Source organism: Benincasa hispida, chromosome 8, assembly GCF_027475165.1.
Source record: "Benincasa hispida cultivar pf3 chromosome 8, pf3_genome.v1.1, whole genome shotgun sequence".
Lineage (NCBI taxonomy): Eukaryota > Viridiplantae > Streptophyta > Magnoliopsida > Cucurbitales > Cucurbitaceae > Benincasa > Benincasa hispida.
This window is the reverse complement of record NC_143485.1, coordinates 60,216,050-60,288,138: the sequence shown is the minus strand read 5'-3', so window position 1 is coordinate 60,288,138 and position 72,089 is coordinate 60,216,050. Positions and strand designations below refer to the sequence as shown.

Genomic DNA, 72,089 nt, shown 5'->3' with positions numbered 1-72,089 from the left:
TCATTCCTTCAATTGGTATCAAAGCATGATTTAAGCACTTAACTATTGTTAATTTGAGTTTGGTGGGTGTTTATTCATGAACTGCATGAAAAAGAATGTTGATATGGTTTTTCCAAGTGTTTTGGCATTTTAATCCTTTCAATTATATTGTTTCTCTTGTAATTGGCTCTTGCTTAATGGGCCTCAATATGTGTTTATGAGTCTGTAATTCATATGAAGTCATTATAAGTTGAAATTAGGATGTAATTGAAGAAATAAGTGAAGAAGGTCGAGCTGCAAATTTTCGGTTCTTCAGCTACTGTTTGGATTCCCAGCGAGATTAGACCCAGTTTGAGCGAGATTTCAAGTTCGAGCAAGATTTTGAATCAAGTTTAAGCGAGATTTCTATTTCGAGCGAGATTCTATTGGAATTTCGAGTGAGATTTCGAGTTTAAGCGAGATTTTGAATCGAGTTTGAGTGAGATTTCTAGTTCGAGCAAGATTCAGATGAAATTTCTGTTCAAATGAGATTTTGAATCAAGTTCGAGCGAGATTTCAAGCAAGGAGCGAGATTTCAATGAGCCAACGAGAGATCAAGTTCTGAATGAGATCTCAACTAGCAGCAAGAGATCAAGTTTGAGCTAGATTTCAATCCAAGTGAGATTCTTGAACCGGTTTAAGATGATTGTCTGGTTTAACCAGTTTTCTTCAAACTTGGCCCGGTTCATTTTAAAAATTGTTTTGATTAGCCTGGTTCAGGTGGTTCACATTTGGTTCAAGCAATTTTTGGTCCAGTTTGGAGCTGTTCGAAGTGATCAAGAAGTGGTTTGGAGCTGTCTATTGTTTTTTGTAATACATAGATTTTTCTTTACTTAAAAATGCCAAAACTAAAAACTGTATCAATATGTGTTTAATTGTTTATGCATGTGATGCATGTTATAATTAAATAAATCTTGTATATGCATACAGTATGCCATGTAAATTTAAAATCCCACTGTAGAAAGCATGTTACATGCATTGAAAGTATGTTATAAATTGTTATAATATATAGTATGCATGTATAGGGTTTCTTTTAATATAAATATATTAAATGCCTTTGATGAATGTTGTGGATGTATAGCATGTCTAATTTTTGTAAGTTGTTATAAAATTGAATTAGACTTTAAAATCCATAATAAAGAGACACAACATGCTCACTTAGGTTAAACAACTAGTTTTGACCGTTAAAATAGATTGTTACCTTATAAAATTTGGTTACAAACTTAAATCGGTTCATAAACCTGTCTAAGGCTGGGAGTACTTAAGTTAACGGTTTATGTAATACCTCCTACCTGGGGATTATGACCGAAAGATTGAGCGTTGTTAACTGATTTTATGAGCTTGCATGAGCGGTATGAAGTTTAAAACTGGTTTAAAATGCTTAGACATCGTAGGGTTATATCTAAATATAAATGTTATATTTAGATAAAAATAACACAGACTTAGGTTATTTAAAAGTTAGCCGTTTTTAACCTAAGTAAATAAATACCCAAATATTTAGAATACTTTAGTGGGGGATTAACAATATATTCAATATATAGTTATTTGCTCTCACGTCCTCAAGAGTTCATACCGTGAAATCCATGCTCGGCTTCGTGTCGCTCTTATCGCGACTACTCCATTTGAAAAGTGTTTGCATGGGTCAATAACAAAGTAAATGGGAGAAGTAGTTCGTAGTAAGTGGGTGAAGGAAATGTGTCAACATTGTCCTACGGTTTCCTCCATTAGTTTGAACTGTGAGATTTCTATGTTGCGTCTGTTATCGTTTTTAGGCGACACTAGCTAGTCGTTAACCACGACGATCCCCACGGAGGGTTGTAACATAGGATTCGGAACAACCCGAGCTTCAGTACTGAATAGGGTATTATAGTTCCGTATTGGGTATTGTCTTCCATTTCAGGGGCATATTCATACCGTTCTATAAAATCTGAAAAATGGCGGGTCACACTTACAAGAATTACTAATTGTTAGTAAAGATCTTGACCAAAAACGATAACCAAAAGAACTATAGGAGTAAAGAGTTATTCTGATATAGTATTTGGTCAAGAATTATCTTGCTTCAGTGAAGGAATTGTTGACTGCCCCATGGTAACAACTGTTCTAAATCATTAAAGTATCGTTGTAAATAAATGAAGATTTATTGGGTACTTTATTAATTTTGCTAAAATTGGATTTAGATGCATAAAGTTTAATAGAATTTGTTTAAATTTTTCTAGCAATGTCGTATTCAATTATACAACTGCTAGCTTCCGATAAGTTTAACTGTGATGGATATTCAAACTGGAAATCCAACGTCAATACGATATTAGTTATGGATGATTTGAGGTTTATGTTGACGGAGGAATGTCCCCCAATACAACGGTGAACCGAAATGTTCGGGACATCTATGATCGGTGGGTTAGGGCTAATGAAAGATCTCGGGCCTACACCTTACCAAGTATATATAATGTACTTAATAAGAAACATGCTCTTGAGATAATGGTGTCGCTTTAGGAGATGTTTGGGCAACCGTCATCCTCTGTTTGACATTAAGCCATTAAGTATGTCTACATTACTCACATGAAAGATGGATCGAACGTTAAAGAACATGTTCTCGATATGATGGTCTATTTTAATGTTGTTGAGGCTCGTGGGGCAATGATTGATGAGATAAGTCTAGTAAGTATGATATTGGAATCTCTCCCGAAGAGTTATCTGCCTTTTAGAACCAATGTTGTTATGAACAAAATTATTTATAATCTGACCACGTTGTTGAACGAATTACAGACATATCAGTCTATGATGAAACTTAAGGAAAAAGAAGTTAATGTTATTTCTAAACCTAATAAGTTTCTAAGGGGTCATCATCTGGTATAAGACCCACTGATAACAGAAAGTTTATTCCTTCTTCTTCAAAAGATAAAATAGTACAAATGAAGAAGAAGGGTAAAGGGAGAAATCCACTGCTAAGAAAAACAAAAACAAAAACAAAACTCCCAGAGAAAAGTATTTCCATTGTGGAGAGGATGGGCACTGGAAACGTAACTGTCCAAAGTATTTGGTTGAAAAGAAAGCGGAAAAGGTGAAACAATGTAAATCAGATTTAGTGGAGAATACTCACCTAACCCAGATATTAGATTCACGCGCCGCTAATCATGTTTGCACTTTTCTACAAGAAACTAGTTCTTGGAGAGAACTTTTTCAACAGGAAATGACTTTCAAGGTGGGAACGGGTGAAGTCATTTCAGCTCATGCAGTGGACGATGTCAAGCTATTTTTTGGAGAATCTTTTATCTTACTTAGAAATGTGTATTATGTACCTAAGATGAAAAGAAAGTTAATCTCCATTTCTTGTCTGCTAGAAAATATGTATAAAATATCTTTTGAATCTAATGAAGTGTTTGTTTTTTTCAAGAGGTATTCATATTTGTTCTGCAAGGCTAAAAAATAACTTGTACATATTAAAACCAACTAAAGCAAAGGTCATTATAAATATAGAGATATTTAAAATGGCTGGGACTCAAAATAAAAGAAAAAAAAATATCTCCTAACGCCTATTTTTGGCACCCCAGACTTGGTCACATTAATCTCAACAGGATTGAGAGATTAGTAAAAAATGTTATCTAAGTCAGTTAGAAGATAGTTCTTTATCTCCATGTGAATTATGTCTTGAGGAAAAAAATGATAAAAAGATCTTTTTCTGACAAAGGTCTTCATGCCAAAGAGTCTCTCGAACTTATATATTCAGAACTATGTGATCCGATGAGTGTAAAAGCACAAGGAGGCTATGAGTATTTTGTTTGTTTTATTGATGATTACTCGAGATATGGTTACATTTACTTAATCAGACACAAGTCTGAAACTCTTAAAAAGTTCAAAGAATTTAAGACCGAGATAGAAAATTGGTTAAGTAAAAGAATTAAAACACTTTGATCTGATTGAGATGGTGAGTATATGGATTTACAAATCTAGAACTATCTAGTAGATCATGGAATTCAATCCCAGCTCACAGCACCTGGAACACCACAATAAGACGGTGTTGCAGAAAAGAGAAATCGAACCTTGTTAGACATGGTCCGATCAATGATGAGTTATGCTCAGTTACCCCAATCATTTCGGGGGTATGCAGTACAGACTGTAGTATATATTCTAAACGTTGTTCCCTAAAAAAGTGTTTCATCAAAAAGTGTTTCAAAAACACCGTATGAATTGTGGAAAGGACGCAAAGCCAGTTTACATCATTTTCGTATATGAGGTTGTCCAACACGTGTTTGTACAAAATCCTAAGAAACTGGAAACACATTCGAAGTTATACCTCTTTGTAGGATACCCTAAAGAAACAAAAGAATGACTGTTCTATAATCCCAAATAAGACAAAGTATTTATATCGACAAATGCTACATTCTTGGAAGAAGATCATATAAAAAATCATCAACCTCACAGCAAACTAATATTGCAAGAAATGACCAAAGATGCTACAGAAAAATCAACAAGAGTTGTTGATCAAGCTGGTCCATCAACAACTGTTGTTGTCCTGTCACGTCCATCTCAAGAGTTGAGTATGCCTCGATGTAGTGGGAGGGTTATTCAACAACCTGAACGCTATAGGGGTTTAACAGAAACTCAAAATTGTTGGGGTTGATTCCCTAAAGTCTCGTGTCCTATAGTTTGTAAACAGTTTGTACAAATACTTGTGTTGTATAATATATGATATTTTACTTCACATCTTGTATTTTGCTCAGTTGCATGTTTTATTTGCTTTACCACAAACCAATAAACTTAAAATCCCTGGTTATCTGTATGTAACTCAAGCATATATGTGGTGACATACAAGTGGATCATGTCTTGAGTGATAACCAAAATGGTCTGTAGTATATGGATATATGAGAGAAACCTTATCCTGAAAACGTTGCAGATGCGGTCCGCTTTGTGGAATGGTCACAAGTGTTGTGACTTATCACAGATGATCTGATCCTGATCATTCGTGTTAGGGACATGCGAGCGGGGGCGTCTTATACAAAGAGTTTATATAAGACTTGACCACGAAGTATTAATGTCTCATTATATAACACTTTTCATGACAAAGACTTCACTTCACTAGAATGACCATAGGTAACATGACCTCAATCCTGAGTGAGTTGGGAACTCCTGCCATTTAGGACGGTCTTTTGATTTGTATGGGTGCGAGTGGCCAGGTCGCCGATTCAAAACTACCATTTTAGGGATTCGTCTGATTTTGGAGCTAGGAACTCAACTACACAAGATGGAATTCACTCCTTCCCCGAGGCAAGAGTAAGTAGATAGATAGCTCCCTTAAGGGTTGGTTCCAAGGCTTGAACAATGTGGTGCCACATACCTTCTCTTGGTCCGAGAGGTGTTCACTCATAGTTGGACTATGTTATATTGTTCATGAGAGGAATCAGTGATACTTAAAGAGTGAGATGTAACTACAGGGGAAATATGGTAATTTGGCCCAGCTGTACTTACGAGTATCTGTGAAAGGTCATCGTACTCATGATTGGTTATATCCGATGGACACAAAAATATATATGTGGTAAGAAGAGTCCAGCTGTTGGTCTTTAGTAGAGTGTCTGACAGTTAATAGATGGTGGATCTCGTGGCTAAAGAGTTTAGTCAACTATTCACTGACCGTTGGAGCTTCGAGCCATAGGTCCATTAGGTCCCCTGGCTAGCTTGGATAAAGTCAAGAATCAGTATTTGGGTTAATTTGAAATGTTCAAATTGACAAGAGGAAGTTCAATTATATATGATATAATTGGACTGGTTAATTATATATGATATAATTGGCTAAATGTATGAGATACATTATTTTGGAAGAAATTAGATATAAATATGTTTTATATCAAATAGAGGAGAAATTGCTCTGGTAGATATGTGATATCAAACTATAAGGTAAAAATATAATATGATTATATTTATTAATAATTTAATTGGTTAATTATATGATAATTAACCCAAAATCTCGCTCGGACGTGCGTTAGTGGGAACAGGGTCGGTTATTATACCGATGAATAAAAATGAAATTTGTTTCATTTTGAATAGTTTGGAAAAATATCGAAGGAGCGCGTTAGTGTAAAAAAGGAATCGATCGCTTAAACTCGAGAGCCTATACAATAGTCACTCAACGCCTAAACGATCGTCTACCTAGTGCCTAAATGATCACACACTAAGTCCTAAACGATCGGTTAGCTTTCCTAAACGATCGTATAGTGTGTCGTGTTTGCTAAACGATCGCTTTCTGTTTTCTAAACAATCGTTCAGTAAAATCTACATGATCGTGTAGTTTCTTCTAAACGATCAGCATCTAGCTATACGATAACTTCATATTCCCTCCCACTTGTTTATCACCTACACGATCAGTTCTTCCTCCTACCTGTGCCAAACTCACCAAAGACCACACTTTGGGTTTTCACTCCGAGAATACCTGGAGCTCTTTTCTGGTGGTGTCGTCCCGCTGCGTTCGTGTTTCTGCAGTTGTTCGTACTGTTGTAGTCGACGCATCTGTTGGACATTGGTTGATCAAGTAGAGGTCATCTGCTGCGTTAAGTTTCAAAGCTTGAAGATCGCCTTCAACTGATAGAAGAACTCTCTCATAGCATGCCGTTAATTACTATTTGTTTGCATAACTGTGTGTTTGAATGTATATGGTGTATTTCAGTCACTGTGAAATTAGAGTGATCTGAACGCGCTCATAGAACTCTTCGTTAAAAGATCCTTAAAAAACATCATACATGATGATGGCTTAGAGGATCCATTAACGTTTAAAAATGCAATGGAAGATATTGATAGGGAACAGTGGATAAAAGCCATGGATGTTGAAATGGAATCCATGTACTTCAACTCTGTCTGGGAACTTATAGATCAACCACATGCAGTTAAACCTATAGGTTGCAAATGGATCTACAAGAGAAAATGAGACCAAACTGGTAAGGTGCAAACCTACAAAGCCAGACTCGTGGCAAAAGGTTTTACCTAAAGAGAAGGGGTTGATTATGAAGAAACCTTTTCTCCTGTTGCCATGATAAAATCAATTAGAATACTTCTATCTATTACCACATATTATGACTATGAAATATGGCAAATGGATATCAAGACAGCTTTTCTGAACAACCATCTTAATGAAAGTATTTTTATGTCTAAACCAGAAAGGTACATCGAACAAGGACAGGAGCAGAAAATTTGTAAGCTCAAACGATCCATTTATGGGTTAAAAAAAGCTTAAAGATCTTGGAATATAAGGTTTGATACTACGATCAAATCTTATGGCTTTGAACAGAATGTTGACGAACCTTGTGTATACAAGAAAATAGTCAACAAGACTGTAATATTCTTAGTTCTTTATGTTGATGATATCTTGCTCATTGGGAATGAACAAGCTCCCTTACTGACGTAAAGAGATGATCAACAACACAATTCCAAATGAAAGATTTGGGTGATGCTCAATACATTCTAGGAATACAGATCTTTCGAAATCGAAAGAATAGAACCCTAATACTATCTCAAGCATCTTATATTGACAAGTTGTTGTCAAGATATAATATGCAAAATTTCAAAAGAGGTATATTACCTTTTAAACACAAAATTCATCTGTCAAAGGAACAGTGTCCTAAGACACCTCAAGATGTTGAGGAAATGACAAGAATTCCATACACATATGCAGTTGGAAGTTTGACGAACGCAATGTTATGTACACACCCTGACATATGCTTTGCAGTTGGAATCGTCAGCAGGTTCCAATCCAATCCAGGACACAGTCATTGGACTGCTGTCAAAAACATCCTCAAGTATCTAAGAAGAACGAGGGATTATATGCTTGTGTATAGACCTAAGGATTTGATACTTACCGGATATACTGATTCTGATTTCCAGACTGACGTAGATTCAAGGAAATCTACTTCAAGGTCAGTTTTCACTCTCAATGGAGGAGCTATAGTTTGGAGAAGCATTAAGCAAAGTTGTATCGCTGACTCCACTATGGAAGTAGAATCCGTAGCCGCATGTGAAGTCGTTAAAGAAGCAGTATGACTATACAAATTCTTGGCTAACTTGGAAATAGTTCCAGATATGCACCTACCTATCACACTATATTGTGACAACAATGGTGCTGCTGCCAACTCAAAAGAACCAAGGAGTCATAAACGTGGAAAACATATTGAAAGAAAGTATAGTGCACCGAGGAGACGTGATCGTCATGAAGATAGCCTCTGAAGACAACCTTGGTGGTCCATTTACGAAGGCCCTCTCGACTAAAGTGTTCGAGAGTCACCTGGTTGGACTAGGACTCCGAGCAACGTAATCTAGTGCAAGTGGAAGAATATCTATGGTATTTGTGATGCCTTAGTTTATTGCATTTTCCCTTTATGTTTCTCAACATTGTATTGTATATACTTGTTCTCACTAGAGTTTTAGTCTAAGTGGGAGATTGTTGGGAATGTCCTAGAACTCGTAGTTCGTGTTAAACATTCTATTTATTAATAAAATATTATTGAGTATTTTATTCAATAAAGTTGTTGATTTTTCATTCTATTATGAAAATCCAATAAACATATCCATGGCTATAGTATGAATACTTTAACTTTATGTGGTGACATAAGCAAAATCAAGTTAATAGTATATAGCCTAAATGGTCTATAAATATATGGATGAAATTGGGTATCTCATCCTGGTAACACTATTAGATGCGGTCAATTTTATATAGGTAATACAAATGATATGATCCACTCATCATTCATGTAGAGGCATGTGAGTAGGGGCATCCTATGCAATGAGTTTGCATATAGATTGGACCATGAAACAGTCACTTTTCTTTATAACGACCGCTTATTATTAAAACTGACTATTTCATACTTAAGTAACCTAGGATAACTCGATTTTAATCTTGAGCTAGCTATGAACTCCTGTTTATTCGGGATTATCCTTTGATATGCATGAGTGAGCATAGTCCAACAACACTACTCAATAAACCTTCCATTTTGGGGATAAGATCGGATAGATAGCTGAGGACATAGCTCTGCAAGATGAAATGGACTCCTACCCATTTTAGGGTTAGCAAATAAGTTGTTCTCTTAAGTGCTGATTCCAGGTCTTGAATAATCGGAACCCCGCCTTCTCACGGTAGAGAAGGACATGATTCATAAGTAGTATTTTGAATCAAATTGTTCATTGGAGGATCAATGGGAACTTAAGGAACAAGATGTATTTATAGGGGTAAAACAGTAATTTTGACCCAGCTGTAATTATGAACAACTTGTGAAGGATCGACTTACTGATTATGGTTTATATGGATAGAAATATATCTACAGTGAGGAGAGTACAACTATCAAGCTATAGTGATGTGTCTTGATAGTTAATGAATAGTAATTGATTCGGTTAAAGAGTTTTAACGAATTAATTACAGATCGTTGAAGCTCATGATCTGTAGGTTCATTAGGTTCATCTACTAGCTCATTAAATTGGAATAACAAATTGAGTATTGATGTATGAAATTAGGGTTATGAATTTGAAATGTTCAAATTCATTTTTTCAGGGTTTTCAATTGATTGTATATGATACAATTATAAATGTTTGATTTAATTGAAATTAAATGAAATTGGAAAATCAATTAATATTTAAATTATGATTTAAATAATTGATGTATTGATGATATTGTATTAATTTAATATTTAGATATTAAATTAAAATTAATTTTTAATTAAAAAGTTTAATTAAAAATCAATTAAAAAATGGTTTTATATAAATTAATTTTATAAAATTAATTTAAATAAAATGATTTTTAAAATCATTTTAGGTTAATGGATTTTTCCAATTTTAGGGAAAATCCACTAACATGTTTGATGGAATATTATCAAATTCCAATTGATTTTGGTGATGATCTTCAAGCTGGAGCTACCCACCATGCAACCCTATACATTTGCATGATTTTTACCTATATATTGAAGCTCCATGCATGAAGATCAGAGAGGGTGCTGAAATATAATTTCTGAATTGATAACCTGAAAACCCTACATTCTTCATCAATTCAACTTGTTCAAGTGTTTCTACCACACATTCCAGCTTGAGCATAATAGAGAAGATCTCGGTGGTAGTCCTCTCGGTGATTCAAGCTTTATCTTGGTGTCTTTCAGCTGAATTCATGGAGGAATCTTCATAGGTAATATGTGTTTCAAGCCATCTTTTTTGAATATCATATGAACAACATGTTTAAAACTTAAATTAAATGTAGTTTAAGTGCTTATTGATTTTGTAGTCCGTTGCATGATATTTCATTCCTTCAATATGCCGCACCTTGTCTAGGGTAAGTGGGAGATGTTGTTGGGGTATAGAATATGTCCTAGTTTATTATATTTTGTACTGTTTTCTATTGTACATTAGTCTCCCAAGGCTTTAGGACAAGTGGGAGATTGTTAGGATTGATGTCCTAAATCTCCTGGTAGTCTCGTAGTTTGTAAACATTCTGTAAACATATTGTTATTAATAAAATAAATATTATTTTATAAGCATTTACTCAATCCAATAAACTAAGATCCATGGTTATTTTATGTAACTTAAGCATGTATGTGGAGACATACAAGTGGATCATGCCTTAAGTAATAACCTAAATGGTCCGTAGTAGATGGATAAAGGAGGGATACGTTATCCTGATGACATTACAGATACGACCCGCTTTGTAGATGTTACAAATGTTGTAAAGTGTTACAAATGGTCTGATCCTGATCATTCATGTGGAGACATGAGAGCGGGGGTATCCTATATAAAAATTTTGTATAAGGCCGGATCACGAAATGATTAGTCTCCTTATAGAACATTGTTGATAATTTAGACTTACATATCACTAGAATGACCATAAGTGACATGACCTTAATCCTGAGTGAGTTGGAAACTCTTGCTCATGAGGGCAGTCCTTTAATTTGTATGAGTGAGAGTGGCCAGAATGCCAACTCAACAAGCTTACCATTTTGGGGACTCGTCTGATTGGGGAGTTGGTAACTCAGCTACACAAGATGTAATTCATACCTTCCCAGAGCAGGGGTAAATAGATACATTTCTCCCTTAAGGGTTGATTCTGGGTCTTGAACACAGTGGCCACACCCTCTCCTGGCCCGAGAGGACTTGGTCATAGTGGGACTATGACTTATTGTTCATTAGAGGAATCAATGGCACTTAAGGAGTTAGATGTAACTATAGGGGTAAAACGGTAAATTGGCCCAACTATAATTACGAGTGATTTGTGAAGGATCATCACACTGTTGATTTGTTATATGGACACAGAAATATATCTGTAATGCGAAGAGTGCAACTGTCAGTCTTTAGTGGAGTGCCCAACAGTTAACGGATGGTGAATATCGTGATTAAAGAGTTTAGTCAGTTATTCACGTACTGTTGGAGCTTCAAGCTATAGGTCCATAAGGTCCCCTTGGTAGCTTAATGGGTTCAAATTGAGAATCATATTTTGGGTTAGTTTGAAGTGTTCAAATTAACAAGAGAAAATTCAATTATATGTGATATAATTGATACAATGTATTTGATACATTATCATTGGAGGAATTAATATAAATATGATTTATATTAAATACCATAAGATAGAAAAAGAACTATGGTTTATATGTTGCATATGATGCAATATTAAAACTATAGGTTATAAATATAACATAATAAGTTAGTTATTATATTTATTTATAATATATTAATTATGTAATAATTAATTATTCTTTTTCTTAATAATCTACTTGAGTGGGAGGTTATTTTGCAATTTATGGTCACTGTGAGATAAAAAGAAAAATGGTTTTCCAAATCAGATAATGATGGATTATTGTATCGTTTCACAAAAAGAAAACTATCGAGTAAAAGAGTTTTACTAAACGATAGTGTCTCACAGCCTAAACGATCAAGTATCGATTTTACTATACGATGGTTACTCGTTGCTACATGATCGAGTAGCAAGTCTATACGATAGGCTTCTTACTATATGATCGAGTATCAAGTCTATACGATAGGCTTCTTCCTTCTCCCACTTACTCGATCGTCTACTCGATATTTTACCTCCTTCATTCCTCTAACCAAAGTCATACAAAGCCCACAGCTCCTGGATTCTCACACCGAGAATACCGAGGTAACCTTTGTGGTGGTGAGCACGAAATCGGAAATCTTATTGTCTTGTGAATCTTCAAAACAAAACCTTCGCTCTGGAGTCTCCGCTTTCGCTCGGGTAGGCTCAAGATCCCGGGCTTTCCCCCTTATCGACCAGACGAAGGAGTTCTTGTTCTGTTCGAGGGTTGAGGATCATCTAGTTGATCGTTGATATCAAGTTCTGATCGTTGCGTTCAAGATCGTATTGTTGGACGCGTTGCTGAACGATAGAGGGATACTTGAAGAAATGGTTATTCAAAAGTATGGCATAATCTATCCCTAGTTTTTTCTTTAAGAAGCATGATGTAATTTTATCGTTATGCATAATCTGTCCTTTTAGACTGTAATTGTTTGTATTTTGTCTCAATGGAGTTTGGAATGATCCGCTTCCAATCATTGATTCTCTATTTAGAGTTCCTTCACACTTGACATTGGTGGTATGTCAAGTTTATTGATTCTTGATATTGATTACGTATCATATATGATAACTCTTGACGTTTTTTATTTGTCGAGTATATGTCCTTTTTTTTTTCCAAATTAAATGCCCCAATTGATATTCTCATTTTTGCCTTGTATTCAAACAATACAATTACATCAACTAAATAAACATTAAACATTTAAGATCTATCAACTCAATATATTCACTAAAAATTCCATATGTCAACTATGACCTTTCATATGAATACTCCTCACAAATTACAACAATATTTCTCTTTCACATGTACATGCACAAAATAAAATCTCAATTATTGCTTTTGTATACAAAACTAAACTTTCAACAAACATAAAAGTGATAAATTGTTTAATGAGTAACCTCTCAACAAAGTACATTATTTAATCTATACATTGAACTTTAAAGTCTAAAGATCGAGAATTAAGGGTCAGGCAAGCCATGTTTAAGCAAGACAACCTGCAAAATAGAATAAAAGGCGATAACATCAAATTTCAAAATATAGAAATAAGTGTAAAGATACAACAATGACAAAAAGTCATGCACAAGAAAAAATGTACATGATTGGCTTATTTTATGCAATGGAAAAATATCATACTTGAAACTTAAAAAATATCTACAACTTAAAGTTAGGGACTTACTAGGATTTCATTCATTCTCTTTTGACCATATCCAGCCTCAAGAGGAACAATTACCTTTCACTGCAAAACAAAAGAAGATGAGAGAGATTTGAGAAAATATAATAAAGAGGAAGAAGATTATCAACAAATCAAGCATATGCTAAAATTTAAAATAGAAGAATGCAGATATCTTTCCCCAAACTTTCACAACTTTCACAACTTATCTTATTTACAAACAATAAAAATTAGAAAATATTGGAAGCCCAATCTAATCTACAAGCAATAAAAAAATTCTTCAAAATTCATTCACCAAAATAATCAATTAACTCCAAATAAATTACCCAAAGTGTGGCTTGATTCGAATGCCACTTCAAAACTACAACAAAGTAATCCAACCTACGAAAAGTTCAATAATAATAATTCCAGCAACTATGTAACAATTCCAAAAGAGTTTCAAGGTCTTAATACCTATCAAAACGTTCAAACATAGTTAACTTTGCTGGATAGTAGCTCCAATCCCTTGGAATCTTTTAATTGAACATCAAAAATTGAAAATAACTCAATTATTAGACCAATACTTTAATGGGTAACAAAGAACTATTAATACTAACCTCCAAACTTACCAAACCCTTGCCAAGACCAATCTCAAACCTATTGGACAGCAACTCAACTCCTTTCAACACTTCAAAATCAATCTCATCATCAAACATTCAAACAAACAAATCATTACAGATGCTGCTGCATTATAGCCCAAATCATAAATTCATACCATTACATCCAAAACACTTACCCGAAGTATTTGCTAAAATCGATGCTTCAATAGTCAATATAATCATCCTTGAAAAATACTTATAATATTAAATATTTACCAAAAACGTCAAAAATTGATCCTTAATGCTACTGGACAATGGCTCCAAAGGCTCTAAACCTTCAATCAAAAACCAAAATCACAATGGATATAACCAAATGAGGCTAAGAGCTGATGGGTAACAAAGATTTTCAAGGAACCCACAAAAAAAAAAAAAAAAAAAAAAAAAAAAAAAAAAAAAAATCTTTACCCAAATCCAAGGTATCGGCAAACAAACAACGACTGTTGGACGAGCTAAACACCATTTCAACGATGGCTCAGTCAACTGGAGGCACAAAACGACGGGACTGACAGAGCTGGAAAAAGAAAAAAGAAAAAAACTGGTGGTCAGCCGACTGGGTGACGACTGAGCGCAAGCAGTGAAAACGACAGTGGATCTGCAGAGCTGACGAACTCTGTTGGCTGACGCGTAGGGCGAGCGGCACGAAACGAGCGATTGAGTCTCAATCATTTGTCAAATGGCGTCTGACGGCTTGAACAACTGCAGGTGGCGCAAACTAGAGCGGCGGTGAACATCGTCGTGCGTGCAGCTACGATCTAGCGGGAACAAAAGTTGGCTGTATGGCTGTCGGCGGTGGAAAGAGGGAAAGTCGGCTGAGGCTAGTGAGGTGCTACAAAGAGAGGGTTTCGGGGGGGTTTGTGAGAGAGAAAATGAGGGAAGGGAAGCTTTTTTGTTAGTAGGACACATTTAACCCTTATACTTATTTAAAATAATAAGTTAATTGTTTTTTTTATTTTATTTGATAACTTTGGTAGGAAGGAACCCAAATTTGAGAGGGAAATGAAAATGGGGGAGGGAGGGAGGGAAACAAAAAATAAAGATTAAAAAAAATATGATTTTTTATATTTTGCTTGAATGAAAAATATATCACGAAAGAGCTTCTTATACTTGACACGAAAAGGTGTCAAGCAAGACCTTATATTACTTGACACGAAAAACGTATCAAGTAATGGTTCGCGTGAAAATATCCGAAACATTCCGTCAATCTCCGCTTTTTTAACCTTTTTACTTGACATTTTCTTTTTCTAAAAGGTCATTCCAAAGAAACGTCAACTAAAAACTACAAGTGTCAAATAATGTAGATTTTGTAGTAGTGCAAAAATGTTTAAAATAAAAGTTTATTAATAAAATGCCACTCACTGGACTTCTCGGCTTATGTTTTTCAAAATGTTCTCCCCCAGTAGATGTCGCATGAGATCAAGGTCTACCACATTCTAAGGTTAAAATGCTATAGTGAAGCCCATGTTAGGGTTAAGTCATCTTGGTTAGGGAGGAACTTGTCTAAACATTATTATGTGATGTATTAGATAAATTATTGACTAATTGAGCTAAGAACTGTTGTGCATTCATTTAGCTACGAGGCTAGTAATCAGAGCAAGTTAAATGAATAATAGGTATCAAATAAAGGTGGTATTTGCCATCCTTACACCTCCTTTCAAGCAAAAGAAGTAACGTCGAAGGGATGTAACATAAACACCCGGTCAACCATACCAATTCCACTCTTTAGCAAAATTACTGTTAAATAATGATTTAGAATGGAAGCTAATGTATGGTTGAACAAGTACTATTATCTTTTTAAGTGATGAATGATGATTAACCCAACTTGACCTGACTTCAAAAATTGTCAAATCAACTGCATAAAATTGTAAGTTAAGAAAAATTAATAAAAAGTACGAGTTGACCAACCACTTCATTCTTCTCAAGCTGACCCAAATTACCAAAAGTAGATTGAAATGAGCAAAATCTCCACCACACCAACTAAAACAAAGAAAAATCATCCAGATAAATAAGTGGTTAATAATAGTCAACTCAATACTCAAATCATATCTCCTCCCCCGACAGACATCTAAAATTAATCTTAAACTCATGTCGCCTAAAATCAAAATTTTCTTCTTCTTCTTCTTCTTCTCCACTTTTTTTTTTTTTTTTTTTCATTTTTGTCGGTTGAAAGTGCCGAATCTGCAAATATCAGAACTGTAGAGTCTGTAAAACATAGCATTTTCTTATTTGCAGTTTTGTACGACTATCATGTTGGGGAAAATGTTGAGAAACACCATTCCTTCTGACATTAACCAACGAAAGGTAAAAAATTTGACTATCAAGTACAAGAAGTCCTGAATTTAACATTTTCTCAACGCAAGGAACCTCAAGAAGACGTAACAAAATGTGTGTGTGTGTGTTTTCTGGTGGTGGGGGTGGGGGTTGGCGGGGGGCGCTGCTGCTATAAGAGTAAACAAATCACAGGAGCTTGAAAAGTAAAGCTTCTAAAAATAAGGCATTTAAGTAGCCCTTGGAGTGGCCCACTCAACTCTAAGGATGAGATTATCATAACCATATCCATTCAGTTTGTTGATTGCTCTTTGAGCATCCTCACGGTTCACAAAGTTCACGAAACCAAATCCTCTGTTCATACCAGTCTTCTGATCAACTGCAACATAAACTCGGCTAACCACACCAAAAGGTCGGAAAAGCTCAAGCAGGTCAGGCTCTCTCGTATCCTCCGAGAGGTTGGTGACACGAACAGAGTTCTCATCGTTCCTACGTCTCATATCAGTTCCACTCCTGTCTGCTCCTGCTCTCATACCTGGAGGAACATATGTTCCCTTTGTTGCACCAGGTGCAGCAGCTGTAGCCTCTGGTGCGGAAGTCTTATCCAATCCCTCACCTTGCGGTGCCAAGTCTTTGTAAGGGCACCTTGAGGTCCAGTGATCACCCTTTTTGCCACAAGTACGACACACCATAAGAACAGCACCACCTTTTCCAAGTTGAGCTAGAGGGTCTCCTGCCACCTTTGGCTCTTCTGGTTTGCTACCTGTAATCATTTTCGTTCATCAGAAGAAAATTTATTGGAATAAGGCAGAAAAAAATGGCATCTAATTTAGCCTGTAAAGGATTAACGCGACCAGGGTGTTAAAAGGGTACAGATATACACACAATACTTATGACAAAAGCAAAGGCAAATTCTCAACACTATGTAGTAAAAAAATTAATGATAACATAATGGGTAGAGCGTTTTGAAGCGGCGCAGTTAAATGCATCCCATGGTGTTCTCTTTCTCAGCCCTATGTTAATTTCTCTATTCAAGATATTTGTTTGAATTGAAGTGCATTTATTTTCTCTAAGTAGTCCTTGTTATAATGTTGGTTTAGTATTGGTTTTGAACTGTTTAAAGTCCTTGTTTTTTCACTTGAATCCTCGTATTTTGAACATTGAACTCTTTTCATTTCATCAATGAAAAGTTCTTAAAAAAAAAGAATGATAATTGTCTGGATATTATTTGATAATTGTCTGGTGAAAACAATAAACGATTATTTGAACTATTCAGTTCAACTACACAACACAAGCCTGTGTAAATTCCTAAAAGTAGGAACCAAAAGCACAGTTCTGCAAATTCTATGCTACCATCCTCCCGACATCGAAAAGTGATTATCTTTTCCTTGTTTCAAATGCAAACCAAATATACATTCACACGCTTCAATGATCAAGCACCCATTTTTTCAACATTGTTGTTGGACATTTTTCGATGCTCTCCCACAAAAAACATATAAAACCAATTCCAAAATCTACCAACCAATAAATAAAATAACAAGATTTATCGAAAACAAACCAGGAGCACGAGAGCGTTCCAGGAGGATCTCCTCAGTGGAAACCATAGTAAGGCGGCTGCCGACGTCTTCGTGGACAGCGTCGCCGAACATTGCCCAAGATCGGCGGTCAACGGCGTGTTTACTGAGGCGAGCATGGGCGAGCTTGCGAGTACGCGTGGTGGTCGTGATCTTGACCTTATTACCATCTTCGTTAAACTGATATTCAATAATTTTCTTCAAGCCGTTCTCGTCTGGGCCGATAATCTTCTTAGGCAGTAGAAGAAAATCCAGATCGCCGTCGTCATCATCTAGCTCTCCCCACCGCAATTTGGATCGATTTGCCGTCTGAGCCATGACGCAGCTAATGAAGGATTAAGAGACAGAGACAGAGGCAGAGGCAGAGGCTAGGAATGCGAAGAGATAAAGCAGAATTGGGGATGCTAGTCGTTAGGGCAAGCGATTAAGGGGAAACACGGAATATTGTTGAATAATAATAGTGGAAACGATAAATTGTCTAAAATTTTCATAATTTCAATTAATAACTAATGAGGCCCCTTGACTAATTTTTTTTTTCTTTTTAGTTCTCTTTCCCACATTTGCATATAATTTTGTGCCAAATCTAAAATGGATCATTCTTTTAGTAGTGAATTTTAGAGATGTAGGATTGAAGAAGGGAAGAAATACATATGTGGCGTCCAAATACACGAAGGTCTAAAATTGAATGTGCCTAACTCGGAGCAATTTTGTATGGGTAGATTACTTCTTACCGTTGAAAAGATCTGCGTGTGTCTGTAGGGATAGTCTTCCCTTTGAGATGTGGTTTAAGATAAGAAGATGACGTATTCATGTTGCAAGGGTTGATGCCAAATAATGAATCAAGTTAAGGTATTGTTTGATAATGTTTTCGTTTTTAGTTTTCTATCTTGAAATTTATGTTCGTTTTTTTCCTAATTGTTGAGCTTTGAGAAAATATTAGAAGAGTACTTGCCAAAGGATTAAGAAAGTGATTGGAGCATGTAACTTTGGTTTCAAAATGTTAGAAGCATTTTAAGTTTGGGTGTGCTAACCTTAATTAAATTTATTTATGTAAGAGTAGGAAAAAATGTGTGAATGGTAGTCCCGTCCTAATGAGCCAATCTTAGGAAAAATCCGATTAGGACAAGAGACTAAAGCAACCCTATCCATTGCTGGAGATCAGATAAAGAGTTGTGCAAAACAACCATCCTTTAGGGAGACACTCCCAGAGTGCCTCGAGCCGATGCACTAATACTTTATCCAACCTAATGAGAGAGACCAAGGGTATGTTGTTACACGTCCCGCTCCCACTTACTATAAACATTCTCTCCATTTACCTTGGTATTGACCTACCCAAATGTCATCCGTAAGGGGACACTCCTAGGGTGCCTCGAGGCCGATGATAGATCTCACGGTGTGAACTTTTTAGAGAGAAACGTGTAAAGGTAAATTGAAGTATCATATACCCCAATTACCTCCCCTGAATGTTCTACCTAGGGATTCATTAACTTAGAAAATCCGGCTATCGATTTTAACTAAGTAGTTTGTTTAATTTGCTAAAAAACAATACTTGCTTTTAATGATTAAACAAGTCTGATTCAAGTCTTATTGAACACTTTAACATATTGTCATCAAATTTGCTTGCATGTAATAAATCTATCTAATTCATCTTTCTAGGTAGGTTTCCAAGTAGGGTGCAATGTTTCCATCGACTTAAGTAGCCCAGCCTAGACAAAACTAGCCTTAGCCAAAAGATCTCTTATAGATACATTTATTACATATTTAATCTTTTGTTAGTCAGTTTAATCCAATTAAACCGAATTAAAAGATTAAACTTAGGTTTCTAATCTTATTAGAAATGTGATCTTAGGTCTATCTCAATCAAATTTTAAAACTCTTTTAAAAATGATTAAAGCCTAAGGTGAACATGCAACTCTTTATTATTGATTTTTTATTCTAATTTCATTAATTATAACTCTTATAAAGAATGAAACAATTAAAACCATCCACATTGTGAAGCTAGACATTCACAAGGTATTTATAACATTTATAAACAACCTAAGTGTCATGCTTCATGCAATGTTCATTCATTACTAATCTATATAACTTTTATATAACAAGTAATGAACTAAGCATACATTCCATGCTAACATACAACCTTATATTATAACACTTATAATATAAATGATGCATGGATATGCTTTAATGCATGCATATATTATAACTCTTATATTACATGATGTATGAGCATGCTTTAAGTAATTTAATCATGCAATCTACTATACTATAATACTTATAATATAAAGATGATGCATGAATTAAATGCATAACCTATGATGGGTTTTAAAACCATATGACATATATTATGACATATAAAATAAACATATATCACATGACATTTAATAAAAGTTGATGGACCGGGATAACTTGTCTCAAAATCAGAAATAAAAGCTAAACTATTACAAAAGATTCGAGTCAACCGGTTTGAACAGGTGAACCGGGTCTTGAACCACCCGCCTTAAAGTCTCGTCACCTGATCGTGTAGCAAATCCTTTGATTGTCGAGTAATACACGTCGAGTATAAACGATCGTGTAGTGATGATCGCGTGGTTTAAGACTATGCGATGAGCATAAAAATCCATGTGATCGTGCAACGTGCTTCGAGTAACGCATGCTATGCGATCGTGTAGCTAACGACTATGCGATGAGCATGATAGTATACACGATCAAGTAGCAAGCGTCGAGTATCGTCCATACGATCGTGTAGCTACTGACTATGCGATGAACATGATGGCCTACACGATCGTTTAGCATGCATACCTTGCGTCGAGTATCAAATACTATGCAACCGTTTACCCCGAGCGTCTACGTGATCATGTAGCCAACATAACACGATCGAGTAAACTCTTTACTCGATCCTGTAGCATTAGCTATGCGATCGTTTAGCAAATGCTACACGATCAAGCAAAACATTTCTACACAAACGCATAGCCAAATCTAAACGATCGTCTAGCTAGAGCAACACGATGTGACAATCGTTTCATCTTCTCCATCGAAGCGAAAAACAACTCTTTGCGTCTAAAGATTCTTCACGAACGACTAAAAAACACAAAAGAATACATACTCGATTGTAAGTTATTATGCCCAAAAACGCAGGGGCCCTTACAAATGAACTTTTGTAAAAGTAAATGAAAGCATTAAACAGAGACAATTATCGTGAAATTATTCATCAACAACATCTACAAACATTTAACACTTAAACACATTGTAGAAACTTAAAACCCACCAAACTGTAAACGAAATTCAATCCAGTAATAAAATTTGAAAATCAGAACACAACTTGGCTCTGATACCAATTCAAAGAACTCTAATTACAGAAGACCTTTGAGCAAAAGTGGATCGTCCAAATCCCATTGTGATGGAACTCATACATTTACAGTTATACATAATAGATTATGCATTATAAACTAAACTTTCTCTTCTTTAAAGTGTCATCTCAACGTATCAGACCAAATACATCTATTGAGTGACAACATGCTTTGTAAATAAAAACAAAGGATAAGAGATTATACCTTTGAAAAACCATTCTTCAAGATAATCCCTCGATCGAACTCGTTCACGAACACAGCGAACAACTCGATCTCCCTCAAACAAGTAGCAACTCAATCCTCGAACTAACCAAACACTACCACTAGATTACCTTGGTATTCTCAGTGTGAGAATCCAAGAGTGGTGGGCTCTGGCTTATTTTGGTTAGAGGGGAAGATTGAAGTTTAGAAGGAAGACAATCGTATAGGCAACAACACTTTCGTGTAGTAAAACTAGTCTATCACATAGGCTTCCTACTCGATCGTTTAGGCTCTCAAGTGATCGTATAGAAACTCAATTGATAATCACTCCATATATCACTTGTGTTCTGGAATAATTAAAACAATTTTATTTTATCCCAATTTGGCATAAAACCGTATAACTACCCACTAAAGGTGGTTATGGAGAAAAAGAATTTAATTATTAAATAATTAATAAATATAAATAAATATGAGAACTAACTTATAATATTATATTTATAACTTATAGTTTTAATATTGCATCAGATATAATGTATCAATCATAGTTATTTTTCTTTATTTTATGGCATTTAATATAAATCATATTTATATTAAATTTAATGACTATGAATCTTATTCATAGAAAATATATTTGAATCATATCCAAATATGAGTTCCTCCAATCAAACAATAATGTGTTAAATATATTATATCAATTATATTATATATAATTTAATTTAATTTAATTATATCAATACAAACAAATTCCCTCTTATTAATTTATTTCAAATTAATCCCAAAAACTGATTCTCAACTTAAATCCATTGAGCTACCAAGGGGACTTTATGGACATGTAGCTTGAAGCTCCAACAGTACGTCAATAACTGACTAAACTCTTTAATCACATTATACACCATCCGTTAACTGTCGGGTACTCTACTAAAGACCGATAACTACACTCTTCGCGCTGCAGATATATTTCTATGTCTATTGGATATAACCAATCAACAGTATGATGATCTTTCAAAAATCACTCGTAAGTACAATTGGGCCAAATTATTATTTTGCCCATGTAGTCACATCTAACTCCTTAAATACCACTGATCCCTCTAATAAACAATAGATCATAGTCCCACTATGACTAATGGTGGCACATTATTCAAGACCTGGAATCAGCCCTTAAGGGAGCAATTTATCTACTTACCCCTATTTCGGGAAATGAGTAAATTCCATCTTGTGTAGCTGAGTTTCTAGCTCTCTGATCAGACGAATTCCCAAAACGGTAGGCTTGTTGAGTCGACGATCTGGCCACTCTCACTCATGCAAATTAAAAAGACCGCTCTCATAGGCAGGAATTCACAACTCACTTAGGATTAAGGTCATGTTACTTATGGTCATCCTAGTGAAATGAAAGTCTCATTTATGAACAACGTTATATAACGAGACTAAATATTTTGTGGTCCGATCTTATACAAACTGCTTTGTATAGAATATCCCCGCTTGCATATTTAATACATGAATGGTCAGTATCAGATTATTTGTAGCACTTTACAACATTTATAACACCTACAAAGCGGGCCATACTCATAGTGTCACCAAGATAAGGTACCAAATCTTATCCATATACTACAGACCATTTAAGTTATCACTTAAAGCACGATCCACTTGTATGTCTCCACATACATGTTTAAGTTACAACGATAACCATGGATCTTAGTTTATCTGTTTGTGATTAATGCAACTAAAATATCAAATATTTCATAAACAATAAAAATATCATATATTATAAATCACATAATGTTTGTTCATACAAGTGTTTACACACTACAGGACCCTACGAGATTTAGGGCATCAACCCCAACACTTATGGACCTATAGATTATCAAATTAATCAACATTCATTAACTGTTGGTCACTCCAATGAAGACCGACAACTGCATCTTTGCACTATAGATATCTTTTAGTGTTCATTGGATATAACCAATCAACATTGCATTTATCTTCACAAATTGCTCGTAAGAACAGCTTAGTCAAAATTGTCATTTTACTTATGCAGTTACATCTAACTCCTTAAATATCATTGATCCCTCTAATGGACAATGTTATATTCCAACTATAACTTAACCCATCTTGAGCCAGAAAAGGGTGAAGCGCCTCATTGTTCAAGCTCCAGAATCAGCCCTTAAAGGAGCAATTTATCTACTTACCATAACAATAGGGAAAGTGAATTTTTTCTTGTGTAGCTGTGTTCCCAACTCTGCAATCAGACAAATCTAAAAAATTGTAGGCTTATTAAGTCGACAAATCTAGCCACCCTTACTTATACAAATAAAAGGATCGCCCTCATAGGAAGGAGTGTACAACTCACTCAGGATTAAGGTCAAGTCATCTATGGTCATCCTGATGAAATGTAAGTATCTTCTAGCAATGACGTTATAAAGAGAGACTCAAAATTTTGTGGTCTAGTCTTATACAAACTCTTTGTATAGGATATCCCGCTCACATGTCTTCACATGAATGATCAAGATCAAATCATTTGTAACACATTACAACAATTGTAACATTTACAAAGCGGGTTGTATCAGTATTGTTACCAGGATAAGGCACCCAATCATATCCATATACTATAGACCATTTAGCTTATCACTTAAACATGATCCACCTGTATGTCTCCATATACATGTTTAAGTTACATCAGGTAACCATGGATCTTATTTTAATAGAGCATTGTATAAGTTACATAAAACTGACCAATCATTCATTCAACTAACACAAAACTACGAGGTTTTAGGGCACACATCCCAACACTATCAACTTGACCTAGCTCCCTAAGAAAACACAATTCAATGCATGGTGCCTTAGTTTCCTCCACATAGGCTTCTTTGGACGCATGGTTTCCTTTATCATGCATTCAATCTTTCCCCAATCTCTTTCTTTCTTGGTTTTTAACTCTCTCTCATAGCATGGTTCCTTTACTTGAGTTAATAGCTTAGTTTTTACTCTCGTAACATGGTTTCTTCAAAGTCTCCTATGCATCCAAGTAGTATCAAGCTTACTCCTTGGGGCCTTGCTTCCAAGATGACTTTTTCCCCTCTTGTTTTAGAGTTGACATCAAGTATTATCCAATGTATGCATCCAACCCTTCAACACATGCGATCAATCATGCTCAATTCCTAAGGTATGCATTTACTAGATCCTTTTAAGGTTTCTTAGTGTAACTCTTTCACATATGATTGTCTCATGCTTTGATTAAGCTTCTATATGCCTAAAACTTGAGTCTTCTAGGGTTTTATTTATCTTGATGTGTTAAATCTTTTTATGTGTTGTTCAACACTTAACAAAATCTTTTACTATGCGTCTAACCCAACCCTAGGTGTCCATATTGGTTCTATCATGCATCCAAGATAGTACAACTTGCCCTAGCGTGCGTCCAAGTGTGTCCTTGCTTGGCCAAGACATGTGTTCAAAGCTTTCAACAACTCCAACTATGCTTCCAACTTTACAGTGATGGTTTGAACTCCTCCAAGATTAAGCCCTACTCCTTATATACTTAGTTCTTTGTTAATCCTTCATAGCTATGCGTCCAAGTAGGATTTCTTAATCTTGGCATGTGTTCAACATAAAAGACGAGTTGAACTTACCCCATCATGCTTTATTGGTTGAGTCCTACTCCTTTCCTAACAACAGTTAGTCCAAATTCCCTCATCTTCATTGGATTATGTGTCCACTCCTACCTCCAACACTTAGCCAAATTGCTCATTCTTTACTTCTAAGCCAACACATGCCTTGTTCCTACAAGTTTCCCTAAGTTCATAACATAGTTTGAACACTTTGCCAAATTTTAGCTTCTTTAATCTACATACAATCCATTCAAACTTCTTGGTTCAAATGTTAGCTTGGCTTATTTTTAGCTTAGATTGAGGGCTTACAGTTTGTTAGATTTTTTTGAAAATGATGATGACCAGATGGCCCCCTGACATTAGGATGCACATGGTCATCCCTAACACAATAGGTTAAAAAAATGCGATAATTGGTTATGACGTAAGAAAGAGGTTATATATCATAAGTTTGTGAGGGATGGATCATCAATCATAAGAATCCTCCTGAAAGTGTCATCCATACAAAAATCTAAAAAAACAAAAAAAGAAGTGACCTGCTAGTAATAACAAAATTAGAAAAGTTAATTAATTATAAATTATGTAAAAGAAAACATTACAAGTTTAATTTTTGGTCTCTCATTTTTTTTCTTTTTTTCAATTTAGTCTCTTAATTCTTTAAAAATGTCTAAGATAGCTCTAAATTTTCAGTTTTCTGAACTTTTTAAATAGTTTAATAAACACTTTGAATTTTTATTTAGTGTCTAATATATCATTGAACCTAAACTTTCAACATTTTCTTTAACTTTTTAATTTATTAGACACAAAATTGAAAATTTTAGATCCTATCAAACCTAACATTCAATTTGAAATCTAATAGATTGTTTTTTTAATATAATATGATCTACATAGTAGAATTTTTTATAAATAATTTTATTTTATTTTTCTGTTTGAAGTGTTTTTAGATTTTAAATTAAAATTGAACGATAATAAAAAGTGAATAACTGGTAGTAAAAAAAAGAAAAGAAAAGTGAAAAACTGTTATGGTTTTATAAAAGGCGGGAAAGCGGTGTATGTTATACATGAAATTGAAACCACTCTCTCCGCCTCTCTTCCCTTTCACTCTGTCTTCCACCTCTTCTCGCCCCACCTTCTTCTTGTAATTGCTTTCTTCCAATTTGAAGAACCACCGTCTTGACAAACACAATAAGCAATTTCTGGTATGGTTTAGATTTATCGCCCCGTTGCTCTCCTCGATTCTTGCAAGGTCGTGAAGATTCCTCGTGATTTCTTTATTTTTTCTATCGATCTTGATATTTTCTTTTCTTCCAATGCTTCCTTTGCAACTTTTCCTTTGTGGATCTTCTTTGTATGTAGTGATTTTGACCGAAATGGAGGCACTGAGACCGGGCTGGGCAGTGAGGATGATCATCGTGATGGTATTTACGGCAATTTTCTTTCGCTGCGTCACTGCGACTAACCATTCCGTTGGTGGATCTTCCGGTTGGGATCTCAATTCCAACATCCTAGCTTGGTCAGCGGCCACCATGTTCCAAGTCGGTGACTATCTCGGTTCGTTCATTTCTCCTCTGTTTTACCCCTGCCCTTTGAAAACACATCTTCAATTAAGTTTTTATGTCGTATACTTTGATCTTTGCTAAGTTCTGTTCGATGACCGTTGTAAACTGAAGAATCTTGATTTGCATGCCTGTTCTTGAATTATTTGCTTTCCAAGTTTCAACTATTGCTTGCGCTGACATTCTTGCATTACAATTTATAACTGATCACTTGAATTCGTTTGATTCTGTCGCTGTTTCATTCTAATTCTCTTCTATTGCCACATGTGTAAATACAAACACAGTCGTTCTTTAATAGTGATTGTAATCAAATTTATTCGATCGTTTCTTACTGTTTTAGGGCATCTGCATGATTCTGTTTCTTGATTAATCAATCTACATTTCTTATATATGTTGAAAATCAAACATTAAATTGATTTCAAAATCACGTTTCTCAAGTTGTAGTTAGCTAAATTTTGTTTGGTGTGTTTCAGTGTTCAAATACTTGCCAGTTCACGACGTGCTGGAAGTGAACCGAACAGACTTCTTCAATTGCCGCACCGTGAACCCAATCAGCACTCACAGCGACGGGGAGACAGTGATCCGCCTGATCCAACCAGGCAGTCGTTACTTCATATGCGGCCGCCCCCAACACTGCCTTATGGGACTTAAGCTCCGAGTCCAAGTCCTCCAACGCTTGAGCGACGCCAACAATTCAAACCACGGCGGCGCTAACCAAGAGGAGCGACTTAGGCCACGCCACCCTCCTCGTCCTCCTCCCTCCTCACCCCCTTCTCCACCCATTGAACGCCCACCTATGCCTGACATTCCGTTGGCGCCATCTCCTTGCATTTGTTCCGGGGTGGGCGAGATGATGATGAAAAATGACCCAATCAACTGGTGTTTCGTGTTGCTGTTGATTATGAAGCTTACTTCCATTGCTTGATTCCATAGCCTTTGTTTCTCCTTCTCCACTCCTCGGAAACACTCGTGCAATTTACGGCCACATGGCGATAGATAGATGTATCATATATTGATATCCATTTTCCACCCTTTTGGATCGACTGATATGTTGCAGGTTTCTCGAGTAAGTTTGTTCAAAATTTTCTGAAATGTGAATGAGATAAAATGACCTTTGGTTTGGAGTTAGACATGCATTTTTCAGTTTTGCTTGTTCAATTTTAGAACCGAGAGTTATTAAGGCGGCAAGGAAGGAAGGTCTGGTTTTGCATTTTTTTTGCTTATTCAAAAAAAAAAAAACCCAACTCATTAAAAATCATAGTCAGCTGATTGTATCTCTATTGATGAGATTTCCGAAATTCCTCTGAGCATTGGTTGGAAGTGTCTAAATCAACTCTCACCTTCCAAGAGAAAAACGCTTATTAAGATGGAGCAATTTAATTAGTCAAATTTTAATGTTTAAAGCCTTCATTGTGGTGGTCAATAGTTGCACCGAACAAGGCATGCAATCATGCTGCCTACCATTCTCAATTCTTTACAAACCTAACGATCGATTATCCATCCAACAAGCTAAGATTCCACCCTCACTCAATTAATTAATCAGCTTCGACCCCGCCTCTTTAACATTGTTATATTAGATTATCATGCATATTATTAGAAATTTTTATGATTTAAATTTTTATTCGAATGTCACATAATTAAGCATTTTAGCATGTTCTACTAAATAAATCTAGTTTGAATTGTATTAAAAGATTAGGAAGTTTGTTTACACTTACAAAATAGTTTTTGGTGTTGCATTTAATAATGCTGTTTTCTATCTAATAAAAACTCTAGTGGTATTCTCCCCCTCTTTTTCTCATCCTAAAATTAACACACATAACTCAAACCCAATAAAACTAAAATTTGATCCCCCCAGATTCCAAAATACCAAATATAGGGAACAACTTTAGAACATACAACTTTTAAGAAAAGAAAAAAGGCTTTAGAACATAAAAAATTTAGTACTTCAATTTCCCTACTTATATTCCGACACCCTTGCTTATAGTTATACCTTTGCAAATAAGAGGAAATCTATAAGCACATGGTGTAATTTAATATGGATTTGAAAGGACGCACCTGACAAAAAGATAATAGTATTCATTTGAAGTTAAATGGATACATCCATTTTACAATAGAAGAGAAGAGAAAATGTATACACATGACATAACATCACACACATAAGTGATAACAGGGCAGGACATGGAAATGGAAAATTAAAGAGAAGCCTAAAACAAAATGCACCTCCAAATATTACTTGATTATTAACATTAAGGACTAAATTTCTGTACCACTAAAAGCTACGTTTCATTGCCTGCAAGAAACGCTGCTCTGATTCTTGTCTCTGTAACCGGATGCCCCGGTTTACCATTTCTATGAACGCCTCTGCCCGGCTCTTCAGTTCTTCCGAACTCATCGATATCTTTCTCCGAAACGACAGCGTTTGTTGGAACCTCTCCGACTTCCTTACCTCATTCCGATCCCACGCCGTCGGCTCCTCCTCGCCACCGGCGGCTCTAATTAAGCGTGCCGGCGGAGGGGAGTCCCATGTCTGGCTCTTCTTCAGCTGCGGCGTCTGTTTCCCTTGCCTTTCCATGATCGCCTTCCACGTGGCCTCCATCGAGTCATCGCCACCGCCGCCCCCGTCATCTTTTTCCTCCTCCACCTTCTCGCTGGAATATGCACAGAACTTCTCCGATGATGGGTCACTGAATTTTTCAGTGAACAGAGTTGGGAAATCCCATTTCACCCGTTTCCCTTCTTCTTCTTCTTCTTCTTCTTCTTCTTCTTCTTTCCCCTGTTCATCCTCGTCCGAGATCCCATCCCAGATTTCTCCGGAACGAGCAGTGATCGAAAAGGCTCGGTCCTCATGGGTCAATTTATAGGGAGTGGATGCAGAAACATGAGTATTTTCATGAGAAATGGGAGTGTAATTAGTTTCGGATGTGTCTTTTTGGTGGCGGAAGGCAGAGGAGATGAAGGCGGCGATCATAAGGAAGTTGAAGAGGATGAAGACGTAGGGAGGAGAGAGCCATAATCTGAAGGAGACCAAAAGACGAGGAAGAGTTGTGATAAGAAGACTAGCAAATTTTGGGATTATAGCCACTTTGAACAAAATTACAGTGGATATGAACCCAATTGCGAGCAATATCGATTTTGTAACCGAGATTGCCGTCTCTAATGTCAAACCTTGAAACACAGGTTTTGGTGACGGATCAACCACGAGGTCCATCGATTCGGGTATTACAGATTGCAAAAGAAAAAGAAATGGAAACAGAACAGGAGTCTCTGTTTCTTAATAAGAAAAATAGTATGCAAAAACAGCATTGAAAACCGCCATTTTTAACATTTAAAAGAAGACCCAGAAATGAAAACTGAAGGATCTGAGATTATAAGAAAAGATTAAGGAGAGGATAAAATAAAAAGAAAATTAGAGGAAGCAGGAAACTGGAAGAGCGGAGCCCTGGGGAAGAAGATTTTAAAAGGAAAGAGACATCTGAAAGATGGGTGTGGGATCGAAACAGATCTAAAGGGAAAAATCAAAAGCAAACTTTAGATGTGGTAAAACAGAGCCAACTGTTTAGAGGTACTGGAAAGCTTTACAGATAGAATAAAAAGAAAAAAAATATATATAAAATTTTCATTGAGGTATTGTTATTGTAAATGCAAGAGAAGCTCCATGAAAGTGGTCTCGCCATAATAACGAGATACAATCATAGAATATAAAACAAATAGTGAGAGATTAGATGCCAGCGGGGCCTTTTTATTTAGCCCACTGCTCCTCTTCCGACCAACTTTTGCTACTTGATGATGCATTACCCACCGTCGGATGTCCCAGCTCATACTGTTCATCTTCTGCTGACAAGGACTTCTAAATCCCATATCCTTTGGCTAATTTCCCCTCCCTATCATCTATTTTCAAATCTTTTTAATTTATTAATTAATTTATTTTATTTCTTTATTGTTCGGCGCAATTTGACCATCTTACCGCTCTAACTAATGCTCATTCTCATGTTTGGCTGCAAAATTTAGTCCTGATTTTTTTAATATTATATTAAATAAAGTACTCTAATACAAGAGATTTTAAAATTGGAAGCTTAATTTGTAATATCGTGTCTATTTAGTATTGAAATTTCAATTTTGTGTGGATGCCTTTTTAAATTAAAAAAATGTAGAGGTGTGATTTGAATAATGTTCAAAAATTACTTTGACAAGAGTTTAAAATTTTGTTATTGAAAAATATTATACTGATGAAGTTAATTATACAAAATTAAAAAAGTTCAACATTTTTTAAACAATTTAAATTACAAAAGTATATCGATGGACATGTTCTTTTGAATTATTCCCTTAAAAAACTTTTTAAATTTGAGATATGTAGTTTTAAAGCTTTAAAATCGAAATATGAAATAAAGGAATAGATTTGAATCTAGCAAAATCAGGAAAGAAATGTAAAAGTTTTTTTTTTTTTTTTAACAATTTATATATATATATATACAAAGAAAACAATAATTTAACAAAATGGGTCGTAGCCGCTAACGCCGTTTGCCACAACTGGCCGTCTCATAACATTGACATATTAATTTTAAATATGTAATTGTGGGCCTCCAATTTGTTTTCTTTTTAAAAATTATTGGTTGGGTAAATAAAGGACTCTAAATCTTAGTCTCCAAGATAATATATATATTTAAGTCCAACTCTGGCTTATCTTATATTTTTGTTCGCTAGAACTAAACCAAGGTCAGTCAACCATTCAATACAATTAACATTAATCTTCAAATAAGGTTTCCTTTTCAAACACATTCAAACCATCTTAAAAATTCATTTCTTTTCAATTTAGAAATCGTTTGCGAAGGGAACCGCTTAGATATTTTCTATTTTTTAAAATACTATTTCCTCTTAAAAAATAAATTACCGATAAGATTACAATACGTGGACCAAAAAAAAATCTATTTAATTAAGTCATGAAATCAACATTAATACTATATAAAATTGTAAAAAGTAACGCAAAAGTTGATAAAGTTGCGGAATTTATTTTAAATATATATTTAAAAGTTTAGAATTTAAATTTTAGAATTTAGAAAAAGGGAGAATTGGCAAAAATAAAAAAATGGAGAAATTGATTTTAGAATAGGAAAAAGAGACATGTGGGTGTCGAGAGGATAGTTGGCTGTCTGACCCGAGGAAGCAACCATGGAAGCTCTGCCACTTTTATGCTGCATTTCCGTTCACAGCTTGCCTTCCATTTTTCACTTTCCAATACATTTTATTTTGAGTAACGTAATTTGTAGCATTTTTAAGAATAATAATTAAGTGTATAATATCATTTTAAAAAAAATTGGAAATCAAGTTTATCAGTGATAGACTTCTATCGTTGATAGACTACCAATGATATGGCCTATCATTGATAAACTATTTAAATTTTTTCATATTTGTAATTTTTTTACATTACGTTATATCTCCTAATACTTTAGGTCTAATGTCTATATTTGCAACTGTTCCCTTTATCTTTAGTTTACCCTTCTCTTATGTGTGTTGAAATGATCCAACAATTCGAATAATCCAAACTATCCAACTCAAATTGTAAAAGTTTCGTTGGATTAATTTTAATTTTGAATCAGATTAAGTTGAATTTTTTATGTTTTCTGGGGTTGGTTGAGTTCGGGTTACATTTTTAAAAATTCATATTGACCCAACCCAACTCGAATTTTCAATATTATTAAAAAAATATATGTATATATATTATAACTCATATGTATTTTTGTAAAATTGGTAATAAATATTTTAGATTTTGATATTTAACATTTGAGTATATGAAATTTTAATTATTAGTATGTATTCTACATAAATTTAAGTATTTTAAGTTAAAGAAAAAAATGTAATAAAAAGAAAAAAAGAAAAATAAATAAATAATCCGACAACCCAACCCGAATTTTAAAGGTTGGGTTGGAGACCTTATTCGTGTCATTCGACAATCCGATAACCCCGAATTTTTAGGTTAGTTTAAAAAATCCACCCAACCCAACCTATGTACACTCTTATCTTCTCTTGCCAAAATCTATTTTCCTTTTCTTTTTCTTTCTTTCTTTTTTTTTTTTTTTTACATTATAAATGGATTAGAGAAATATAACACCTGATTAGTAGAGAATTCACATTCCTTTTATGTTTTTAGATTCACTTAGTTGAGTAAATATGTGTTTGACACAGTAAACTTAAATTTTGTGATTCAAACACAGTAAATTTTGAAAATAACATTTTCTTGTTTTCATTATATTCAAATTTTGAATATTCAATTTTTAAATGCAGAATTATATTAAATAAAATAAAAATATTTAAAAATATAATATGTCAAGTTATAAACTTAATTTGTTTTCTAAAAGATATAATATATATTATGTAATATATTATATACTATATAATATTACAAAATATTTTTTTTAATTTTTTAAACATAAATCATATTTATAAATAAATTAATAATAATTTATCGTCACTAAATATTTTTATGATTTATAAATATATAGTATCAAATAAATTTTAAATAATTATTTAAATTGAAATCTATTTTTTTTAATTTATTACTATATACTTATACGAACATGAAATATAAATTTGTTTTCAATCCCATGTTATGAAATTTTTATTTTAAAATTTTGTACCAAAAGAAATTTAAACTTTCGAACTGAGAGCACATTAATTACCTATAAATTATGGTCAATGTGACAATTTAGTTATAATTTTGATTGAGTTATGCTTTGCTTTTTTTGTGTAGTATGATTGGACTTTCCTAGAGTTCTCCAGTTTAATTTTAAACCCACACCCTCTTTCATCATTTCTTTCTATTTTAGAATTATTTAAATCATGTCTCATTCATCACAACTTGATGTATTTATATGCCCATATATAAAATATATATGTGTTCGAAGTCCATGGAAATTTTGGATAATTTAATTACTGATCCTTTCACATTGTTACACGTAATTAATTTTTACTAATAATCAAACCAAGTCACTTTTTGTTTATTTGTATTTTTATATATTATATTGACTTTGATAAATAATGGATGGAGGGCATAGTTTGTCAATGGAAGCTAAGTACTTACCGGTGACATTTGTCCTAATTTGATTTTATTCAACCAAGTTACTAGTTAATTAGCAAGTTCTAAATATTTATCCGTTTTGAAATAGTTGAGTTTGATTAGGGTCGGTGTTAGGTCGTTCGTGGGTCAGGTTAGATTGAGTTGAAAGATTTTTGAGATCCAATCTAAGTGTCTCAATTATAAATTTCTTCAACCCAAATAATTCTTATTAAAAAAAAATGAATTCAATCTAATCCAACCTAAAATATATATTTAAGTTAAGTTGGTTTAGGTTACACAGGTCATTTATTTAAAAATTTATTCTAAAAAAGGTAAAATGTAGATATGTAAAAATCCGATTTAGTTATTTTCAATTATTGAATTAAGATTAATAACTTAATTTCTGAAAATTTTATTTTCAAAGTGTTAAGAAACTATTTTTAAGAGTGGTTGGAGAATAAATTATTTAAAAAGTAATGATATTAAATAAAACTAAAATCAATATATGTATAAATAATTATATTATAAGTAACAATATATATATATATATATATATTAAAGTTAATAATACGTTCGGATTGGTTAGGTTATATTAAGTAAACTCATTAACCAACCCAACTCATAAAATTTTCATTTATTTGAATCCAAATCAATCTATTTGAACCACAAACTTAGTCAATCTATTTGAACCACAAACTTCTTGGTCTCAACGCATACAGATGTCAGTTGAGCTAAACTCTTATTGACTAATTCATATTATATTTCTTCCATTCATCCAGAATCAAATACATATTTGATATATATGAAGTATTTTTCTTAGATTAGAGAGGGGACAATATAACACAACCAAAACCAAGACAAATTAATATCAATAGTTGGTTTAGGAGCAAGCCAAAAAAAAACTTAAATGTTTTTTTTTTTTTTTTTTTTTTTTTTTTTTTTTTTTTTGTCAACCAGTTGAATGTTGTTGACAAAGTTAAACACTAGGATAATGGGAATCATAACAACAACAACAAAAAGAAGCAATTTCAATAAATAAAATATTGATAATAAAGAAAAAGTTGTACAAAGTGTAATAATAAAATATATAACTCTACATTAGTTAGTGTATATTAATAAACTTAAGAAGGGGAGCATCAGAATGTTCCATCAATAATTTGAGTTAAAAAAAAAAAATTAGGTGACACATCAAAACCAAGAAAGATTCCTCTCATGAATTATATTTGAGAACAAATATCATTAGGTTATATTTTGTGTATAAATCAGCAGCCCCTAACACCCTACAGCAAATATAAATAGAGCTTCCAATTAGATTTATGTGATTTTTTGGTTGGATTAAATCTGTCATTATCCATGGAATATGAGGAGGATACTTCCTTTCTTTTCTTTTCTTTCCCACCTAAATATGTCAATGAAAATTATTTGTTTATTGTTGATATTGATATATAATTTATATATATGCTAAGTTATTCATTGTGAATTATGCAAGAATGCACAATACTATATGTTATTTTACAAAATTACTTTATGATAGTTGAGTTCATGGGTGAAAATTTTGGAGAGAGTGTAGGTTTTGATTTACCCACTTTCCGTCATCTTTCTGGACCACCTGCTTTGATAATATCTTAAATCATCGATTAATCAAAATATTTAAACGGATGGTTGAAGATAAATTTAATTATAATATCTAACATTCTTGTTAATTACCTTTAAGAATATTTCGTAGCTAGGTTAACTCTAGTTAATTAAACACATCTAATTAAATAAAAAGAAAAAAAAGAGCATAAAAAATAACATTGATGTACTTTCTTTTGAACACTATAGAGTAGGAACTCAATTTACATAATTGAGCTATGTTCATGTTAAAGCATACATCTCTATGTTATTTAATGGGATACACACATAAATCTAAATTAAAAAGGACAATATATGTACATATTATGATCATAAATATGAAAATTTTTAAATACATGAAATATTTAGTATTGGAATGCATTGAATCTATAATCTAGTGCTTCGGATGAAACATGGGCTCTCATCATCCAGTTTGTGAGTTGGGGTGCGGGGTGATGCGTCTTGTTGCGGTTTGAGAGCAATGCCATTGAAACTTAAGTTGTATTTGTAATTATGTTATTTACATTATTTATGTTTTTTGTTCTAGAGTTTAGAGAAGTGCAACTTAGACATGTGATATTTTCTCTCTTTAACACATGATAGTGAATTTTTGTGTTGATTCTCTATCGTTTACAATTTTTTTGTTTTGTTTTGTTTATCTTAGATTGTCGATTTCAATAGGAACGAGGATGGTCACGTGATGGTGAATGAGTTTTGAGTAGGAAAGGGAAGAGAGTGAAATCCATGATGGTAAGAAATGATATAATGGAAGAAGAATATGAGGCGTAGGTGAATAATGAATTTTAATTAAGCAAAAATAAGTGATAAAAAGTGGAGGGTTCCACCCGACGGCGCCTTGACAAAAATTGCTTGTCTTTTTCCCAAACCAAAATACAAATAGAAATAAAGTTATTATATATTGGAGTCTCTCTCTTTGATGCCAAATAGTTAATATTCTATTGAGTTGTAGCTCCTCATCCAATTCCAAACTCTTCCATTTTTGCAAAAATAATACCAAGCAAAGGTTTAAGCAATGGGCTTAGAAACCTCCACTTTTGTGTGTAATTGTCAATCAATTATATTCTTCCTCAATCCCAGGCTTTCTTTCATATGTCACACTCAACAATAACCAAACTACTACCACCTCTGCATTATTATCATCATCATCATCATATGGTTACAACCCCATGAGATATTGCTTTGAGGAAGAAAATTTTGCAAAAACACACACACAGTGCTTGCTTACTTCATTTAATTGAATAAAATTTAGTGACCCAAAAAGTAGAATGAGTTTGTTCATGCCTACAAAGAGAAATATGAATTTTAATTGAATAATAAATATATAGAGGGTAATACTTAGATGCATCTCACTCACATAAAAGAAATTATTAAAATATTTTTAAAAATAAATAAAAAAATTTAATACATGTCGAATTATGATTGGATACTTTAGTGAAATGCATAAATATAAATGCTACCGACGAGACGAGACGTAGTTGAGTATGAGAGGAGGGCCCAGGTGGGAATTGATAATGGCTGGGCGGCAGCGGCAAAGGCTTTGGCTTTGGTGCTAAGTTAAGTTCCTTTTGATTTTGAGATTTCTATCTTTTCACAATCACAATACTTTCTCCCACTCTTTTCTTTTCTTTTCTTTATTCTATTTCTTTTTTAATCTTACCCCACTCTTGAACTCTTTCCGCTTCATTATATAATAGATTACCCTTTTAAAATAATACCATATTTTATTTCGTTGTTTAAATTACTATATCTAATACTAGTTCGTTGTCTAGGTTTTATAATCTAGAGTTGAACTATGTTTGAGTTGACTTATTTAACTAGTATGTTATTTATTTTTTAGATATAAATTAGATGAATTTAAATGAATTGGTGGTGAGGAATGGAAAATTGTAAAGCATGAACTTCTTGTTTTTTTTTTTTTTTTTTATTTAATTTCAATAGTTTAGTTATGTTTTTCTTTGATAAAAGAATATAATGCCACAAATTAAAGAGAAGGAATTCAGTATTGATTTTCACGGCCTACAGTTTATGGCAAAAGATTGAATGGATATAGTTTATAATTAGCTCTGAGAATACATAATTGCTATTGATGAAAGAGCATGAATAAATTAATAAAAAAAAAAAAAAATTAAAACATGAGAAGAAAAGAGAAAATGATATATTTAGTTTAAATTATTATTGTCAATATATATATATATATAACAAACTTATTGCATGTGCACATGGCTCTGCTTGGTTAGGTGTCTGTGCATATATCACAAAATTATGCCACCATTTTCTCTCTAGAGGTCAAAAACAAATGATTTGGGTCACCTAATACACATCACAACAACAAATATATATGTAAAATCGATATATTTTACACTATATGTTATCATTCTTTTGTCAATCTAAGGTTATTTTCAATTATATCCATCCATCTATTTTTTTTTTCTTATTTTATGCATCACAAAAATTATATAAACGTGAAATCAATATTTTTACAGTATATAATTTGATTTTTTGCGTTAATCTAAGATTATTTTCAATTATTTCCATCCATATGTTTTTCAATTATACATGTCCTTTCAATTTTGTTATAATTAAATTATAAATTGTCATTCATTGATGAAAGTAATAGACGAATATAAGGGATATAATGATATTTTCATGAACTAATTGATGTTTATTCCTTTTCCAGAATAAAACAAATAGTTAACACATACAAAAGACATTGATTGAAGTACAATAATTATCTTGAAATTTTGAAATTTAGTGTATACAAGTAAGTTTTACTTATATGACCAAGTCGGTGTGGTTCTCCAATTATTATTTTTAGTTTAACAATATGTAAGTGATCTTTTGATATGTTAGTGTAATCAGATGAGCTATGTTGAGTTGGATTATTCTCCAATTCTTTCATTCAATAGTTAAAGGAAGTTGACATCTGATTAACTTCACCAAAGAAGATTTGCTATGATGAATGTAATACTTGAGAGATATTTTTGGATAGGATAAGAATACTCCTGGTAGAAAATTGATATCTCAAACTTAAACCTGAGCCTATAAGAAGTTCATGTTAGGCATTACCATTCCAATGTCCTTTTCAAACCATTTATTTCATTCAGGTGATGTAAGAAAATGAGATATTCCTTGGGATGGGGGAAATGTATAATCTCTTTCATATCCTTGTTCTGAATATTTGATATTCTTGATTGTGATTTATCATTGGCAGAAAAGACAGATTGTGGGACTACTTAATTAAGAACATACATTGATGCGGAGTAACGTGTCTAGAATTGGATACAAATTAAAATTGGAGATACCGACGCACGGTTAAGATGTCATATCAAATTGCTTCCATCAATCTTTACACTAGATATAATGCAAGTATTAATTCTTTGTCCTCTGCCTATAAACACAAACACAATCGATCAAAGGGGATAATCTGGGAATCCCCCACCGCTGAACTCTCAGCTTCTTAGCTATGGGGATTGATAGGTACTCGAAGGCTCAAAGAAATTGCAGAAATCAAGGTGGATCGATCGGCATCTTAGCAAATGAATTATTTATTCATGAATCCAATTTTGAAATTTGTAAAGATTTGATTCTATGTATGTAGTTCATTTCACACAAAGAAATATATGTATATGTTTCGACGCATTCTTAGTTTTTAATCAGGTAGTAAACTCCAAAGGCTAGAATCACCACTGCCGCCGCCATAGCCGTCGCGGTTTCCTTGCTAATCTTCAACCTCGATAATGGACTTTTTAACCTGGATATGAAGTTCTTTGGCTTACCATTATCATTAGATGATGTTAGTTTATCGTCAGAGGCAGCGTCCGGGTTTGGTTTGGCGATTTCCGGCGAGCTGGCTTTCTTAGGCATCGTGATCGAAAGAACAGAGCTACCGAATTTAGCACGAATTTGGTCTGGGTATATATCCTTTGGGAGTTTGATTTCTCTGTTGAATTGCAGCGTCTTCTTCCCATCTTTGGCTGTCAGGTGCTCGCCGGAAATTGTAAGGATAGAGTTGTTTTTTATCCGAACCCTCAATTCTTCTTTCTTGAATTCTGTTTACAAATGCAGATTTGAATTTCAAATCACTGGGAGTATAATGAGAATGCAGAGGAAAGCATAAGTTGATGAATTAAACCTGGGAGATGAACCTCAAGAACGTCAGAGTCTTCGAGTTTTTTCCATTTGCAGAAGGGCTCGAATTCCTCGTACGACACATTCGATGGTTCGCCTTTCTCCATTGTTGGGTTACTTTGTAGCTAATCTGATTGAATGCAGATTCATGTTGCGTTCCTCTCTTTCTTATATTAGAGGAAATTTGCAGAGATGGTTTTCTTCGCGAGAAGAAATATTCTTTTGCAAGTGTCACAGCAGAAGTTATGTGGTTTCTTCATGTGTAGGGCAATCCTCAGCGTGAACTGTTTCTTGCTCTCTCTGCCAATAATCATAATCCTGATTTGGAGGGAATGTAACGGTGATAGTGCTAATATGCCTTCTTTAAGCTTTAGAATTATAAATATTCTTTACTTACCTTCATTCCTTAGCCTCTGATTCCGCAAAGCCTCCAGAAGCTCCATTTCAAATCTGTGCATCACGATCACAGCCATTCAAGTTCAATTTTAGTATTGCTGTGAAGTTACTAATCGTTCGTTGAGGCCTTGGATAGACCAAGACGATGAATCGCTAAGGACAAAAATTAAAGAATAGTGGAAGACCCTGAAAATTATCTTGTCTTTAGAAAAATACAAATACAAAAGAAACTACGAACTACACATTTCCTTGCTTCAAGGTTTTTTTCCTTAAATTTTTTCAGCTATCAACCTTCACAATAACAATGGGTGTCTTATTCACCGAGCGCATACATTGACATTCATGATATGTCTACCAAATACAAAATAAAGACAAGGTATACATTATTGGATTTTCAATAATACATAACAATATATTCGAGTCCCTAACAAAATAAATATCTGATAAGAAATTTTGGAACTCCCGTTTACGAATAGTGGCTTCTCTTTTGGACCCGAGTTGTTCTAGAACATTTTCCCAACTCCATCAATTCGAGGCACAGACTCATTAACGTCCAAACGATGCCATTTACCCAACGTTGAGCTTATCTGATCAGCTTTGTCATACAGTCCCAATAGTCCTCCTGTGTGAATGAACAGAATCTTCCTCCCTTCCCACTTGTTTGGATTCTCAGCCATGTCTTTCATCATCCCATAAGCTGCTTTCCCGCTGAAAATAACGTCATATAGAAAGGAAAAAAGACCAAAACCATTACATTTTACTCTATGTATGTATGTGCCGTATGTACGATGCATACAGATGCACAAACCATGTGAACATATCATCTGTTTACAAGATGAACTACATTTTAGAAAAATACGAGATGGTCTGCCTTCGTTGTGAGCACAAACTATGAACTTGACTAGTTTAATAATAATAACATACCTGTATACTGGATCAAGAACAACGCCCGTGGATTCAGCAACTTCTTTTACAAAATTAAGCTCATCAGGCGTGTTAATTGCATAGCCAAGACCCTTTGCCTAAAGAGAGAACGAGAACAAAGGAAAGTTCATCTCAAGTTTCTTTTGTGGAGATGAAAGATCTAAACCATCACAAAGTGAAGGGAAGAAGAAAGATGGTATCGTATGTGTACATCGGAGATTAGCTCCAATGAACAAATGATGCTACAGAGAGGTTTCACCTCAACATAACTACACAAATGGTGCTGCCAAAGGTAAGCAAACCAATAACCTTCATAGATCAACTAAAAGTCCTACTTACATTTTGGATTTCAACTATGTCGCGTGAGTCAATGCCGGCATGAAGCCCATCAAGTAAACCTTGAACAAAGTTGTAGAAGTAATCAGGATCATCACAAACGGAGAACGCACGAAGCTGCAGATTCCACAAACTTAAAATGTGAGGAACTAAAATTTAAAGAGCAACAATACGACGATTTAAGAAAGGAAAAAGATATCATACTTTTGCCTTCAATGAACTCAACCATGATCCCAATGATAAACCGGCGACTGTGCCCCCACTGAAAATAAACAAAAGTAAAACATCAAAGATTAAAGTAAAAAAGAACAAAAAAAGATTCTTATCACCTGTCACTGAAAACTTGTGAATTATTCAGCCAGTTTTAAGGCACTACTTCTCCATCCCATCCCATCACCAACCTAGTCTTCTATTCATCCCACCAACCCTCTCTTACTGATGTAGCATAGTACTAAGAGGAGAGAAATCTCCAAGAATCAAATCAAGAGTCTTTTATTAATGAGAATATATCTCCAATACAAGGGGACTCTCTATTTACTAGGAATTATAAGAATCCTAAAAGGATAACTAAAAATGGTTACAAATTAATTTGGTAACTAAAATGTAATTAATCAAGAATTAACCAAGATTAACTTAATTTTACCAAAATATCCCTATCCTATTACATCATATTCTGTCCCTCTCAAAAGAAACTTGTCCTCGAGTTTTAAAAAATTTCGGAATGAAACTAGTGATTGAGCCAACGTGTTGCAAGAATACTTCTTTCGATGATTGCAAAATACTCCCACCGAAAATTGCCTTTTAAGGTCATGAACATGCCAAAGCTCCCAAATTAGAGACACTTCCAAAGATGTTGAAAAATGGCGTAAAAGAACCCGGAAATTAGTATCCTCTTCCTTTAAAAACACAAAGCTGAATTGATAAACTAGTGTAGCCCAATTTCCTCGGGTCACTTCTTTGAAATAGATGGATTGGTTAGGAGATTTCAATAAAAGGGAATGGGATCCAAATTGGAATTGGGTAGGGGGTTGTTTTTGGGCTAGAATGTTGGGTCATTAGTTGAAAGGCCGAAAATTTCAAGAGGGTATTGGATCTTCTGGGTCGGGTCGGGTCAAAAGGAAGAAAATGTGTGGGAGAAGTGTGAAATCGGTTTAGGAATCGGGTCTCATGTGGTGTAATTCAGGTCGGATCAAAATTGCAAAACCAAGGAATTTGGGTGAAATTTTTGCAAAAACCCTCACCTCGCAGGGCTGATTCGTACTCCTTTCTCGTATGTGACTGCAATGCATGTTGTCTCAAGCTGTAACTGGTTTGCAAATGAGATTCCGACGATTTTCTCTGTCAATCACAAGGCCTCCTTCTCTCCTTCCCTCTTGATCGGAACTGTCTATTTGGTCATACAATCTCCTTCTTCTTCTTGCTTCGTCAGGATGTTTGAATCGATCTCTATGTTGCCGGCGATTCTATTTGGGTACCCAAAATTTTTCAATTTGATATACGCAATCAAATTTTCCAATTCCACTTTGTCGTTTTTTAGTTCAACCAAGTCTACTTCACTGATGAAAAACCCAAAATTTTCCAATTCGAGACATTTCATCTTCCACGTTTCTTCACAATCGATTGTAACATTACCGATTTCACCTTTTTCGTCCAACGTTGGCAATTTGGTTGCTCCTTTGTTTATGTTGTTGACCATTTTCACTTCAACGCTTAGAGTTCCGGTCATATTTTCTTCCATTTTTGAAACTTTGTGTGGGTTCCCCAATTTTTGTTCATCACTTTCTTCTTCGCAATGATTTTCTCTTATGTTCGTTTCTTACACGGTTTCACAACCCATTTGGTTGGATTCTTGATTTTCTTGCATTATTTCTTTCTTAAGCTCTTGCCAATGTTCTGAATGCCGCTCCACATTTTGAGTCATTTTTTCCAACAAACGTTGGATTTTCTTGACTCCCTCCTTCATTTCTTCCAATACTTCAGAATTAATATACAAATTGGGTGTTCTTGAATAAGCTTCTTTGTCATAATTGTTGTAAGACCAATTCTTGAATTTCTCGAACATGTTTTGATCTTTCTTCGTCATTCTTCATAGCACGAATAATAATTTCTGCCTCACATTGTAGGTAGTAGTTCTTCTATAGAATTCCATTCTTTGATGATTCTTCAAACTTCTCGATTTTCTTGAATTTCAAGGGTTTCCCCTATTAGACGTGTGTCGTTTGGTAACGAGCACAACTCACGAAGCTCCCTTTTGTGATCGACATCGTCAAGAGTTTTCCAATCTTCCACTAATGGCAGTCAACGTTGGCCCAGATGGATGCTCTGATACCAAATTGATGTAGCCTAGTACTAAGAAGAGAGAAATCTCCAAGAATCAAATCAAGAGTCTTTTATTAATGAGAATATATCTCTAATATAAGGGGAACTCTCTATTTATAGGGAATTATAAGAATCCTAAAAGAATAACTAAAAATGGCTACAAACTAATTTGGTAACTAAAATGTAATTAATCAAGGATTAACCAAGATTAACTTGATTTTACCAAAATATCCCTATCTTATTACATCATAAAAATATCCCTATCCTATTACATCCCTTACTCTGCCAAAATACATCCCTGGACATTGGATTTCCCAAGCTTATCCATATTTTTTTGGTTCAATGCCACGAACCGAGAATAAATTTTGAGGCTAAAATATAATTAATCAAGGATTAACCAAGATTAACTTGATTTTACCAAAATATCTCTATCTTATTACATCATAAAAATATCCCTATCCTATTACATCACTTACTCTGCCAAAATACATCCCTGGACATTGGATTTCCCAAGTTTATCCATATTTTTTTGGTTCAATGCCACGAACCTTGAATAAATTTTGAGGCCAAGCAAGAATAGATCCTTGTATTCTCCTAAGAGAAGCCATATTTCACTTAGGGAAAAAGTATTGCATGCACTCTTTTATTGATCTCGTAGACCAACCTGTCCCCACACACACTATCCCTACAAATTATACTATTGTCTCGTATGTCATAGGGATACCTTTCAGAGAGAGGCATTTGAACTTCTGCTGCAAATTAGGAATACACGGTCTAAATCTAATTATGCTAGAATTTTATGTCCAAAATTCCATTATACGCTTTATATACTTGTCAATTTAGTCATAAATGAAACCTAGGTAAAGTGATCCAGAAATGCAACAACATAGAAAGGATAGATCAGGTATTCCCTGGTGTCCATTGAATGATGCCCATTCCCAAGAAAAATGGTAAATATCCAACATTATTACTTGCCTCAGCCTTCCTATAGCCAACAAGGAAATATCCAACATTAGTTTAGACATTCTTGTTCAATTTTTTCTGACTCCCTAAAAAGCATGTTGAATTGTATCGTATCGGTCTTACTCTATTATGAAATGTTGTAATATTTAAATCAATGAAACAAAAATTTTTCCACGAGTTTCACTGCAAGTACCACAACCAAGTTAATAAAAAGAAACTAAACAAGGAGAAGGGACCAAGTGATCCCATCGACCAGATAAGCGAAAAAGAACCTGCCACAAGCTACTACAATATCATCAAACTTGATCTTGTCATTTCCACTATCCAGTTGCTGTTCAATCTCCCTAATTGCTTCAATGTAACCCCTGAACATAACCAAACACATTTGTTACTTATTAACATTATAATAATAGAGAGAGAGAGAGATGGAAAGGACATACAGATGATAATAATGCTAGGGGGAAATACTAAGAAGGCAAAATAGTTCAAGAAGAGAGAAGAAATGAAGTGGTTTGGATGATTTTTGTCGTACCTGATGCAAAAATATTTTTTTCACATAAAACAAAGATATATTTTAATAAGAACATAATTACAAAAATACAGGACGATAAAGAATCCTCTTATAAATCAGAAATTTAAAGAAAACCCCACAACAAGAACACGATGAAGCAAAAAAATTATTAGAAATGCAAAAATCTCAAGGAAAAATCAAATATGGTGCTAGAAAATGATCCCAATGTGAAGTAGAAGTTTGAAAGGAAGAAAGAAGAAAGAAAACCAAGAACAATAGTCTTTAAAGAAGCAGAAAAAATAGATGTTCGTTATCTAAAACGAAATCTAGAAGATTATTCACGCTCCTCGAGCATGCTTGTTTTTCTTTTTGCAGAGAAGAGCCAGCATGCAATCATCATCAAATCCAACCACACCTAATATAATGGACTGGAGGAAACAAGCACAGCCAAAATCTTACCAAGTTCCAAGAGAATTTGATCCTCCAACAGGAATAACATATGGCTTTCTTCCTTCAGCTACTAATTTTGATTTTAGAAAATCTGTTAGTGCCTGAAATTGAACCAAAGAACGAAAAAACATCAACAGATGTTGGAATACACACAATAATAACGAAGCATTAGAAATGTATAAAACAGAGAAGAACATCATATCCTAAGTAAATGAGTGAGTAAAGAGTAATTATCAGTTAAAACAATACACTTCTTACCAAAATAAAATACAAAACAACATACATATATCTATATATAATTAAAATATAAATATTGATCAAGTCAGGAAAGACGTGAGGAAAAAGAAACTCTCATGAATCCACTTTTTGGTATTTAAAAGAAATTAGCAGAACATTTTGTCATGGAACAACCACGTAAATTCTGATAATCTAGCCAATTTGACATGAAAGAAGGATGACTTAATATCAAAAAACTAGTCGCTGTAACTACAAGATCCAAGGATATTTAATATACACAAAATTTATAGGCGTCAAAAGCATATGAAGACATTGTCAGGAGAAAAGAAAAGACAAAATTTATTCTTGTGAGTTTTGTAAGGCTCAAGAAGCAATGACTCACAAGAATAACAGTAAAGTTAGCATTAGTCAAATTTTCCTGCAATGTAGCTCTCAAGGTGTTACTTTTATCAGGAGAAAAGAGAAACTAGTTAGCTCCATGATTCTTACATCTATCAGTCATATGTAGAAGTAGAGAAACTATCAACTGATCAATAGTAGAATAAACTGCTTCTAAAAGACCAAAGAAGGAGATGGTAACAGAGAAGAAATCAACAAACCACGCTTCCAATTATTGCGTACTCTTCTTTTGAGATAAGTTCGACATGAGCTCCAACTAACCGCTCAACAAGGAGATTTCCAGTCAATCCAGGGTCTTGATTCACAAGGACCTACATCACAGACGTAAGATAGGACATCAAATCATAACAATTAAGAAAATTATGAGAGAGTTCATTTTAAAAAATGCAAAACAAGTGTATTTATGACTAAAAGTAGTTGAAAACAGAGGGAAGATAACGATAAACCTTTGACGTGCGTAGAATTAGAAAAGTGTCAAGATTGAAATACTTTGCAGCCACAGCAGTAGCACGACAGTGATTGCTTTGGATGCCTCCTATCGTTATAATACAGTCAGCACCCTGCTGCAAAGCATCTGCTATCAAGAATTCTAATTTTCTGACTTTATTGCCACTCAATTGCATTCCTGAAAGATCATCACGCTGTATTCATTTTGTCAGGAATATTTCCGTTAGCGTAAACAAGTAAATAAGAGTAATTAAAAAGAAAAGGAAAGAAAAAAATTAAAAAAAAAAAAAAACGAATGTCACATCCCCTCCCGAGCTTTTCCTCATTCACCCAGAAAGAGGCGTGAAGACAGCGGATACCACCCTTTTGTGATATCTACTACCTATCTTGGATCTGTTTTACAAACAACTCTATAGCCAAGTATAAAATAACAATAGCTCTCTAGTTAACTTATTTTATTACAAACTAATATAATGTTTACACAACTCCAAGACTCAACTTAGATAACTCAACTCCTAGGTTACAAAACTAATAAAGAGCACACTTTAATCCAGAAGCGTGACTATAGTGTGGCAGACCTTGACCTTAGCAACACCCTGAAACTCCACTCTTGCGCTACCTGGGGGAACAAAACATTCGGAAAACATGAGCTGGGAAAGCTCAGTGAGTGGTATGTTTTGTATGAAAATAGGTTTTGTTTTCGAAATTCATTTTGGAAATCACAATATCACATTAAAGTATGAATAACCCAATCAACCATAAATTCAAGGAAATAGTCCCAGTACCTAATACAACCCGCCGAATGTGCACATGTCGACAATATCCCGCTAGACATACTTGGGTATACTGACAATCCCAGCCAGATTATATTGACAATCCCAGCCAGATGTCCACGAGATATGCTAACAAATTTCCCTGGGTACAGTTCTAATTTCCAATCAAACACATGCATCCACACAATTCCAGAAAATAGTCAAAGTATCAGATCACAAGGAAACATATTTCCTGATCATGCCATGGATTTTCAAATCATATTTGTAATTATATATATATATATATATATATATATATATATATATAATCATATAAACATATAAATTCAAAAAGACGTATAGCCCAATTTTAGCTTAGAACCTCATGTTTAGGGTTAGAATACCTTCGTGTCCCTAAACTTACACTACCAACCTCCAACTTAACCTACCAACCTCAACAAACATGGAACTAAGCATCTGGATACCACCAGACAACAGTGGACGCAGGGTTGATCTTCCAGGTCAATTGGACGTCTGGATTGCTTTATGGACGCCTAGTTGGTCCTCCCCAACGCATGGGGATCATATTTGGATGCATGGTGGCCACTCCCAACGCATGGCCTTCCCCCCGAACCCTAATTCCCTCCAACTCTCCCCTTTTTTAGTCCTCTCGAGAGAACTTTGAGTTGTGAGGTGAAATGAGATCCTCTAGGGGTATTTATAGGCCTTAGTAACCTGTCCTCGTCATCCTCTCATATCTCCAACGCATGACACCTCCTACTTGCACAAAATCCACCATCTACTAGCATGCAGACTTGATGTGTCTTCTCCTAACAGTGTCCAATGCATAGTTCTTCCTTGAGGTGGCATTTCCACATTTTGCATGCTCAACTTTGTCTCCTAGGCATCCACCTCCTCTTTGGCTTAGCCAAGACGTCACCCGATTATGCCATATAGCTCATCTTGCTACCCTTGACCCTACACCTTGATGAACTCTTCTCCAACGCCTAGTTTCCCCAAAATGTCCAAAAACTTTCCTACTATGCGTCCAAGATGAAGCTCAACGCATACCTCCCTAGATTTGTGTATCCAAGACCATTCTTTTGAGGGTATACCTTTCTAAGTGACTTCCCAAACACCTAACACCTTAAAGCATGTTGTCCCCTCATGGTATGCGTTTACCTTGTCTCTCCTAGGTTTTTTGGTGCAAATTCCTCCTAAATGCTTATCTCAAGTTCTAATCTTGCCCTTAATATGCTTAAAATGGCATTCACATAGCCTTCTATGTGTCCACTACACTTCTTAAGCGTCCAACCCTCAAACTTTAGGGTTCCACCTACTTATTATGTTATATGTTGTCCAACACTTAGCCAAATTCCCAGCCTGAACCTCTTATGCATTCACTATCTCCTTGCTATGCGTCCAACTCTAGCTTTCTCACTTAGTTGGTGCATAGTTCAATGCATGGTTGTCCAACATTTATTTCTTCCCTCATGCGTTCACTTAGCCCTAGACATCCCATGATGGTTCTTCTTGTCCAAGCATGCGTCCAAGTGAGCCTGTTCTTGTCCAAGCATGCGTCCAAGGCTCCTACAATTCCAATTATGCTTCCAACTCTAGAGTGACTCATCCCATACTTAGTACTTAGTCCAAATTCCTTCTTCTTCTTTGGACTAGGCATTCACCTTGTCTTCCAACACTTAGCCAATTTGTTATTCTTCATTTCCAGGCTAACTCTAGGTTCAAAGCATAGTTTGAACACTTAGCCAAAATTCTGACCTCTACCTACTATGCTTCCAACTCTTGAATCCCAACCTTTTCCTCTCAATACTCGACCAAACTTTTCTTCTCCTCTTCACTTCTAGACCAACACATACTCCACTCCTAAATCAACCACATGCTTCCAACACTTAGAAATTTTCCTAAGTACTAATGCTTCCTCCAAAGTATAGTTCAGATACTTAGCCAAAATTTTACCCTCCAAATTTCCAGCATGTGTTCCAACTAAGTATTCTTAACTCCAATGATTATTCAATGATCTTTAAACCTATGTGGAGGGAAAAGAAGTTGAGGGCTTACAAAGAATGTCTAAAATAGGTACATTAAGAAACAAACTATAAACAGAATCGCTGAAATATGGATCAAATTATACTTGTGACAATACATGAACCACAAATATGAACTACAGATTTAGAGAAATTGTATATAACCTAACACCATTCTAGAACAAGATGGGAAAGTTCACACAGATCATCATATGTTCGAGTAATGGTAAGGTAACTCTAATTCTAAAATGTGAAAACCAAGTAAAAGAACCAATCCCCAATTGGAGTTTGCCTGAAGTTCTTATGGTTGCATGATTTGATGGGGACAACCGATTTGGAATCGAAATATTTTATTGATAGGAAGGGAATAGAAGAATTATTCTGAAGCCCTTGATCAAAAGGTCAGTCACGCAAAAACAGGTACTTTAACTGTAGATAGAAGAAAAGTGAAAATACAATTAAAGTGAAGGCATCTTGGAGGGGGGAAAAGTTATGTACTCCCTCCATCAGTAGATATATTATTTATTTTGTGGCCCTGCATTTTTCTTAAATGTTGCTCATACACCTAAAAGTTCCACATACAAAATTCTCTTCAAACGAAAAACTTAGTAAATTTGATCATAGAACTCTGCCCCTCAATTTTCGGACACGGCAAGCAGAGTTCTAGAAATCGGCAGTGAAATTAACTAGCAAAATTAGTTCTGAGGAGATATACAACGGGGCAAAATTTGGCTGTGCTATGCATAATGTAAGAGTCTCTCAAATAAAAGAGAGAGTTCATCTTGTTGAATAAAGAGTAGAGTACAAAACGTATCCATAGAGAAATAATAAACTGTAAACTGCAACAACTACTCTAACGGAGATATAATGGATGTAACACATCCATTACCACATTGACCGGAAAACAATCAACCGAGTTTCTGTAAGAGAAAAAGTTGAGTGAGAATGAATTACCTTGAGCCAGACCTCTGTGTTATTGGGCAGATTAGGAAGATTCCACTTGTGAATGGGAGTAGGAAGCTGATTCCAAAATCGTAATCAGTAACTAACTACAACGACATTCCTAAAGAAGCAATTATTGCAAGAGACCTAGGAAGAGACAAGCCGGAAACGAAATTAGGAATAGGGAACTTACACGGGCAAGAGAAGAGAAGTGAGTGGGGATGGGATTAAGGTGTGAGGCCCAGGACGGAGGGACGTAAGGTCTAACAGAGAGGAAGTTGAGGCTGTTGCGGACCTCGTCGTTTTTCTTGCTTTCAGTATTGATCTCCATCGCCTGAGATTGTGAAATACTGCAACGAATGCAATCTAAACTCGGACCTGATGGCGGAGAAAAGGAGAAGCGCTGGTTGAGGTTGTTAAACCTTCCTGGATGAATCAGAGGAGTTGAGAAGAGTGCCGACGATGACGATGACGCCGAGTTGGAGGATGATGCTGAGGTGAGTAGACACAGTTGGAACTTGCCACTGCTCAACATTTCGTCAGCCGTCAGTGAAAATATCTGCCAATTTCGTTTCCATTACCGGCCACGCATCCGCATCGTCTTATTTTATTTTCAATTGCCAATTAGTTGTTCGATGGGTAGACACCGAAACAAAATACGTACATTGGGCAGCGCTGAAAGCATATTCTTTTCGCCGAGTACGAAAAGTTCAAAAATAAAAGGATTTGGAATAAAATAAAATAAATAGATAGTTGTAAAATTTGAAAAAGTCCAAATTATTTATATCAATAGCAAAATTTGAACCTAGCCCAAAACGAATTAAATAAATGAAAGAAAAGCTCAGCCCAGAATAGTAAAATATAAAAAATGTCCCCAACCCAAGATAGTGAAATACAAAAAATGTCTCTAGCCCACACGTGGATAACCCACTACCTGGTCGATTAATTACGATTAATCGAATTACGCATCAATCGGCCCGACATCACTCACGCCCACCTCTTCTTCTTCCCACATCTTCTTCCAACAACTTCTTCTTCGTAAAACAATGCACGATAACAATCTATCGTCTTCTATCTCGTCGATTCTTCTTATTTCGCTACTTCTCCTCCCGCTGCTCATCTTTTTCTTCCCCTGCTTCATCTTCATCTTCTTAATTTTCTTCTTCCTCTGTCACTACTGCTCAATCTACTTCTTCCGTTGCTGCTAAATCTTCTGTTAATTCTCCTTCAAGGTTACAATCTATTATCAAATCAACTCTTCAAGGTTATAATCATTCTCTTTTCTTTTCATTTCATCAACTCTTACATTTAATTGTAGTTATTAAACCTTATTAAACCTAATTTTGTTTAAATAGATGGTAAGCAAAAAACAAAAAGTGGTCAAAGCTGAATCGTTAACAAGCAAAGGAAGCAAATGAAAAGAAAAGAAAATAATGAAAGTTGAATCATCAATAAGCAGAGCAAAAGGAAACAAAATAAAATCTGAATAGAATAAGATAAAACCAAAGTAGTTGTGATAGAGAGTGATAGTATTTTATCACTGTCTATCACAAATAGACAATGACAAAACATTAAACATTGTGTTGATTATTGATTGTTGTTGGTAGATAATGTTAATGGTTTGCACTCTCTAAATTTTTATTTTTATTTATTTATTTATTTTATTTTGTCGTTGGTAGATAGTTTTATGTCTTGTTCATTGTCTATCTCCAGTATCAATAGAACTTTAACATCAATATATACTTGTCTATCTGAGATAGACAGAGATAGAATACTATCTATGTCTATCTGAGATAGAAGTGATGTCGGTTTGTATATGGTTTGCACTTTTTTTTTGGTAGATAGTTTCATGTTCTATTCATTGTCTTGTTGTGCATTGATGCTTACTTAATAGATACTTGTTTATATGAGTGTATCTATTGATAACTTTGAATTGAGATAGACAGTGATAGAGTTCTATCGTTGTCTATCTGGGATAGACATAGATAGAATACTATCTCTATCTATTTGAGATAGACAGTAATAGACTCTAATGATAAACAGTAATATTAGTTTATATATGGTTTGCTCTCTCTCTCTCTCTCTCTCTCTCTATATATATATATATATATATATATATATATATATATATATATATATATATATATACATACATACATACATATAGATATATATGTTGGTAGATAGTGTTATGTTCTATTCATTGTCTTGTTGAGCATTAATTCTTACTTAATAGATACTTGTTTATCTAAGTGTACCTATTGATAATTTTGAATTGAGATAGATAGAGATAGAGTACTATCAGTGTCTATCTGAGATAGACAAAGATAGAATACTATCTCTCTCTATTTGAGATAGACAATGATAGACTCCAATGATGAACAGTAATATACTCGTTATTATTGTTGTTGCTTTACTCTTTTCTAGTATTTGGTACTAGTAAATGATATATAAAACTATATCAGTGTCTATCTGAGATAGATAGAGATAGAATTCTATCATTGTCTATCTAAGATAGACAAAGATAGAATATTATCAGTGTCTAGTAATAGATAATAAATAATACGTTATGATTTTATTGATAGTTATCTTGCTAGTTGTTGGTGTTATTCAAATTTTACTTTCTAACATATTGTTAAATATATGTTTTTCAACAGGTGGAACAAGAATTAATTATGGAAAACAAGAACAGAAACTTAAGAGTTACTGTCTACTTTAGTATAAAGGTGTTGAATTTGATAAGAACAAAATTAGATGAGACAATTTTTCCTCAAGTTTTAAATTGTCCATTTGGACACTTAATATTAAAATGACCAAAATACCCAACCAATTCCTCAACTACTTAGTAAGAAGACAATGCTATATAAAAAAGCTGAATGTCCTAGCATTCAACTTTAATGGTCGTATAGCAAAATTTGGATTGAAGGAATTTTGTTTAACAAATTTCCTCAATTAAATTTAGGAGAAAGAAAAATGTAGAACTTAGAAATGCTTTTTTTGTTCATGATGATTATATAACTAGGAGAGATATAAAGAGAACTTTCAAAGCACTACACAATGAGGAAGACTCGTTGAAAGTTAAATTAGCCAATCTCTACAATCATAAGCTCTTTTAATCCCCAAGCAAACAACACAACCATATCAATTTAAAACATCTAGACATTTTGGACAATGAACAAGTCTTCAAAGACTATCCTTGAGGAAGATTGTCTTATACCTTGACCTATCAATTCTTTAAAAGAGCATCATATACTGAGAAGGATGTTGTCTACCTCTAAGGATTCCCATTAGCATTAGTTTATTAGGCTTTTGAGAAAATCCCAAAACTTTTCAATTTAGATGTTGGATTTGAAATGAAACTTGGAATCGAAGGTCCAAGAATCATCACATAGGAGTGCTTGGAGTTAGATGAGTGGATGACTCTAAATGAGAACATTTTCGAAATCGAAGATGTAAGTAATTCCTTAAATGAGAATAATTTCATTGTCTATCACTTTAAAGATAGACAGTGATAAAGTTCTATCTCTGTCTATCACTGATAAACAGTAATAGACTACTATCATTGATGGTGCTAGTTTTTTCTCTAATAATTTAACATCTGTTTACTTGTAGTTTTGTATGACACCATTGCGTCCAACATAAGAAGAATCTCAATCAACTTTCAAATATTTCATAGAACCTGAGGTAGAGAAGGAGATACAGAGGGAGAAAGCGATGCAAATGAACCAAGAAAAAAATGAACAAATTGAAGAAAGAGGAGCAAATAGAATAATGAAAGAAATTAGTAAACTAAGAAAAGGCCAACAAAAAATAGTAGAAGAATAAAATGTTTTGAAACAATGCCAAGAAGAAATCAAAAGAATGTGAAGATCAATTATGGAAAGCCTGACTAGTGGACTTCCATTTGAAAATCTTCCACAACAACAATAACAGAAAGAAAAAGAGCATGAAGAAGGTGTAAAAAAAAACTGCCTTTTTGTAGCCTTCGAATTTTGGAAGAAAGTGATGATATTGATACAATGGTTAACTATGCAACAACATATCTATCTAGGATAAGTATTTGCATTGTTATATACTATCTTAATATTATGCATTTAAGTTTCTAACTTCTTTTTTTTTTTTTTCCTTTGTTGCATTTAAATAAATGTAACCATACATTTACTAAATAAATTTCTTTTCCTTGTAGATCTAAGTTCAAAATGAGAGTCAAAGGGAAAGAGAGGTTTGTATGTATGATAGACAGTGATAGTCTTCTACCACTGTCTATCTTAATATTATGTTTTCTAAGTTTTTTACTTTCTTAGATAGAAAACAATAGATTCTTAGATAGAAAACAACACTACTTCTTTTTTTTTTTTTCTTTTTTTTTTCTTTTTTTTTTTAATAGGAAACTGAGATAAAAACACAAAAAATTCAAACACAAAATGATTTGGATACGATTGCAACTGTTGATTTTGAAACACCCAAAACACAAAAGTTGTCCGAGGTTTGATTCTTTCTTAAGCTATTTTTGTTCAAACACATAAGTTGGCAGTCAGAGATATACTACTATTATCAATGTCTATCTGGGATAGACAATAATAGTTTTCTATCACAACCTATTTGAATATTAAGTTTTTTTAAGATTCTTACTTTCTATCATGCTTGCAAGTAGATGAAGTTGAAGAAAATGCTGAAACTGAAATAGAAAAGGAAGAAAGATGAAGTCAAAGAAGATGTTGAAACTGATAAAGAAAAAGAAGAAGCTAGAGTAGAAGAAGTTGAAAAAGGAGAGAATAAAAGTGAGAGGCAGAGGGAAAGAGAGGTTTGTATATATGATAGACGGTGATAGTCCTTTATCATCGTCTATTTTAATAGTGTTTTTTTTTTTTTTTTTTAAGTTTCTTCCTTTCTTAGATAGAAAACAATATATTCTTAGATTCAAATTGTTTTCTTGTAGGAAACTGAGATGCAAACACAATAACTTCAAACACAAGATGATCGGGATTCAGTTGCAACTGTAGATTTGGAAACACCCAAAACACAAGAGTTGCCTGAGGTTTGATTTTTTTCTTAAGCTACTTTTTGTTTAAATACAAGAGTTGACAGATAGAGATAGACTACTATCAGTGTCTATTTGGGATAGACAGTGATATACTACTATCAATGTCTATCTAAGATAGACCTGAGATAGACTTTGATAGAGGTTTATCTCTGTCTATCTGAGATAGACACTGATAGTTCTCTATCACTGTCTTTATCTATTTAAGTTACCCGAGGTTTGATTATATCATTGTCTATTTGAGTTGCTTGATGTTTGACTATTTTCTTAAGATACTTTTTGTTCAAATAGAAGAGTTGGCAAACAGACATAGACTACTATCAGTGTCTATTTAGGATAAACAAATATAGACTACTATCAATGTCTATTTGAGATAGACAATAATAGTCATTTATCAATGTTTATCTGGGATAGATAATGATAGTTGTTCGTTGCTATTGTGATTCGCTCTAGGAGTTTTTTGTATAAAATAAATTGGAAGAATAAGTTCTAAGTGTAAGTGATGCGTTTATGCTTTGATGCGTTTAAGTAAATGTAACGCGTTGGGGCGTCAGATATTTGCAGCAGAATGCACACAACTCCTTCTAATGACAAGTTTTCCTAAACCAGACTCAAGTATAAATCTAATTTAGGTTCCTGGTAAGTCTAGGGTCGAACTCAGGGATTCAGTTAACTAAACGTAGACCTTGCATTGTATCTATTGTAGGGGTTTTCTTAAATAAATGTGAGAAATGAGTTATTTACACTAAATTGTTGTGCCTGTGCAAAAGATGCAAAAGAGTTGAGTGGTGAATGATGGATCATGCGAAAATGGAATTTAAGGTAAGTGGAGGCGTCGATCTAAGATGAGTGTACACAACTAGGATGTGATGTGAATGAGATGGAGTGATTTGCTTATCTTTTGTTCATACGTTAGAGTTCATTCAACATTTCTCAATGCGAATAACATACAAAACCTATCTCTAGGATGCATGCGTATAACAAAGAATGCAGTAGACACCAGTAAGTCTATCTCTAGTTGTACTAGGCGTCCTACTTGATGCAGCTTGGTTATTCTTTCAAACAATCTAAGTTAAATATGCTTTTTACCAATTTGTCAAGTTGGCTTGAGCGTTGGAATGAAGTTTGGCATAAAGTATTAATGCGTTCAACATAAACAAGAAATAAACAATGACAAGTATGATGAATCAAATATATGAATGAAACAAAGAGTCTTTACAAAAGCAATATTTAATAAAATGAAGTGAAAGCGATAAATGAGATGAAGGAAACTGAGTCAAGCCAAAGAATACAATCTCTTGTATTTCTTTGGCTCAATCTCGTTGTGTACAATCACTTGTATAAGAATTGGATGAAGTGTCTTTCTTAAGAGTGGCTTCCTCCGCTCCCTGACCGACGGTGGTGGTGGTTCTCAACCCTTCTGATCATCTGGCACCACAGCACAACTTCTAAGAACTAAAACTTTAACTATAATATAGAGAGAGTAAAGATCTTGATAATTTTCGAACTTCTTGACTCTGGAGGGACTTCATCTATTTATAGGCGTTGGTCACGTCCACTTGGTGAATGGACAGCATTAAAGTCCATGCCCTGGTCAGCATTAAAGTCAATGCCCTGATTAGTGCCTGACTCTCGGAGGCTTTTCAGACGTCGCCTATTGCAGGTGTCCATACTTGCAAGTGGTGATGTGACACAATCAGCCTGGAGCAATGAATCTTCTCTGCGTTGAACTCCCTCCGACGCATGGCCCATGCATTAGAGCTTTTCCTGCGGCACTTGTCTAATGCATTACTGTTAATCCTTGCGTTGAAATCCTGCAATACAATGCGTTAGTGCCGCGATATTTAGTAATAAAACTTATTTTTCATGAGTTTGCCAATTTTTGAATAAATCCATGTGTTTCTTCTAAAAATGAGGAGAATCTATCATTAAAAATCTTAGTTGTTCCAACTTAAGAGCAAAAATAACATGTATTTCTACAAGTTATCACCACCCCTAAATTTGAACAATGCTTATCCTCAAGCATTCCAAAATAATTCTTTGTCATCTCCTTTGTCTTAAGTGTGCAGAGTTTGCCTCTCATCATATTCAGTCATAAGTTTGAGATAAGAGTTTGGAAAATATAACTCAACTTGACTCAAGACTAACATTTAGTTTCAGGTGCAGCAGATCTTTTATCACAACTCCTTTCATTTCTCAAAACATTCTCGTTTTTTTCTAAACCAACAATGCGTTAGATGCACTTTTTAAGATAAATTTTGGATAAAAAGAAAAAAAACAATTATGAATTTTTACTTTACCCATGCGTTATTCTAGGTATCCCACTTTCATTTTGGCTTGCCCCTACGGGTGTCATGCGAGCATCCAACTACGAGTGAGAACCCTTCACAACTAAACTCATATCTAATATTCATGCATTTCAAGATATAATTTCTTCAGACTAGATAGAGGAGTTATATGGGACGTGTTGGTCTAGGAGACTTAACTTCGTTTTGGCTTGCCCCCACAGGTGTCATACGAGTATCCAACTACAGCTAAGTGCCTGTTCCAACTAAACTCATGCCATTTTAAGGTTTTTCTTTTGAAGTAATGACAAAGGAGTTGCGTTTAGCATTTTTCTTATTTTGTTCCCTTTTATTTGTGATGTACCCGTTTGATGCATCTTAACTCGAATTTCCCTCATCCCCAAATTTGGAGATGAGCTACTCATCCCAAATTTGGAGACGAGCTAAATCCTCATTGCTAAAAGAGAAACAAAATTTCAAAAAGGCTTTGATAGTCTGAAAGGAGTTTAAGACTTAAAGCTTGCACGCGTTAGAAGGTAAACATAACCTTTTTAGAGAAGTTCAGGCCTTGTTGATTTTCCTAACGCCTACTCTATACTTATAGATTTCATATAGTTGATATCATTAAGGTCAGACAGAGCACAAGACTTAGAAAATATCTAAAGAATAAAAATCAAGTATGCCAAGGTCAAATGCAAGGAACAAAATGATAGGAATTTCTCATTCATTTTCATAAATTCACATGAAGTAAACAAACAAGTCAAGCAGATACAAAAGAAAAATTAAATCAAACTACAAAAATAACTGAACACCCCAAAACTCTATTGTGCTGGCTCGTCATCTCTGCGTTCTTCCTCAGGGTCTTCATCCATAAAACGCAAGAGGTTTCTAAGATGGGCAAACAGTGGAGACAGAGCAAACATTCCAAACAAGACTTGATTGATGTATTGCATTGTGTAAACAAATTGGTCTTGCATCCGTCTTGTTTGCTGCCTTAGATAATCCCTTAGAACCTGATTCTGTTGCTGAAGACCTTCGATAGATGCGGCCAGTGGTTTGAGCTGATCACTGATAAAAGTTTTCAACTCTTCTAAGTCTGCGCTGTGTTGAGGTGGTGTTGGTTCTTCATTTCTTCCAGCTGGGTCTTCTAAATTTGCTGCGTTGCTTGACCTTAGCCTAGTTGGCTCAAAAATTATTGGAAGAGGCACAAAGTTGGAAATTGGACTTGGTTGGGGCAAAGGAAGGGAATAAGGGATGTCCTGATCTAGATGAGTTGGTTCTTGGTACGTTTGATCAGGACTCCCTTCTGGCGGGGCCAATGGTGAGTCATGGAAAGTAAGATTGAGGGGTGGTTGCGCTTCTTCAGCCAGAAGTTCAAGCTCAGCTTCATGTTCTTCGTGCTCTGAAGCTTCATCGCTGTGTTCAACAATCTGGACACGTCTTCTTTTGGGGGCGCATTTGGATGATCGAGGCTTGGTTTCCACTTCCTTGGTAGGTAAGGCAGGTAGATGTGGCGAACTGTGAAGTAGATGTCTTACTAACTTTATGTCTATCAAGCCATCGATATCTTCACGATCATCCCCCAGAGGAATGCCCCCGTGTTCGCACAGTGCACAGATCAACCATGGAAAGTAGAATTGCCCTCATGGCTTAGTCTTGATGGCCTTGATCTGATCCCTTATAATTCTTCCAACGTCCAAAGGGATGCATTACATGACGCAATAGGTAGCCAGGACGCGTTCCTTTGATAATATCTCATCATGCGTTGTAGGCATGATGCTCCGTTTGATCAAGTAATACCATAAATTCACGTCTGGAGTTAAATTCCTGGAAGCTTACATTTTTGCCCCATTTCTCGATGTTTGCCATTTGCTTCCAAGTTTGGCTACCGTCCTTAACGCATCTTCTAATTGACTTGGCGGTTGCTGCTCCAAGATACGATTTCCTTCCGCGTCCGGATTACTGTCAATGTTGAACATTTCATTTATTTTGTCAGCTGAGAAGCGCACTAACACCTCATCAACAAAATCTGTGTTCTTCTCCATATCAAACTCACTATTATAGAACATGCGGACGAGGTTGGGCCAAATACGGGTGTGCCCAACGCAGAACTGATTCCACCCCAATGCGTTTATTGTTTCTGTGATGTTTATTGGCAGTGGGTGGCGCTCGGGAAAGAAGCCCTTTTCTACGAGTATGTCACTAAATTGACGCTTTCTTCCCGAGGTCTTCTTAGGTAACGCGTTGATTACCTTGCGTTTTCCTGCCATGTGCACTTTGGCTTCCTTTGCCAGCTCTCTTAGTTCATTCTTCAATTCCCTTTGGAGATCCGTCTTCTTTTGCCCTTGCCTTGCGGGCTGGTAGTCTTCTAATTCCTGCTCTAGTGCGTCGTGCCTTGAGCTTTTTTCATGCATTGCACCCTCAGGTCCGAATACAGATTGCTCATCTTCTTCTTCCTCCAATCTTCTTTTCCTTGTTACTCTTTTTGATTTTAAAGTCCCTTCATTCGCGTTGGATGAGCGTGGTTGAGATGCGTCAGGGCCAATTCTCCTTTCTCTATTTTCTTCTTCCCTTTCTTCTTCTTCTAATTCCTCTTCAAGCATCATAGCATACCGCTCTGCTTCGTCTAACTCAAGTGATGCGTTAGGTGGGTCTGAACACATCACCTGCTCTTCCTCTTGACTTTGATTGAAGGACGCTAAGATCGCACCAAAAACCTCTTGCTTGTCTAGTCGAGCCAATTCTGCCAACTCTTCAAGATTGCGCTCTGACACAGGACTGTCAGAGGGTGGTATGAGTGGAGTAAATGGAGAGGTGCCTACTGGGGTATGAGGCGTCCTAGGAGAAGATATAAGAATGGGCGAATGAGGTGATTGGCTCGACGCGTCTGATTCCACTGGATAAATGGTGGCCTAGGGCTCGATAGAAAGTGGAGGTGGTGGACACACAACTGGTGACGGTGCGTTGTGGACGTAGGTTGGGAGTGGATTATGCTTTGCACCCACCATAGTGATGTTAGGGATGACTGGTGGTGGGGCAGGCTTGGTGTAGGGTTTGGAGGTGGCCGTAGATGACGGACGCATCCTTGGTTTTGCAGGTGTCTTGGCCCTTGGCTTGGGGGTAGTTTTGGTTGAGGGGTTTTAGGTTTAGGTTGAGGGATCTTGGTCGGAAGGGTAATAATGCCTTTGGAGGCTTTGGAAGGGGGTTTCGTGGGGGCTATGGAAGGTTTCGAAACAGACGGCCGCTGGGAAGAGTTGGCTCCGCCGTGTGTGGGTTTGGTTTAGGTGAGGGTTTTGGTGGTTTTTCTAGAGCTCAGGGGAGGTGAAATCGAAACAGAGGACGAGGAATAGAAGCTTACCGATGAGTCGTTCCCGAAACTCATGGTCTAGTTTTGGCTGTCTGAAGCGGACGACATTGTGGTCGAAGAAGCTCGAGCGAATCGGAAGCGAGGGAGACAAAGAAGTTTTTTTTTCTTTTGTTTCAGAGAACTCGAGATTGAAAATGAAGAAGAAGAAGGCTTCGAATCGTTCGGTCCTTTTATAGGCTGAGAGAGAATTAGTGGCTGACGTCAGGCGGCGCCTGACGTCTGTAATAAATATAAAGCTGAAGAGACGTCTTAGATTTCTAAATACTCGAGTGTTTTTGTGTTCTCGAGACGCATCCTTTCAACTGGGCCATGCGTTAGACTTGCGTCTAACGCGTCCGTCATTCCCTACTTGATTATACACAACTTTTAAAGAAAAACAAACAAGTTTCCAACTTTTATAAAAACAAAAACAAGGAACAATCTTAAAACAACCAAACAAATAAATCAACAAACTCAAACGCATCGTAAAATACAGAATGTAAAAAGATAAGGATAGAGGAAGCATCCCTGAAATATATGGCGATGCAAACGTAGGGTTACTTCGACTCGAGCCTCAATTGGCTTCGCGTAGTGCGAGAGATGACTTTTGGCATTCCAGTCCATCTTCAAAGTAAGGCTTCACTCTCTAGCCATTTACTTTGAATGCGTTGGTGCCATCTCGCGTTATTTCCACAACTCCATATGGAAAGATTGTCTTAATGATAAAGGGTTCTGAGCACCTAGATTTTAGTTTTCCTAGAAACAAACACAGACGTGAATTGAATAATTTTTGGCCAACAACAAGTTCTTTCTTCCTGATGCGCTGGTCTTGCCAATGCTTTGTCTTTTCTTCGTACAACTTTTTATTCTCGTACGCATTCATTCGCCACTGCTCGAGCTCATTGAGCTGAAGTTTGCGTTGAGCGCCCGCGACGTCCAAGTTCACGTTTAACTTTTTAACTACCTAAAACGCCTTATGCTCCAACTCTAAAGGTAAATGACAGGTTTTTCCAAATACAAGAGAGTATGGAGATTTTCCTACAGGAGTTTTGTAAGCAGTCCTGTAGGCCCAGAGCGCTTCATCCAGCCTCTGTGCCCAATCCTTCCGCGTTGCATTGACGACTTTCTCCAGGATAGACTTGATTTCTCAATTTAATACTTCCGCTTGACCGTTTGTTTGTAGGTGGTAAGCAGTGGTGATCTTGTGCCTGACATTATATTTTACAAGTAATTTTGAAATGATGTGATTAATGAAGTGCATACCTTCATTGCTTATCAGGGCTCTTGGCGTTCCATAGCGTATAAAGATGTTCCTGGTAAGAAACTTAGATACAATGGACGCATCATTCCTAGTACAGGCTACTGCTTCTACCCACTTAGATACATAATCTACTGCAAGCAGGATATACTGTTGGCCATAGGATAGGGGACAAGGTCCCATAAAATCTGTGACCCAAACATCAAATAGCTTAACTTCGAGAATATTGTTCAAGGGCATTGTGTCCTTTGAAGAAATATTCCCCGTGCATTGACAGAGGTCACATTTTCGAACAAACTCTCTCGCGTCTTTAAAGAGGGTGGGCCACAAGTATCCGCTTTGAAGGACCTTCGCTGTGGTTATTTGCCCACCAAAATGCCCTCCATACGAGAGTCATGACACTCAGCTAATATGCATTGTGTCTCCTCCTCCAGAACGCATCGACGCATTATGGAGTTAGGGCCTTGTTTATATAGAAACGGTTCATCCCAAAAATAAAACTTGCTATCATGAATTATCCGTTTCTTTTGCTGAGAGTTGAAGTTCCCAGGGAATTTCTTGGTGGTTAAATAAGTGACTATGTTCGCATACCAAGGTTCCCTGTCTTCAACTCTAAATAGGTTTTCATCAGGAAATGCGTCCTTGATTTCACTTTCTTGGGCTTACATTTTTTGATTCTCTAACCTGAACAGGTGGTTAGCCACCTGATTTTCTATTCCCTTTCTGTCCTGGATATCAATATCAAACTCCTGTAGCAGCAGCACCCATCTTATCAACCTTGGCTTCGCGTCCTTTTTGCTCATCAGGAATTTTATGGCTGAGTGGTCGGTGTATATGGTGGCTAACGCACCAACTAAGTAAGATCGAAACTTTTCAATGCCTAACACTACAGCCAACATTTCTTTTTCAGTAGTGGTGTAGTGTTCCTGAGAGTCATTTAGTGTTTTGGACGCGTAGGAGATGGGGTGTATCAAATTACCCTTCTTCTGCCCTAACATTGTTCCTACTGCCACATCACTCGCGTCGCACATGAGAATAAAGCAGTGCGTTCAGTCCGGTGCTATCAGTACTAGAGCTGTCGTCAACGTATACTTTAAGGTTTAAAACGCGTCAGTACAGTCTTTATTAAAGTCATAGGGTCGGTTCGCCTCTAGTAGTGCTTTCAGAGGTCGCGCAATCTGAGAGAATCCTCTAACGACCGTCTATAGAAGCCGGTATGCCTTAGAAAAATTCGTAAAGTTTTAACATTTGATGGTGGTGGAAGTTTTGCTATTACATCTATTTTGGCTTCATCTACTTTTAAGCTAGCCTTAGATACTTTGTGACCTAAGACAATTCCTTTAGTCACCATGAAGTGACATTTCTCCCAATTCAGCACCAAGTTTGTTTCCTCACATCGAGCGACTACGGCCTCCAAATTATCTAGGCATGACTGAAATGAGTCTCCAAAGACTGAAAAATTGTCCATGAAGACTTCAACGGTCTTTTCTAGGAAGTCAGAGAAGATAGCCATCATACATCTTTGAAATGTCCCAGGTGCGTTACACAGTCCAAAGGGCATGCGTCTGAATGCAAATGTTCCAAAGGGACAAGTAAACGTAGTCTTCTTCTGAACTTCAGGATTTATCAGAATTTGGTTGTAACCAGAGTATCCATCGAGAAAGCAATAAAATTCTTTGCCCGCAAGTCTGTCAAGCATTTGATCGATGAAAGGAAGGGGGAAGTGGTCTTTCTTAGTTGCTGCATTGAGTTTCCTGTAATCCATATAGATGCGCCAGCCTGTGACAGTCCTCGAGGGTATAAGTTCATTATTGCTATTGACTATCACAGTCGTTCCCCCTTTCTTGGGAACGCATTAGACTGGACTTACCCAACTACTGTAGGATATAGGATAAATAACTCCCCCGTCTAACCATTTTAGAATTTCTTTTTTAACCACTTCTTTCATTATGGGATTCAGCCTTCTTTAAGGCTCGATTGACCCCGACTTCCCGCCTAATCTTATGCATGCAATAAGATGGACTAATGCCACAGATATCCGCAAGCGTCCAGCCTATTGCACACTTGTGCTTTTTCAGCATTTATAAGAGAGATTGCTCATTAGGCTCTGTAAGATTTGCAGAAATAATCACAGGTAAAGTGTTGTTGGTTCCGAGGAATGCATATTTCAAGTGTCCAGGTAACTGTTTCAACTCGAGTTCTGGTGGTTCTTCAAGTGATGGACGCGTTGGTTTTGTCCGCCGCTCACTTAGACTTGGCGGCTTTGATTCTTTCAGGTTCTCCTCCAACGCGAGGACCTCACATACATGAGTCTCTTCTTCAGGCAACTCAATATTGTTTAGTTGACAATCTTCACTATCTGGGAACTTTAATGCGTTGAGCACATTAAACTTCACCTCTTCATTGTCCACGCACATAGTTAATTCGCCTTTATGCACGTCAATTAAAACTTTCCCAGTAGCTAAGAAGGGGTGTCCAAGGATAATTGGTACCTCCTTATCTGCTTCATAGTCCAAGATAATAAAGTCTGCTGGGAATATAAGATTGTCAACCTTCACCAGAACGTCTTCAATCTTCCCTTCTGGGTGCTTAATTATTCTATCAGCGAGCTGAAGAGTAACAGAAGTAGGTTGTGCTTCGCCAATCCCCAATTTCTTAAAAATTGAAAGTGGCATGAAATTAATGCTGGCTCCTAGATCACACAACACATGACCCACATCCAATCCTCCTATCGAATAAGAAACTGTGAAACTCCTAGGGTCCTTCTGCTTCTTTGGTAGATTGTTGCTTACTAACGCGTTACACTCCTGCGTTAGTGCTATTACTTCCTTCTCACTGACTATTCTCTTCTTTGTCAAAATGTCCTTAAAAAATTTGACATATGTTGGCATCTGCTCCAAAGCCTCTATAAGTGGAATGTTGATATGCAGCTGTTTTAAGAGCTCAAGAAAGCGCTTGAATTATTGTTCATCATTCTTCTTCATCAGATGCCTAAGGAATGATGTGTTCAAAGTCACCTCAGGCTTTCACGCCTTAGACGTACTGGGTTCTGAATGGCTCGTAGTCTCGGGCATTCTTTCTTCCTGATCCATTGAACGTGTGATGTGTTCTTTCAAAGGATTGTTATTTCTTGGATTCATTCTTCTTTCTTCAAGAGCTCTTCCACTTCGCAGCGTCACCGCGTGACATTGCTCCTTCCCATTATTGTTCCCAGGTGTTTCAGTATTGCTAGGTAGAACTCTAGGCTGCCTATTTTTCAATTTGCTCGCTATCTGCCCTACCTGGATTTCCAGGTTTCTGATAGATGACGCCTAGCTTTTCAGTAACGCGTCATTTTGGGCTATGTACTCGTTCAATAGGTTTTCAAGCGGAGATCCTAAGCTCGATGCCTATCCTCTATTAAAGGGCTGTTGATGTTGTTGATGCGTTTGTTGAAATGCCGGTGGCGGTCCATTCCTTTGCTGATGGTTTGCCCCTGGGTGGTGCTCCTGATGATTTCTTCCTATCCAAGAAAAATTTGGATGGTTTTTCCATCTAGGATTATATGTATTAGAGAATGGGTTGTTTTTTTATGAAACATACTGATCTGAGGGTTTTATGGACATTCAACATAGGAGTGAGGATCTCCACAGCCCACACAGCTAACCATGGGCTGCCAAAACGGCTCTACCTGATTCACCTTCTGCTAATTTAATGCGTTTCCCAGCATTATGTTCTGTAGAAGGCTGGTCATTGTAGCCACTTGAGCATAAAGTGTGGCTATTGCGTTGGAATTAATAGAATTAATGTTCTGAGATCTCTTCTTCCTGTCAGCTCTTCCATCATACGTATCATCCACCCATTCCATATGTGTTTAGTAATGCAGTCTAGTATCTCTTTAGCCTCAGTGTAATATTTGTCCATAAGTCCACCAGTTGCTGCTGCGTCTGCTGCCATCTACGATGCTCTACTCAGTCCTCCATAAAATGTCTCCATTTGGATAGTTAGAGGTAGTCCATGGTTCAGGCAATTCTTGACCAAGCCCTTAAAACGCTCCCATGCGGCGCTTAAGGTCTCAACATCTTCTTCTTCAAAGTTCATAATCTCTCGATGCCTCCTCGCGTTAGTGGTAGATGGGAAGTATTTTTGCATAAAGTTTTCCAACAACTTCTCCCAGGTGGTGATTTCACCAAGCTCTAGAGTTCTCACCCATTATTTTGCGTCATCACGCAAAGAATAGGGAAACAAGGACAACCTGATCACCTCTGGGGTGATTCCAGGAATCACAAATGAATTACACGTTTCCAGGAAACGCTTCATGTGGGCGTGAGGATCTTCACCACGACCACCCCCAAATTGTCCAGCAGACTAGAGCATTTGGAGCATAACAGATTTCATCTCGAACCTGGTTCCATCCGGCGTGGCGTATATGATTCCTGGAGAGAAACCATACTGTACCAGGGACGCGTACTCCCTCATGGGACGCGTGCTGCTATTTGCCATCAGGATTGGATTATTTGCAACATGAGCTAGTTGTTGATTCACCTGTTCTTCCGCCATTGCTCGTTGCCTGTTCTGTTGTCGTAGAAATTGTGTCCTCAACTTTCGACAACGATTGGATCAGTTCTTACGTCAGAAGGTCCTTTCAATCTTGGGGTCGTATCTGAGTTCAGGATTGCTCTTCTTGCTCATAAATGTTCACAAGCTTAGGCTTAACTCGTAATACTCCCTCGATTGAAGTGTTCCTACAACAGATACAAACGAATTTTTTGGTTAGTTTTGTTTCTGAATCCCCGGCAACGGCGCTAAAAACTTGCTCGTTGCTATCATGATTCGCTCTAGGAGTATTTTGTATAAAATAAATTGGAAGAATAAGTTCTAAGTGTAAGTGATGCATTTATGCTTTGATGCGTTTAAGTAAATGTAACGCGTTGGGGCATCAGATATTTGCAGCAGAACGCACACAACTCCTTCTAATGACGTTGAAGTTTTTCTAAACCAGACCCAAGTATAAATCTAATTTTGGTTCCTGGTAAGTCTAGGGTCGAACTCATAAACATTCTGGTCAAAGCTAAACGACTTGACAGTAGTGTCAAATTTGATGTTCCAAGATTGAGATGCTTGTTTTAGCCCATAAATGGACCTATTAAGCTTGTAAACTCTTTACTCTTGATTTGGAACTACGAACCCTTCTGGTTGAGTCATATAGATGGTCTCCTCGAGATTACCATTCAGAAAGGCAGTCTTGACTTCCATTTGCCATATTTCATAATCATAAAATGTGGCTATGGATAGGAGAATCCTGATAGACTTTAGCATGACAACAGGTGAGAAAGTTTCCTCATAGTCAACTTCCTCAACCTGGGTATAACCCTTTGCCACGAGCCTAGCCTCAACATCCTCCATTTCTTTCTTAAAAGACAATGGATCCTCGACCCCATCATTCGTAATGATATTTTAGGCTTAAGTCAAACCCATGTAGCGATCTGGTGGGTTTATAACCCTCCCGCTACGTCGAGGCAGTCTCAACTCTTGAGCTGGTTAACTAGACGTCCCAACCTCATTAACTCTTGTTGATCTGTCAGCCTGTTCAACAACTCTTGTTGAACCCTCAGCAGTCTCAGTCTCACTAGAAATCTCACGTAAAACGAGCTTACTTCATGGCTTATGATCCCTCATGTGATCTTCTTCCAAGAAGATAGCATTAGTGGAAACAAACACTTTGTTTTCACTTGGATCATAGAAGTATCCTCCTCTCGTTTCCTTGGAGTAGCCCACAAAGAGGCAAACCTTCGAACGCGGTTTCAACTTCTTGGGGTTAGTCGCTAGCACATGTGTCGGATAGCCCCAAATCCTGAAGTGGCATAAACTAACTTTACGGCCTCTCCATAACTCAAAAGTTATTTATGTGGGAGCTATAAATGTTTTAATCATATTTGCTGTGATGTGTTTCATAAACACTTTTCGAGGGAACATTGTTCAGGGTATAACATGCAGTCTGCACTGCATAACCCCAAAACTAGTCTGGAAGATGAGCATAACTTATCATAGACCGAACCATGTCCAACAAGGTCCCGTTTCTCCTTTCTGATACATCATTCTGCGGAGGTGTATCTGGGGTCGAGAGTTGGGACGCAATCCCATGTTCTATCATATAGTTCTAGAATTTGAGGTCCATATACTATCCACCACGATCAGATCGTAGTGTTTTTATCTTCTTACTTAACAAATTTTCAACTTCAGCCTTGTACTCCTTGAACTTGTCAAGAGCTTTAGACTTATATTGCATTAGGAAGAGATACCCAAACCTTGAATAATCATCTATGAAAGAGATGAAATATTCATACCCACCTCGAGCTCTAACATTCATTGGACCACAAAGGTCTGAATGTACAAGCTCCAAGGCTTCCTTGGCTCTATAACCTTTTCCAGTAAAAGGTCGTTTGGTCATCTTGCCTTCGAGGTATGATTCACATACCGGCAAGAATTTTTCTTCTAAAACTCTTTAGAAGTCCACTTATCACCAACTTCTCAATCCTATTGAGGTTGATGTGACCTAACCTAAGATGCCAAAGATGGGTGTTTTCCTTTGGAGAAACCTTTGGTCTTTTAGATGTTGTTGCCGTATTGAACATTTCAGTGTTAAACAAGGCTTTTATGATTAACGACCTTAGTACATATAAATTATTGTCCATTGAACCATAACCAATCTCCATTCCATTCTTGAAAATAAACACTTTATTCTCGTGTTGGGATTGGTGTCCTAATTCTCCTGGAGTCTTGTTGTTTTATAAAGATACACATTGTTTAATGAATAAAATAAGTGTTATTTAATTCTGGCATTTACTCATATCCAATAAAAAAAAACTCCTTGGTTATCTTATGTGAACTTAAGCATGTATATGTGATATACAAGTGGATCATGCCTTAAGTGATATCCTAAATAGGTCTTTAGTATAAGGATTAAGGTGGGATACCTAATCCTTGTGACACTACGGATACGACCCGCTTTGTAGAGGTTTGTAAGTGTTGTAAACTACTACAGATGGTAGATCCTGACCATTCATATGGAGATGTGGAGCGGGGGTGTCCTATACAAAGAGTTTGTATAAGACCTGGACCACGAGATGATTAGACTCTGTATATAACACCGTTGATACTAGAGACTTATTGTCAGGGTTGATGCCTTAAAGTCTCGTGTTCTATAGTTTGTAAATAGTATGTACGAACACTTGTGATGTTAATATATGATATTTACTTCACATTTTGTATTTTGCTCTGTTATTTGTTTTATTTGCTTTACCACAAACCAATAAACATAAAATCTCTGGCTATTTATATGTGACTCAAGCATTATGTGGTGACATACAAGTGGATCATGTCTTGAGTGATAACCACAATGGTCTGTAGTAAATGGATAAAGGAGGGAAACCTTATCCTGGTAACGCTACGAACGCAGCCCGCTTTGTGGAATAGTCACAAGTGTTGTGACTTGTCATAGATGGTCTGATCTTGATCATTCGTGTTGGGGACATGCGAGCAGGGGCGTCCTATACAAAGAGTTTGTATAAGACCTGACCACAAAGTGTTAATATCTCGTTATATAACACCGTTCATGACAGAGATTTCACTTCACTAGGATGACCATAGGTAACATGACCTCAATCCTGAGTGAGTTGGGAACTCCTACCATTAAGGGCGGTCCTTTGATTTTTATGGGTGCGAGTGGCCAGGTCATCGATTCAAACCTACCATTTTGGGGATTCGTCTGATTTGAGAGCTGGGAACTCAGCTACACAAGATGGAATTCACTTCTTCCCCAAGGTAAGGGTAAGTAGATAGATGACTCCCTTAAAGATTGATTCCGGGGCTTGAACGATGTGGCACCACACACCTTCTCTTGGCCCGAGAAGTGTTCACACATAGTTGGACTATGTTGTATTGTTCATTAGAGAAATCAATGGTACTTAAGGAGTGAAATGTAACTACAGGGGCAAAACGATAAATTGGTCCAGCTGTACTTACGAGCATCTGTGAAGGGTCATCGTACTCATGATTGGTTATATCCGATGGACACAGAAATATATCTATGGTAAGAAGAGTTCAGTTGTTGGTCTTTAGTGGAATCACTGACAGTTAACGAATGGTGGATCTCGTGGCTAAAGAGTTTAGTCAGCTATTCACGTATCGTTGGAGCTTCGAGCCACAGGTCCATTAGGTCCCTTGGGTAGCTTGGATAAAGTCGAGAATCAGTGTTTGGGTTAATTTGAAATGTTCAAATTGACAAGAGAAAATTCAATTATATATGATATAATTGGACTGGTTAATTATATATGATATAATTGGCTAAATGTATGAGATACATTAATTTGTAGGAAATTAGATATAAATATGATTTATATCAAGTAGAGGAGAAAATACTATAGTAGATAAGTGATATGAAACTATAGGATATAAATATAATATGATTATATTTATTTATTAATTAATTGATTAATTATATGATAATTAACCAATTCTTCCACGTTCGGGCGTGGGTACTAGGCTGCGATGGGTTTTCACTCCGAGGATACCCAGGTTTCATTAATGGTGGTGTCGTCCTCGCTGCAGTGTTCATGTTCGTATTGATCGTGCTGTTGCAGTGGACATACCCGCCGGGTGTTGGTAGATTTGTTGGAGGGTTTCCGCTGCTTAAGGTTTAGATGTTCGAAGAGAGTCTTCATCTGGTATGAACCCTTTCCTTGTTATTTATTGTATTATGAGTATGTCAATAATTAGGTTTATATGCATAACTGTTAGTGTTGAATGTATATCTTTTGTGTTTCGGTCACTGTGAAATTAGAGCGATCTGAACCCACTCATGGAACTCTCGATACGAGATCCTTCAATTGGTATCAGAGCCAGGTTATTGATACTTCGATTTCATTTGTTGTAACGAAATCACATATATATTCATGGTGGGTGCATTTCTACGTTGTTTTAATTGTTAAATCTGTTGTGGATGTGCCAGATTAATGGATGTTTTCGGGATGTTTTGTCTCGGTTTGTTTAATTCCTTTTACATTTGCGGTCGTTTGTAAAGGCCCCTACGTTTTTGGGCATAAATAATCATTATCAAGTCTGTATTCAAAGTTTGTTTGAAGTTTTGATTTGTTCGTTGAAGTTCTAGGCAAAGGTTGTGACTCTTCGAGGAAGGAGGCGGTCTAGGGTTGATCGCATCGTACAGAAGAAGTTCTACACGATCGCTATACATCGCATCGTAAAGATGAAGGAGTACTCGATCATGGTTGAACGCATCGGTTAAACGATGGGGTATGCGATCAAGAGTTGGTCGTATCGAGCACGCAATCGCTGAGTATTGTTTAATGCGCGCGCGCTAGACGATCATTTAGGTCAGCAAGCTTCATCACTTAGTAACTGACTAAACGATCACTTAGCATTGCAAGGTAAAACGTTTACCAAGTTGCATACATCGGTTCGACGATGAGACGCTCGCGTATCGTTTAAAGCGCGCTAGACGATCGTTTAGGTCAGCAAGCTTCATCGCTTAGTAATTGACTAAATGATCGCTTAGTAACTCAAGGTAAATCGTTTACGCATCATTGCGCTACATGATTGCTTAGTAACTCAAGGTAAATCATCTACGCGATCATTATCTTATGTTCCTATCGTCTAACGCGCGCTGAATGATCGTCTACCTGCTGGAGTTTGCTACATGATGAAGACTTCTTAGCAGTTCAAGACCCGGTTTGCTTGTGAACCGGTTTGCTCGATGAAAAATGTAATAAATAGGGTTTTTCATTTCAATTTTTTGTGTAAAGGCTCATCCCGGTCCATTAATCCTTTGTTTATTACATGCGATGTATGTTTTATATGTCATATAGTATGCATATATAGTAAATCCCACCTTAGGTTATGCAATGATCATGCATCATCTCTTTATTGTAATCGTTATAATTTAGATAAGCATAATTTAATCATGTGAGAGCATGCTCATGCATCATATAATATAAGAGTTATATTTATGCATGCATAAAAAGCATTGACATGCATCATCTTTATATTATATTTGTTATAATATAAGGGTGAATGATAGCATGTTTGCTTGGTTATTACACTTTATATAAAAGTTATATATAGTAATGACCAGACATTGCATGAAGCATGACACATAGGTTATTTTATAAATGTTATAAATGCCTTATTGTGCACAATGTTTTAGTTGTTTCTTTTTAAGA

The 72,089-nt window shown here is 35.7% G+C and overlaps 5 protein-coding genes and 2 long non-coding RNA genes across 9 annotated transcripts; 2 read left to right on the top strand and 5 right to left on the bottom strand.

Annotated features, from left to right (window-relative positions):
- Positions 1–12,870: 12,870 nt before the first annotated feature.
- On the bottom strand, positions 12,871–14,768 carry LOC120082627 (uncharacterized). 2 transcript variants are annotated; one of them, XR_005483228.2, is made up of 6 exons: positions 14,478–14,768; positions 14,274–14,379; positions 13,827–14,143; positions 13,684–13,742; positions 13,237–13,296; positions 12,871–13,054 (listed from the first exon to the last, which is right to left on the bottom strand). It is a non-coding gene; the product is annotated as an uncharacterized LOC120082627 (long non-coding RNA). The 2 variants fall into 2 exon arrangements; XR_005483229.2 differs by having other exon boundaries at positions 13,839–14,143.
- A 1,359-nt stretch (positions 14,769–16,127) lies between these two features.
- On the bottom strand, positions 16,128–18,173 carry LOC120082525 (uncharacterized). The gene is made up of 2 exons (XM_039037727.2): positions 17,692–18,173; positions 16,128–16,896 (listed from the first exon to the last, which is right to left on the bottom strand). The coding sequence occupies exons 1-2, from the start codon at positions 18,023–18,025 to the stop codon at positions 16,364–16,366; spliced, it is 867 nt and encodes a 288-aa protein (XP_038893655.1). The 5' UTR covers positions 18,026–18,173; the 3' UTR covers positions 16,128–16,363.
- A 7,759-nt stretch (positions 18,174–25,932) lies between these two features.
- Positions 25,933–27,487, top strand: LOC120084209 (uclacyanin 1-like). Its single transcript, XM_090316877.1, is given in 4 exon segments — positions 25,933–26,050; positions 26,208–26,402; positions 26,881–27,309; positions 27,312–27,487. Coding segments are annotated over 3 exon segments (639 nt in total). The 5' UTR covers positions 25,933–26,050; positions 26,208–26,221; the 3' UTR covers positions 27,341–27,487.
- Positions 27,488–28,463: 976 nt separating this feature from the next.
- Positions 28,464–30,338, bottom strand: LOC150034746 (uncharacterized). Its single transcript, XM_090316157.1, has one exon. The coding sequence runs from the start codon at positions 29,613–29,615 to the stop codon at positions 28,677–28,679; it is 939 nt and encodes a 312-aa protein (XP_090172283.1). The 5' UTR covers positions 29,616–30,338; the 3' UTR covers positions 28,464–28,676.
- Positions 30,339–38,622: 8,284 nt separating this feature from the next.
- On the bottom strand, positions 38,623–39,784 carry LOC150034745 (18.1 kDa class I heat shock protein-like). 2 transcript variants are annotated; one of them, XM_090316631.1, is made up of 3 exons: positions 39,619–39,784; positions 39,226–39,539; positions 38,623–39,142 (listed from the first exon to the last, which is right to left on the bottom strand). In XM_090316631.1, the coding sequence occupies exons 2-3, from the start codon at positions 39,326–39,328 to the stop codon at positions 38,736–38,738; spliced, it is 510 nt and encodes a 169-aa protein (XP_090172757.1). In that variant the 5' UTR covers positions 39,329–39,539; positions 39,619–39,784; the 3' UTR covers positions 38,623–38,735. The 2 variants fall into 2 exon arrangements, with proteins under 2 accessions (XP_090172757.1, XP_090172756.1); XM_090316630.1 differs by having other exon boundaries at positions 39,226–39,784.
- An 82-nt stretch (positions 39,785–39,866) lies between these two features.
- Positions 39,867–50,699, bottom strand: D-CDES (D-cysteine desulfhydrase). Its single transcript, XM_039039335.2, has 10 exons — positions 50,136–50,699; positions 49,955–50,020; positions 46,203–46,397; positions 45,957–46,067; positions 45,130–45,221; positions 44,432–44,524; positions 41,082–41,139; positions 40,881–40,994; positions 40,542–40,639; positions 39,867–40,325 (listed from the first exon to the last, which is right to left on the bottom strand). Exons 1-10 carry the CDS (start codon positions 50,475–50,477, stop codon positions 40,121–40,123), a joined length of 1,374 nt encoding a protein of 457 aa, XP_038895263.2. The 5' UTR covers positions 50,478–50,699; the 3' UTR covers positions 39,867–40,120.
- A 2,055-nt stretch (positions 50,700–52,754) lies between these two features.
- Positions 52,755–70,724, top strand: LOC150034744 (uncharacterized). The gene is made up of 3 exons (XR_016531585.1): positions 52,755–54,746; positions 54,882–54,980; positions 70,396–70,724. It is a non-coding gene; the product is annotated as an uncharacterized LOC150034744 (long non-coding RNA).
- The last annotated feature ends 1,365 nt before the right edge of the window (positions 70,725–72,089 follow it).

Coding starts and splice junctions, on each gene's coding strand:
- LOC150034746 (XM_090316157.1), bottom strand. CDS start 29,615: ATGGACCTCGTGGTTGATCCGTCACCAAAACCTGTGTTTCAAGGTTTG.
- LOC120082525 (XM_039037727.2), bottom strand. CDS start 18,025: ATGGCTCAGACGGCAAATCGATCCAAATTGCGGTGGGGAGAGCTAGAT. Junction 16,897..17,691: donor GGAACGCTCTCGTGCTCCTG/GTTTGTTTTCGA, acceptor AAATGATTACAG/GTAGCAAACCAGAAGAGCCA.
- LOC150034745 (XM_090316630.1), bottom strand. CDS start 39,328: ATGGAGAAAGGCGAACCATCGAATGTGTCGTACGAGGAATTCGAGCCC. Junction 39,143..39,225: donor TCTTGAGGTTCATCTCCCAG/GTTTAATTCATC, acceptor ATTTGTAAACAG/AATTCAAGAAAGAAGAATTG.
- D-CDES (XM_039039335.2), bottom strand. CDS start 50,477: ATGTTGAGCAGTGGCAAGTTCCAACTGTGTCTACTCACCTCAGCATCA. Junction 41,140..44,431: donor ATTGTAGTAGCTTGTGGCAG/GTTCTTTTTCGC, acceptor GTTTATTTTCAG/TGGGGGCACAGTCGCCGGTT. Junction 40,640..40,880: donor ACATAGTTGAAATCCAAAAT/GTAAGTAGGACT, acceptor TTCTCTCTTTAG/GCAAAGGGTCTTGGCTATGC.